Raw genomic sequence first — 72,089 nt, 5'->3', positions numbered from 1 at the left:
CATTGAATAACAAGTTAGCAAGCACTGACTATGTGCTGAATACCCTGCTAGGCTGGATACAAAGACTCAAAGCAGTACCTGCCCTAAAGGGCCTTACATGCCATTGAGGGGAACAAAATGTACACAGATAAGTCAATGCAAAAGTTATACAAAGTTTATATAAGAAATTTGGGGTCAGGAGAGCAGGAACAGCAGAGGGGACCAGAAGGCCAAATGCAGGAGGTGGAATTTGAGTTGAGAGTTGAAAGAAGCTAGGGATTCCAAGAGGGAGAGCTGAGGTGGTAGTAGTAGTGGTGGTGGTGCTGGTGCTGGTGCTGGTGGTAGTGGTGGTGGGGGTGTGTGTGTGTGTGTGTACATTTCCCTTCCTGACTTGTGAGGATCAACAAAACTATGGAGACTTTAAAGCAGCAATGGGTTGGGTGACATGCAAATGGTGTCAATGGCCCCTGGCATTCTGGGATTGCCATGATAAATATCTAAGGTAACAGTTATAAAAATGTAGTCTGTGGACCCTTAGGGGTTCCTGAGACCTCTTTAAATAGTCCTTTAGGTCAAAACTATTTTCATAATAAAACCAAGATGTTATTTTCTTTTTTCACTCTCATTCTCTCACGGGTATACAGTGGAGTTTTACAGAGGTGATGTGACCTGTGAATTAAAGATTTAGCTACAAATAAGATGGTATGTTACTATCTTATTTGCAGAATTGCACTTTTGCCTCACAAGTGGGCCAATCTGTAGACATGGCTGGACTTGCCATCTTGCTTATATTCACCGGGTATCAGCACCAAGTAATCATCAAAGAGGATCTTTTATGTGAATGCTTGGCAACAAACAAAAATGGTGCTGAAATATTCAAAGTGTCGAATGACTCTTTTGAATCTCATAGTTTCTCCTGGAACAACCAACTGTGTTGATGTTTGCACTGATGGTGCAAGAACAGTAGTGGGTAAAACTGCTAGCACCTTAGAATCAAGGCACTGACACTCATGATTAAAAAAAAAGAGCCAGATTCCCTTAAGAATGTCCTTGATGAAGCAATAAAAATGGCTAATTTTATACAATTTTGACCCTTGAGTACACGTGTGACAATAAGACGCTTGCTGCATGATCATCTCAAGGAAAGGCATGTGTGCAGTTGTTTGGTTTGTGGGCTGAACTTTTCTCATGCAACACTATTGTTATTTGAAAGAATGACTGACAAACTATGGTTATTCAGACTTGAGGATTTGGCAGAAATTTTTTTTTCCTCAAAAATGAATGAAGCGAGTTTGTCACTTTAAGGGAAATAACTGACAGTATTTGTTGCAAATGATACAATTCAAGCTTTTAAGCAAAAATTAGAATTTCGGAAAACTTGTATCTGCCACCACGAGCTTGACAGCTCCCCAATGCTTAAAGGACTTTGCTGGTGAGTTCAGTTGTGATATTAATGAATGTGATTTTTTGATATCGTATAAGGAAATGTGTCAACATTTGGAGATCTACATAACTCAGTGAACCAGTATTTTCCAAATGATCAACGCATGATGTTATAAAATCATGCCTAGGTAAAAGCTCCATCAATGTGAAAGATAGACCGGTGGATTTTGGTGTGACAGATTATGAAAAGTTCATTGAAATGATTTCAAATCTCATCTTACAATTAACCTTTAAAATGTATTGCTTGTTTTGATGTAGTATCAAGGAAAAATATTCACAGTTGTATGAATAGGTGATTAAAATACTGCTCCCCTCTCCAACTACATATCTCTGTCAGGGTATATTTTCTTCATATACTTAAACCAAAATGACACATCATGACAGATTGAATGCAAAAGTAGATATGATAATCCAGTTGTCTTCTATTAAGCCAGACACGAAAATGTTTTGTAAAAATGTAAAATAATACTACCCTTATCACTGTTTTTTTGTTTGCAAAATACAATTCTTTTCATAAAACTGTTATTTCTGTTAATATGTAATTACTCTTATTGTTCCTTTTAAATGAACTAATGAATAAATATTTAAAAAATTAACAGTTTTAATTTCTAATGAGACAAATATCAATACCTATAACCCATATAAATAAAAGCGCTTTGGGGTCCTTAATCACTTTTAAAGTTTAGGTTGAGGTCAGCAGACCTACCCCTCTTTCCAGCCAAAAAAACAATGCTAACAGTTTCAAACCCATGGAGAAAGGGATTTTGTGATGGCTCTGGTAAGGACAGAAGTCATTTCTATCTCTACCCATATAACACACATAGATGTATGTTACCAAAAATATGAAAAATCTATGACATCTCCCTACTGTTGAACTCACTTTATTTTTTTATTAGTTCATTTTGATTTATCAACAATCACTTCCGTATGCTTTTGAGTTTAAAATTTTTCTCCCCCTTCTTCCCCACCATCCTCCCCAAAATGATGCACAATCTGATATAGACTATACCTATACATTCCTATTAAACATATTTTCACATTAGTGATGTTGTAAGGAAGAATTAGAACCAATAGGAGGAACCACCAGAAAGAGGAAACAAAACTCAACAGAAGAAAAAAAAATAGCAAATAGCATTCTTCAATCTGCATTCAAACTCCATAGTTCTTTCTTTGGATGTGGATAGCATTTTCCATCACAAGGCTTTTGGAGATCTCTTAGATCCTTGTATTGCTGGGAAGGGTTAAGTTTATCAATATTAGTTATCGAACAATGTGGCTACTACCATGTACAATGTTCTCCTGGTTCTGCTCACTTCACTCAGCATCAGACCATACAAGTCTTTCCAGGTTTTTTTGAAGTCAGCCTATTCATCATTTCTTATAGCACAACAGTATTCCATTACATTCATATACCACAACTTGCTCAGTCATTCTCCAGTTGATGGGCATCCTCTCCATTTCCAATTCTTTGCCACCACAAAAAGAGCTGCTATGAATATTTTTGTACGTGTGGGTCCTTTTCCGATTTGTATGAGCTCTCTGAGATATAGCCCTAGAAGTTCTATTGCTGGGTCAAAGGGTATGCACATTTTTATAGCCCTTTGGGCATAGTTCCAAATTGCTCTACAAAATGATTGGATCATTTCACAACTCTACCAACAATGCATTAGTGTTCTAATTTTCCCACATCTTCTCCGCCATTTATCATTTTCCGATTTTGTCATCTTGACCAATCTGATAGGTGTGATATGGTACCTCAGAGTTGTTTTGATTTGCATTTGTCTAATCAATAGTGATTTATAGCATTTTTTCATATGACTATATCTGGCTTTAATTTCTTCATCTGAGAACTGCCTTTCATATCCTTTGACCATTTATCAATTGGGGAATGACTTGTATTCTTATAAATTTGACTTAATTCTCTACATATTTTAGAAAAGAGGCCTTTATCAGAGAGACTTGTAAAAATTCTTTCCCAGTTTTCTACCTTCCTTCTAATCTTAGTTGCATTGGCTTTGTTTGTGCAAAAACTTTTCAATTTAATGTAATCAAAGTTATCCATTTTGCTTTTCATAATGTTCTCTGTCTCCTGTTTGGTCATGAATTCTTCTGTTCTCCATAAATGTGATAGGTAAACTGTTCCTTGCTCTCCAAGTTTGCTTACAGTATCAGCCTTTATATCCAAATCATGAACACATTTTTTGGTATATGGTGTGAGATTTTGATCAATGCCTAGTTTCTGCCATATTGTTCTCCAGTTTTCCCAGCAGTTTTTTTTTCCAAAGAGTAGGTTTTTATCCCAGAAGCTGGGGTCTTTGGGTTTATCAAATAATAGATTACTATAATCATTGACTACTGTGTCTTGCATACTTAACCTATTACACTGATCCACCACTCTATTTCTTAGCCAGTGCAAAGCAGTTTTGATGGTTGCTGATTTATAATACAATTTAAGGTCAGGAATGGCTAAGCCTCCTTCCCCTGCATTTCTTTTCATTAGTTTCCTTAATATCATGGACCTTTTGGTCTTCCAAATGAATCTTGTTTTTTCTAACTCTATAAAATATTTTTTTGGTAGTTTGATTGGTATGGCACTGAATAAGTAAATTAGCTTAGGTAGAATTGTATTAAACTCACTTTCAGCAACATGTTATATGCACTTTGCCTCTAGCTAGAGGGGAAGAAGGATAAGACAAGGACTTTCCTCCATGTCTTCCTGTCCCAGGTGGCTATTAAAAAAACCTGCCTTTACACCAAACCGTCACATTCCAATCAGCCAATATTAATTGTGTCTCTTGTACTAATGCACTTTTAAGCCCTGGGAATGTAAAGATGAAACAAATAGAATTCCTAACCTCAAGGAGTTTAAAATCTGTTAGGGGTGTAACACAAGTGCACAAATCATTTTAATACGGGGCTGAATGGGATAAATGAATGGGATAAATTTAAGCAGAGCAGTGGGAGACAACTAAGGAAGAAGAAATAACTTAGAGCTGGAGGGGTCAGGGAATGCTCCAAGGGGCAGGTGGCTCCTGAGTTGAACCTTGAAGGAAGAAAAGGATTGGTGAGATCTTGTTTTTGCCTTCACAACATTTCTCTTATGTATCTCCTTTTCTCATTCACCTCAGTATGTTATTCACTTAGCTACTGCCCTAGCTTAGGCGCTGATCACCTCATGCCTGGACTATCCTAATGGTCTTCCAGATTGTCTCCCTGCCCAAGTCTCTCCCCATTTCAGTCCATCTTACACTCAACTTTGAAAGTGATTTTCCTGAAGTGTAGGTCTGACCATATCACCTCACCCCTACTCAATAAACTGTCAATCAATCAATCAATAAACTTTTAGTAAGTGCCTATTATGTGCCAGGCACTGTGCTAAGTACTGGGGATTCAAAAAGGCAAAAGGTTGTCTCTACCCTCAAGGAGCTTACAATGTAATGTATTCTACCTCCACTATCACATATATACTCCTTTATTTGTCACATAAAGCTCTGCATAAGCAGGTCCCTTCCTACCTTTCCAGTCTTCTTACATGCTATTCCCCTCCATTCATCCAGCAACAATGGCCAACTTGTTGTATTTCCAGACACTTTGCACTGGCTACATTTTTCTACAACGTTTCCGTCCTCACCTTTGCCTCTTAGTTTTCCTGGCTTCCTTTAAGACTTAGCTCATATCCAACTTTCCTAGTCTCTCCTTCTAGATATCTCCACTAATTATTTCTCCTCTGAGATTGCCTTCTACCTGCTCTGCATATATCTTGTATTCATGCAGTTATTTATATATTATCTCTATTAGACTGTGAACTCCTTGGGGTCAGGAGCTGGGTTTTTTTTTTATTTGTTTGTTTGTTTTGTCTTTGAATCTCTAAAACTTAGCATAGTGTCTAACACATGGTAGGGTTTTAATATATTCTTGTTGAATGATGGTCAGGTCATCAGGAAGATTATTCTGGCAGGCGTATGAAAGATAGATTAGAGGGGGAAAAACCCAAGGGTAAGGTTAAAGTCCAGTTAAAAGATAACCACAATAATCCAAGGTAGTAGTAACAAGGGCCTGAAGTAGGAAATGCCATGAAGCCTCCATTACTGATTAGACTTCAAATTGACACATACATGTGTGTGCATACACATACATGTGTATGCACATACACACATGCATAATACACCTCTGGGTTTAACCGACAAAGACTATCTTAACTGTTTAAAACCTCTCAGGTCATAGGGTTATAAATGCTTATATTTATTTGCATTGGAAAAATTTACCTTGGATCTAGAATAAGAAGAGGATTGAGGTCAAGGTCATTTGCAAAATATAAATTAGCCTTTCATAATTATCTCCTATAGCCGAGAGAAGGAAGTAGCTTTGGAAGCATCCATTCATGACAGGATGTGATTTCACTCCCCATGTTACAGAATCATGAAAATTCAGCATTGGGAGGGACAACAGAGCAGATCTTCTCCAAACCTGTTCTGTAGCATGAACCTATAACAAACCAGATGGGTCTCAGTGTCCCACCAAAACTCATTCCATTTTCACACAGTCCTAACAGGTAGGAGTTTCTTTCACGTGTTCCTTCCTTGTTCCTTTCACTCATTATTTTTAGCTCTGTTCTCAGGAACCACATAGAATATATCTAGTGCCCTTAACATATTTGAAGGCAGTGACCATATCAAGGAAACAATCAACAAACAGTCATTTATTTAGTATTCATGAGGAGAAATATGAAATAATCATTGCCCTCCAAGACATTAATTTCTATTGGGGAGACGGCACATCCATATGTAATCATATACAAAAGGAATACAAAGGTACCAGCACCTGGGGGGAATCAGGAAATACTTCATGTAGAAGCATTTAGAAAGTGCCACTTGGGTTGAGTTTTGAAGACATGTAGGGATTCTAAGCTGTCTACCCTAAGTCTGTTCTTCTTTAGGCTAATCATTCTGAGTTCCTTTAGCCTTCTGGGTTTTATCTGCTTGGGTTCATAGGCTGTGTAGGTGTCTAATCAGATGAGGAAAAATAGATCCTCATTCTCATTTTGAAACTCAATACATGTGAAACAAAGGACCTTGGGTTCCGCTTACCATATGCTGATAGAAGACAAAACCTCCCACAGCCAAATTTGCTACCCTGAAATTCAAGGGCATGTTTGTTGCTTTTCAGTGCTTCAGTTCCCAGCCCAGTTGTGGATTTCATCCCCCAATACCCAAGTTTAAATCATGAGGGAGTACTTGGACTTACCACATCTGGGACTGGAGTGAAATGGTATTTTGGAGTGCGCCAGATCATCAGAAATAGTTGATTCTCTATATAACATATATTATGGCTACAGGGACAAAAAGAGAGATAATAAGTATATGCTTTATTTCATAATGTTCTCAGTAGTCCCAGTCATTTCCCTATAATTTCTGTGATGAATGGCACCAATACATTGCTGCATCTCCTTAGTATTGAGAAAACAGGCTGGGGAAATGATTTTTTTTAGTCAAATATGAAGCTGTACATGATTCTAATACCTTGGAGAAGATTTCTTTCTACTTTTCATTGTTCTGTAAATGAAAAGTAAATTATGCTTTGTTAAAAAACTTTCAGTTGAATAGTTTTATATCAAATGTTTCATTCATTTCAATAAATATATGTACAATATTTTTTTTTAAATTGAGACTCAGTCTTTGTGAAATTCAGCAACTCCGCCAAATTAGTCTCTCCAGTTCTTATACTGCAATAGAAAATTACACTTTTTAACTTTTAGTTAAGTAGCATTTAAATAAAATGTCTAATTCACTCTGAGGCTTTGTAAAGTATTAGACCTGCGATGCACAACGGTAGTTAACATTAGAAAACTAAAGGATTTTTAATGATTATGCTCTGTCTTAATGAGAGGCGCAGGCTTAATGAGAGGTAGCACGGTTGAATAGATAGAGCATTATGTTAGAAGGAAGGCTCCTTGAGTTCTCCCAGTTCTGCTGGCTCACTGTGTGGTTCTTGGCAGGCATCTCAACCTCTCTGTGCTGGTATAATTTTTTTTAGCTAAAAAAGGACAGAATCAAACAATGCAGATATTAGCATAGAGTATTGGTGTTAGAAAGGACCTTAGAGATCTAAGCTAACTACTTCATTATACAGAAGAAGACAGAGGGCCCAGAAAGGTTAGGTAGCTTATTTAAGACTGCACAACTAGTTGGAGTCACTATGAATCAGATTTATTCCAGTTTATTTTATTCTATTCGATTAAAAAAAAACCTAATCAGGTGCTCATTGTGTTCAAGATCCTGTCCTGGGATGTAGGCATATAAAAGTGAATGAGACATGATCCCAGGCCTTAAGGAACTTGATTTCATAGGGGAGATAGCGCTGATACAAGTTATTACAATATAAGACAGAATATGGTGATTACATAGGAGAGCTACAAGATGCTATGGCAGATCCAGTTGGAAAGAATCAGGGAAAGTTTGGTGAAGGGGGTATCACTGATATTGGATCTTAAAGGAGAGATGCTCTCGGATATTGTTGTCTTAGTTTTCAAAAGGTAGAAGAGAACAATGTCTGAAAATTATAGATTTGTTTTTCATTTCTGATTCTATAGCATATTGAAGGGGTGGTTAATGAAAATAGAGAAAAAGAAGTAGTGACTAAGAACTAATGTGGTTTCATTAGGTCAGGCCAAATACCTCATTTCCTTGGTCGAGTGGGTTACTAGACTGAAAAAATTAAGGGGTTGTTATAGCTATAGTTTACCTGGAATTGAACAAAGGATATTAGTACAAATTCATGTGATTCTTGTAGATAAGATGGGGAGCTACAGGTTAGATTTTTAGGTGGATTTGGAACAGGTTGCCTGCCTGAATCCAAACAATAGTTATTAACAATTCTATGCCAGCATGTAAGGAGGTCTATAGTAGAGGGTCCATAGCAATTTATGATTGGCACTATGCTATCTACCATTTTTATCTGTGACTTAGATAAAGGAATATCTGACAAGCTAATCAAATTCGTAGCTAACACACTGGATCAAGTCATTCAAGCTATTCCTAAAGAAAGGGGACAGTTTAATATAGTACTCAGTGTCCTGCATTTGAAAGCAGTTGGTCTGGATTCGAATCTTAACTCTTCCACTTAGTAGTTTAGTCAAGTCACCTTCCCTCCTTGGGATTCAGTTTTCTCATTGGCAGAATAGACAGTTTGGTAAAGAGAAGGGATTCCCAAAGTTAATGGGGAGAAGAGAGAGTATTGCAATAGTGCAGTTATTGAAAAGGTCTGAGAATCCAAATGCATACCAAATGTCATCAGATGTTTTTATTGTCAATGGATATTAATAGTAAAAATATAATGATAAAGAAATTTAAAATAACCCTGAGAAAATCATCAGCACCTCAAAAAAGGGTCCTCATACTTGAAAATGTTTGGAAGCCCAGGACTAGAGGATCTTTGTGGCCCTTTCTGGCTCCAAATCATCAGCAAATGGTCATTCAGATTTTGCTCAAAAACCCTCATGATGGACAACTCACTGCTTTCTGCCCACCTTGCTGCCATTATCCCAGGAATCAGCCCTTTGTAGAGATAAAGCTTGGCAACTGTCCCTGCAGGTACCAAAGCCTGCTCAGCAGCCCCAGCTACTGAAGACCATAGAAAGAAAGTTCTCACCACTAAAGTCCCTAGAGCTGTCAAATGTTTCAGCATCAGACATCGATAGGATTCGATCAGTAGAAATGGCATTTAGAAAAACGCATAAGGACCACAAGACCTTTGCAGCTGATTGGTAGCTGAACCATCTCTATTGCTTCCTCTAATTGGAGTGAGAGCTCTATGAGAGCAGGGACTATGTCACCCTTCTATTTTTATCTCCAGTGCTTAGTATAATGCTTTACACATAGTAACTGCTGAATAAATGCTTTTTTTTCCCTCCCTGCTTCATTCATTGAACTGAAATTGGCCTCTCTGCATCATACACTTATTATTTTGAGTTCTGTCCCCTGGGGCCAAGCAGAAAGAAAGTTTAATCCCTCTTTCATATAGTAGCTCTTCAAATACTCAAAGATAGCCATCAAGTGCCCTATGAGTGTTCTCTTCTGGAGGCTGAACATCCCCATTTTTTTCCCCTCTTTCTTATGTGTTGCAGACCCCAGTCCTCTAGATCTCTAAACTCAATTCCCTTGGCTCCCAGCCAGCATCCTTCCTACTATTCCACCCTGTATGTTCATGGCGATTGATGAATGAAAGAGGAATCTCTTTAGGTGTCAACAACATAGTTATTACAGAACAGGGAACTGAGAGATGAGAACCATTCAGTAGAGATATTGAGCAGAGAAACTATTTGCCAAAGTCAAACATGGCTGAACCATGACTTACTCGCTCTACAAGACTAAAACACTCACGTGTTTATTTTTCTTGAAGTAGGTGGTGGTTTAATCAAAACAATAACTATGATGTATGTATGTATGCACAGCCATCCATCCTGGCATGTATTAGGGCCAGGGCCTAATCCAATCCAACAAGCATCTATTTAGTGTGTGTGTGTGTGTGTGTGTGTGTGTGTGTGTGTTAGAGGCTGGCTAGTGTTCTAGACAGAAGGTCAGGAAGGCCTGACTGAGGTCCAGTCCTTCCTTTGACATGTGATCAAGGGGTAATCACTTTATTTTTCAACAAAACAAGCAATTCTCTAGGACTAACAGTGCAAAGGAGTTGCTAACTTGTACCAGTGGAAGGAGTTTCCTCACTGGAAATTCTCCACCTGCTGGATCTGTTTTTATTTTTAAAATTGTTTTATTGATGTATTTTGTTTTTACATTAAACATTTATAGACTACTCCCACTTCCTGAGATTTGGACCACAGGGGAAAAAAATGGAGATAAACCCTGCCCTCAGAGAGCTTAGATTTTAGTTAGATTCTCTATGCAATCTCAGGCCCAGACTTTCTACCTAGAAGAAATTGATTACGGCATTGGTGTTCCCATGTTTTATATTGATGCAAATTTTTGTAAGCATTGGTAAGACTCAATCCCTAAGCTAGGTTTTGTGTGTTTTCAGGAATTCTTACATGGCAAAGAAGGAATCAACCAAAAATCCTTTAAGTACCTTCTATGTGCCAGGGTCACAGGTACTATAACGGGTCCCAGCAATATTAAAAAAAGAAATAGTCCCTGCCTTCAAGGAGCTTCCATTCAATCAAGGGAGACAACTAATTCATGTAGAAGTACATAAAATATTCACAAAATAAATACAAGAAAATTGGGGTCAGTTAGTCTACAAGCATTTATTAAGCATCTCCTATGTTCCAGTCACTGTACTAAGTACTCAGGACAGAAAAAAAGACAAAAGACAGCCCTTGCTCTTAAGGAGCTCATAGTCTAATTGGACTTATTTTTGAAAATGAATTATTAAAAATATTTTTTAAAAATCGCATTCAAATGAGATATACACGGCATAAACTGGTTATAATCAACCAAAGGAAGGCACTATAATTAAAGGAGATGGGGACAAACTTTCTGGAGAAGGTAGGAGTTTAGCAAGGTCTTGGAGGATGCCATGGAAAACAGGAGGCAAGAGATGAGGGAGGAAAGAATTCTAGGCATAGGGGACCGCCAGTGACAAAGCTCAAGGCTTGAGATGGAGTGTCTGGTGCAAGGAGCAGCAAAGAGGCTAATGTCACTGGGTCACAAACTATGGGGAGGAGCAGTAGGGTATAAGAAGGCCATAAAGATATATGTGTACAAGGAGGTTGATTTCCGAAGGGCTTTGAATGCCATACGGAAAATTTTATATCTGATTCTAGGTCTGGAGAGGGATGATATGGTCAAACTATACTTTTTAGGAAGATTAATTTAACAGCTGAGTGGAGGATGGATTGGAGGGGGATGAGATAGGGAAAAAGGCATTTACAGATGGGGCAGAAGAGGTCAGAAAAACTTTCATATAGAAGGTGGTAGCTGACTTGATTTTTGAAGGAACCTAGGAATTCTGAGAGGTGGGGGTGAGCAGGAAGTACATTCCAGCTTTGGGAGACAATGCGCAAATCACAGAAGGAGGAGATTAAGTGTCATTGCAGAACTGGCAAGAAGACCAGTTTGATTGTACCATAAATACAGGAAGAAGAAGGCCTAAAAGTTAGGTTGGAGTCAGGTTGTGAAGAGTTCATTACAGTATATTCCTATATTACAGATTGGAAGACTGGGTCCTGATAAGATATGAGCAGAAGATGTAGCGCTTTGTCCAACACTTTACATTCATTTGGTGCTATTATTAGAATCACAGCCCTGACTCAACTGGTACCTGTTATCTTCATGCAAGCTTTCCTTAGCAACTTGGCTTGGCTTTCTGAAATGCATCTGTAAGTTTCATTCTTTTGAATCTTTGAGCTATTCACAGAGAGACTCTAAGGCAGGAATCAATTCCCAGAGCAACAAGGACTGAGTTTAGCGTCCTGGTAGAATATACCTCACTGGGTCCAGTGGGTTATTAGCTGGTAGACAATAGGTTATTACAGAAGAATAATAACTAATCCATCTTCTATTGTGCACCTGCTTTCTCTCTAGACATGTAGAATCTTTTTTATTTTCCTATAACGGGCAGGAATGAATTTATAAACAAAATTATGCATGTAGTTATGTGATTTTTTCAGCATCTTTCACGTGTCATTTCATATGTATTATGCACTTGATTCATTGGGCTGGGTTTATCAAAGACATAATAGGAGATATCAGAAGTGTGTGCACAGAACTTGGTTTGCAAAGGGTTCAGCAAATCCTTTGTTAGGCTGCAGACAGAACGGGTTTGCATCCCAGATGCTTGCCCAAGTCCCAGTCTGAATAAACCAAGAAGCTCAAATAGGAATAGTGTTTTCCTTGGTCTGGAAAGAAATGTAGGAAACTGTCAACGTGTACATCACTTCTCTCCAACATCTCTGCCAGAGATCTTTGATCAAAAATTAGATCTGAAAGTGATTTTGTTGTTGCTCAGTCATTTCAGTCGTGTTGACTCTTCATGACCCCATTTGGGGTTTTCTTGACAAAGATACTGGAATGGTTTGCCATTTCCTTCTCCAGATAGTTTTACAGATGAGGAAATTGAGGCAAACAGGCTTAAGTGCTTGTTCAGGGTCACCCAGCTAGAAAGTGTCTGAGGCTGGATTTCAACTCAGGAAGATGAGTCTTCCTGACTTTGGGTTTGGCACTCTATCCACTGTGCCGCTGAACTGCCTGAAAAGGATCTGTTGTTGTTGTTGTTATTGTGTAGATGTCATCAAATCCAATCTATTCATTTTAGAAATAAGGAAACTGAAGGTCAGAAAGGTTATGACCTTCTCAAGGTAACACAGATCATAAGTGGCAGTGTCAGGACTTAAACCAAGGTCCTCTGAATCCAAATTCTCTCACTTCAATTCCATTACTCTTTTTACTAAACCACTGGGGATTCTTCCTAGATATATATTCATTCAAAAGTTTCAGAAAATTCACCAAACCAAGTTACTTTTGAACTAGACTAGGGATGAATGAGTAATGAATAAATAAATGAATGAATGAAAAAGTATTTTTTAAATATGTGCTATGTATCAGGCACTGTAATAAAGGTTGGCAACAAAAATACAGAAGCAATTCCTTTAAAGATTAGGGAGATAAAACATACATGGAAGTGGTGGCCTGGTAAGGGTGATTTGTAACCCGTTCTCCCCTAAATAACAGAAAGATGGAAACAATACCTACTATGTTGCTACTATATTACATATAGTAAGTGTGCCAGTATCTGCTATGTTACAAATACTGTACCAAGTGCTTTACAAGTAGAGCAAAATGTGAAAAGGGTAAAGGTGAAGTGATGTGGCTGGACAGAAGTCAAGATTTTTTTTACTGGGTTTCAAAGATAGTTCGTAATGCAGCATTCAATTAGTATATAATGTTTAATATGAATAAATCAATGAATAAATACATTAAAATATTAGTTTTTGACATTATTTATTAATTTAAATAATAGTGTATTTATTACAAATTTAACACCAAACAATGAGAGTTGTGAAATGGAAATGTTTTCATTTTTAAAAAAAAAACTATTTTAGCATTCTTTTCTTTTTGAATTTTAAGTTTCAGATTCTCTCCCTCCCTCCCAACTATCCCTTGCTCACTGAGAAGGCACAAGCAATATGATATCAATTATATATGTGAAATTATGCAGTATATATTCCTATATTAGCCATATTTCTTTTTAAGAGCAAAAACAATAAAGTGAGAAAATTATACTGCAATTTGCTCTCAGAATTCATCATTTCTCTCTCTGGAGGTGGATAGCATTTTTTCATCTTGAGTCCTTTGGAATTATCTTGGATCATTGTATTGATCAGAGTAGCCAAGTCTTTGACAATTGATCATGCTTACAACATTGCACAATAACCTCCCAGTTCTTTTCACTTCACTTTGCATCAGTTCATATAGATCTTGCCATGTTTTTCTGAAACTACACCCCCACCATTTCCCACAGCACAATAGTACTCCATCCCAGTCATGTCCCACAACTTGTTCATTCATTCCCCAAGTCATGAGCATCCCCTCAATTCCCAATTCTTTGTCACCACAAAAAAGGCTATTATAAATACTTTTGTATATATAAGTCTTTTTCCCTTTTCCTTGATCTCTTTGGGATGCAAACCTAGTGATGGTATTGCTGGATCAAAGGTTATGCACAGTTTTATAGCCCTAATTTAGGCATTGTTCTCCAGAATGGTTGGAGCAGTTCACAACTCCACCAACAATTTATTAATGTACCTATTTTCCCTTGTCCCCTCCAGCATTTGTCACTTCTGATTGATGTGATGCTTCAGAGTTGTTTTAATTTGCCTTCCTCTGATCAATAGTGCTTTAGAACATTTTTTTCATATGAATCTAGATAGCTTTGATTCCTTCTGAAAACTGCCTGTTCATATCCTTTAACCATTTATCAACTGGGGATTCCCTCTTATTTTTATAAATTTGATTTCATTCCTTATATATTTGAAAGACAAGGCCTTTATCAGAGAAACTTATTAAACAATTTTTTATATTACTTCATTGTCTTTGGTACCTTTTAGCAAAATGTACTTTCTCTGATTATCTGTTTTAATTAGGTATATTTTTGTTTTTGCTTTGTGTGAACTTATGATTGTTACCCCTACTTTTTTTTTTTACTTCATCTGAAGCATAATAGACTCAACTTGAGCCCTTAATTTTAATTCTATGTGTGTTTTTCTGTTTCAGGTGTGTTTCCTTTACACAAAGTATTGTTAAATTCTGGTTTCTAATCCATTCTTCTATCTGCTTCCATTTTATGGATGAGCTTATTGAATTCACATTCACAGTTACAATTACTATGTTTCCCTCCATCCTATTTTCTTCAGTTTTCCTTCTCTCTCTTTTTTATCCTGTCACTCCTCAAAAGTTTGTTTTTCTTCTGACCACTGCCTCCCTTTATCTACCTTCCCTTTTCTCATCCTCCCCCCTTTTTTCTTATCCCATTCCCCTCACATTTCCTTACTGGATAAGACAGATTTGTATATTCAACTGAGTGTGTGTGTGTGTGTATGTGTGTGTTTGTGTCTGTGTGTATACACATACATATATATATATATATATATATATATATATATATATATATATATATATATATATGCACACACATATATACATATGCATACATACATACACACACATAATTCTTCCCTCTTTGAACCAATTCTGATGAGAGTGAAGTAGAAGTATTACCTGCTACCCCTCCATTTCCCCCTCCACTATAAAAGCTCTTCCTTGCACAGTCTTTTAGATGAGAAAATTATCCCTATCCTATCTTTTTTTTTCCTCCTCTTTGAACCAGGGCATCTCCTCTTCTCACCCCTACATTTTTTTAGATCATCACTAAATAATTGACTCACACTCAAGCCCTCTGTTTATGTAGAATCCTTCTAACAATCCTAATAAGATAACGTTGTTGGGTGTTACATTCATCATCTTTCCATAAAGGAATGTAAACAGTTTAACTTTATTGAGTCCTTTATTATTCTTACCTATTTACTTTTTTATGTTTCTCTGGAGCCTCCTGTCAAATTTTCTGTTCAGCTCTGTCCTTTTCATCTTAAATACTTGGAAACATTCTATTTCATTAAATATTCATTTTCCTCTGGAGGATTATACTCATTATTCTTGGTTGTAATCCTAGCTCCTTTGCCTTCTGGAATATCATAATCCAAGCTCTCCCTTTCTTAAAGATGGAAGCTGCTAAATCTTGTGTGATCCTCACTAGGGCTCCATGATATTTGAATTGTTTCTTTTTGGCCACTTATAGTATTTTCTCATCTACCTGGGAGCTCTGGAAGTTGTCCATAATATTCCTGGGAGTTTTTATTTTGTGATCTCTTTCAGGAGGTTATTGATAGATTCTTTCGATTTTTATTTCACATTCTGAATCTAAGATATTAAGGCAGTTTTATTTGGTAATTTCCTGAAATATGATACCTAGGCTCTTTTTTTTTTATCAAGGCTTTCGGTAATTTAATAATTTTTAAATTATCTCTTCTTGACCTGTTTTCCAGGTCAGTCATTTTTCCAATGAGATATTTTACATTTTTTTTCATTCTTTTGACTTCATTTTATTGTTTCTTGAAGTCTCATGGAGTCATCAGTTTCCACTGGCCCAATTCTAATTTTTTAGGAATTATTTTCTTCAGTTAGATTTTGTAGCTCTTTTTTTTTCATCTGCCCAATTCTGCTTTATAAGAGGATTTTCCCCTTTCTTCTGAATCTTTTTTTAAAAGAATTTATTTATTTTTAGTTTTCAACATTCACTTCCATAAGATTTTGAATTTTAAGTTTTCTTCTCCTCCTTCTTCTCCCCCCTCCCCAAGACAGCATGTAATCTGATGTAAGCTCTACCTATGCATTCATATTAAGCACATTTTCACATTAATCATGATGTATAGAAGAAATAGAACTAAAGGGGGGAACTATGAGAAAGAAAAAATAAAACAAAACAACAAAAGAAAAGGAGAGCAAATAGTATGATTCCATCTGCATTCAGACTCCATGGTTCTTTTTGTGAATATGGGTAGCATTTTCTATCATGAATCATTTGGAGTTCTCTTAGATCCTTGTGTTGCTGAGAAGAGCTCAGTCTATCAGTCAGTCATTGCACAATGTGGCTGTTACTGTGTACAATGTTCTCCTGGTTCTGCTCATTTCACTCAGCATCAGTTCATTTAAGTCTTTCCAGGTTTTTCTGAAGTCTGCCTGCTCATCATTTCTTATAGCACAATAGTATTCCATTACATTCATATACCACAACTTGTGCAGTCATTTCCCAATTGATGGGTATCCCCTCAATTTCTAATTCTTTGCTGCCACAAAAAGAGCAGCTATAAATATTTTCATACATGTGAGCCTTCTTCCCATTTTTATGATATCTTTGGGATACTGACCTAGAAGTGGTATTTCTGAGTCAAATGGTATATATAATTTTATAGCCCTTTGGGCATAGTTCCAACTTGCTCTCCAAAGTGGTTGGATCACTTTACTAGTCCACAAATAATGCATCAGAGTTCCAGTTTTCCCACATCTTCTCCAACATTTGTCATTTGCCTGTTTTATCATGTTAGCCAGTCTGATAGGTGTGATGTGGTACCTCAGAGTTGTTTTGATTTGCATTTCTTTAATCAATAGTGATTTATAGCATTTTTTTGTATGACTATAGATAGTTTAAATTTTTTCCTCTGAATGCCTATTCGTATCCTTTAACCCTTTATCAATTAGGGAATGACTTTCATTCTTAAAAATTCAACTCAGTTCTCTATATATTTTAGAAATGGGAACTTTATTAGAGATATTGGCTATAAAAATTGTTTCCTGGGTTTCTGCTTCTCTTCCAATCTTGGTTGCATTGGCTTTGTTTGTGTAAAACCTTTTTAATTTAATGTAATCAAAGTCATCCGTTTTGCATTTCATAAGATTCTCTATCTCTTCTTTGGTCATAAATCTTCCCTTCTCCATAGATCTGATAGGTAAACTATTCCTTGCTCTCCTAGTTTGCTTATAGTATCAGTCTTTATATCTAAACCACGTACCCATTTTGACTTTATCTTGGTATTTGGTGTGAGAGTTTGATCAATGCCTAGTTTCTGCCATACTATTTTCCAATTTTCCCAGCATTTTTTGTTAAATAGTGAGTTCTTAACTCAGAAGCTAGAGTCTTTGGATTTATCAATTTTTAAAAAATATTGCTTAATATTAACATTCTTTTCTTTTTAAATTTTGAATTCCAAATTCTTTCCTCTCTCCCCCACCTCCCCCACCCACTGAGAAAGCAAACAATATATCAATGATATGTGTGAAATCATATGAAACATTTCATGTTGTGAAAAAGCAAGAAGAACAAAGGTAGTAGAAAAGTATGCTTCAATTAACTCTAAGAATTCATCATTTCTTTCTCTGGAGGTAGATAGAATTTTTTTTTCATCTTGAGTCCTTTGGAATTGTCTTGGATCATTGTATTGATCAGAATAGGCAAGTCTTTCATAATTCATCATCATTATAACTTTGCTGTTACTGTGCACAATAATTGCCCAGTTCTTCTCATTTTGTTTTGCATCAGTTCATATAGGTCTTGCAATGTTTTTTCTGAAACCACATCCCTCATCATTTCCCACAGCACAATAGTACTCTATCCCAACTTGTCACAGATTGTTCAGCCATTCCCCAATTCATGAGCATTCCCTTGATTTACAATTCTGTGGCACCACAAAAAGGGCTGCTATAATGCTTTTGAACATATTTGGTCCTTTTTCTTAGTAGAGGTATTTCTGGGTCAATGAGTTCTTTTCTTCAGTGAATTTTTTGTTCTGCTTTTAAAAGAATTATTTTCTTCAGTATTTTTATGCCTCTTTTACCAAGCTGTTAATTCTCTTTTCATAATTATTTCATATAACTCTTAATTCTTTTTCCAAATTTTCCTATACCACTTTTATCTCTTTTTCACACTCTTCCAGGAATTCTTGCTGGTCTTGAGCCCATTTAGCATTTCTCTTTGAGCCGTTGCTTATAGCTGTTTTCACATTGTTGTCTTCTTTTAAGTTTATGTCTTGGTCTTCCCTGCTGCCATAGTAGTTTTTTATAGTAAGGTTCTTTTTATTGTTGTTTGCTCATTTTCCCAGCCTATTTTCTTTTCACTTTAAACTTCATGTTCAATATGAATTCTATTTATCTTGAGGGGGAGGCACTGTCCCAAGCTTTAGGCTTTTCCATGATGCTGTTTTCAGATCTAGTTCTGGGGTTTTCAGTGCTTCCAAGTGGTATTATCCTGGAAAATATGTGTTCACTGCTCTCCTAGACTGTGCTCCAGCCTTTACCCAGGCAGGGCTCCTATTCCTTTGCAGCCATAAGTACTAACGCTCTTCTTTGATCCTGGAACTCTGACCATGGTCCCTGCTGCTTTATGACCAATCACAAGTGTTCCTCTCTGTCTTGGTACTGTGAACCAGAACTGCTTATGGGCAAAAGAGTTTCTAATCAGCACCAGCTATAGCCAGTGCCAGCAAAGAGTCCCCTGTAAGCTCTTTCTGACCAGTGGTCCAACGTCCTTACCATCTCTTGACTGAGAGCTCCCAAAGCTGCTGATATTATAGCAACCTCCAAGCCCACCACTGGTGCTTCTTCCATGTTCCCACTATGGTGTTACTGACCTATCTTGCGAACCTCCTAAGCTGTCTTAGACTGAAAAATGTCTCGCTTCAACTTTTTGGCTCTGTTACTCCAAATTTGACTTGAAGCATTATTTTAAAGTTATTTGGAGGGAATGTTCGGAGAATTCAGCTGGTTCCTGGCTTATACTCCACTGTCTTGGCCACACTTCTCCTTACTGATCACTGCCTTCTTTTTTAAACAATTGAATTTTATTTTTATATCATCTTCATTTCCAAATACATCCCTTCCCGTTCCTACCCAATGATATTTTGTATCAATGAATAAAAAAGAAAGAGAAAGAAAAATAACACAGGAAAACAAGCCAATAGAGCAACTGAATAGGACATAACCCATGGTCTCTTACTTCTGCAAACAAAGATGGGAAGCCACTCAGTCAATATGCACTTACTATATGCCAGGCATTGTACTAAATATTGGGGATACAAAGAAAGGCAAAAACAGCCTCTACATTCTAATGAGGAGACAACATGCAAACAACTGTGTATGAATTAGAAATATACAGGGTATATTAGAAGTAACATTTTCTCAATTATTCCCTTGGGATAAGTTTATATCATGATATAATATGATGTGATTGATATCATGATTAAGATAAAGTTCTCATTCATAATAGTTATGCTAAGTAAAAATAATAGCATAACAAAAAATAATAACACCTGTTATAAAATCATAGAACATTAGAACAAGGGGAAAGGAACACAGAAATACTTTAGATAGACTAACTCCCTCATTTAAAATTAAAAGATTTGGCTCAGATAAGCTCTTGACTTGCTTACCATCATGCAGCTAGAGCTAGTAATAGATTTGGGATTGATTAAAGTTTGAGTTACCCAACTCCAGAGTTAGAATTTTGTCCAGTAACCGCATTGCCTGTTGCTGCCCTTTAAATTTTACTCCAAACTGTAACTAGGGTTGGACAACTGGAGGTTTGCTCACAAGTAGTAAATTCAGAGTGTACTGCCAATACAAAGCAGGGAGTATTTTTTTTTCTCTTGATCATATTGTACCATAGTGGCCTCACCCCAGGTTTATTTCCATGATCTTCATGGAAATCTTAGAAACTTCATAGTTTTTTGGGATGTGCTTCTTCCTTTAGGTCAGTCTAGCCTGCTTCACTCTTCCCCCATGGCCATTTGCCCTAGGTACAGCAATTGCTAATTACGGGCAAGAATCTATTCTCCCCTTCTTTCCTTACTTTAAGGAACCGTGAAATGCTAGTCATTATTACTGATCAATAGTCTATATTAATAATAGTGAGACATATTAATGCATATTTATATATTATCCTATTATAGAATACACTAATTATAGCTCACACTCCTTTTGAGATTCACAAAGTATTTTCTTTGCATTTTTCTGCTGTGTGGGGGCAGATAATACATTTCTGAGGCAATAATTGGGCATTTTATCAGTTGGCACAACAGAGTTCTGGGATAGATCATGACAGAGGGCAGTTTGCTTGCACATGCTGTTGTGTTGGCCTTCACCCCTAGGGGATTTGGGAGCAGGAAGCAGTCCTGAAAGAGCTGTGCCTCAGTTGGGGCATGGTATGGATAGCATCCAGGGATGGTTGACCCATAGGCTTAGTCAAGAACTCCCAGGCAAGCCTGAAGCAATAAGACACTGTGGGATAGAAACCCAATCAGTTTGGGAAGGAGTCTCCCCTCTCCATTATCCATTTTTGGTGCCCTGGGGAAAATCTCAATTCACTTTATACTAATTATGGCTCTGATGCAAGAAAGTATTAGCTCCCTTTTCAGAGGAGGAAACTGTGGCCCTTAGAGATGAAATGAGCTGCCTACAGTCACACAACCAGGAAGTATTAGGGCTAGAACTTGAACCCTGATCTTCAGATTTCTTATCCAGAGCTTGTCCTGCAATTGCATGTTGCATTTTGGGTCATCCGCACCTTGAGGTAGGAATGATCCTTTTTCAATCCCTTTACAGTTCCTATGCCAGTATAACCCACTCAGTAGATGCACAATAAATACCATCTGGCTTAATTTACCCGGACTTCCTTTCTGATCATTCAGTTAATCACATACACCCACTACTCTAGTTTATCTCTTTCAAAAAGTCATATATCTCTTGCCCATATTTCATTTCATGCTCCGTGTGTGTGTGTGTGTGTGTGTGTGTGTTGTGTGTGTGTGTGTGTGTGTATAACCAGTCAACTTCATCTCCCATTTTATTTCCTCATGTGGAAGCCATTTTAATAATATTTGTTTCAAGCAAAGTCTGTTATTCAAAGTAAACACAGAGAACCTGACTTGAGAAAACTATTTGAATAATATTCATATAGCAATGAAAACTCAGAAAATGTAAATATAAAATACAGTAGCCATGATCCATAACATTATTCACGCACTTTCCTAAGTGCTAGTGGGATAGAATATAGCTAATCACAGAAGGATCATGGGTGACATGACATAGAAATATCTTCCTCTTGAGGATCTCAAAAAAGTGTAATTATGATATTTATTCATAATAACTGTCCTTTCTGCACCAGTTTTTAAATATTAGAACAGAGGTGTGTCAAATGAGCAATTAAGTTTCCATCTGAGGATTTCTTTTCTTTTTTTTATCATAAAGAATAAGTTTGGTACATGTGAAAGCATGAGTATCACATGTTAATTTCACAGTTCTGACATTCTTACTGGGTATTAACTCTGCCCCTTTGCACAAAGTGTGTAGCTGTTCATTTCGCCATCCCAGTGGGCAAGTGAGGCCACTAATGACAGTCTTTTGGTTATTGTCTTCTTAGGAGGTCAGTGATTCTAAGCACAGAAGTGTCATTAATTAGGTAGCAAGTACCAACGATCAGGAGCTTAGTACAAGTGTTAGAATTCGTGAGCAAAAATTTGTACCTTTTCTCTAGAGGTTGTAGATTTAGTGTCCAGAGAGGTGGCTTTAGAAAAGAGAAACAACTTTGGAGGATACTTCACTGCTTTGTTGTGTCTACAATCTTATGAGTATGTCCTTCAACAACACAGGTAGATGTCCACCCTTGCCCGTATGCTCTGTGCTATTCTTGCCCATGTCCTTCACATTAATTAATTTAAAATTTAAATAATTTAAAGTGTGTTCTTCACAGTACCCACTCCATTTGCTAAGAGTAAGGTTCCTGATTTCATCTTGGCGTCATGAGGATGTGGATGGTGCCTAGGTACTATCCAACATGACTAGGCTAGTTCTTTTCCATTTAACTATTTCTTGGATGGTTATTATAGGACAACGATTAAATGAGTCATCCTACCAGTCAGTCAACAAGCATTTATTAAGGACTTATTCTGCGCCATACATTGTGACAAGTCCCAGGGATATGAATGTAACCAGAACCACATAGCCCATTGGTATGGGACTTGCTCCTCATTAGTGGAAATCACTGCCCTGTGCCTGCATAAGGGCTGTGATAGAATTGGTAAGAGGGGAGAGAAGTGAGATCCTATCTCTTTAGTCTTTTGGGGGGTTTCTGGCTTCCAGTGTTGAGAGAGAAGATGTTCAGGATTCCAATCTATCTTCAGGGCTGTGGGAACAAGCCAACATGTAGAACTTTGATCATCTCTCTATTCCTAGTTTGCCACACCAGAGATTTAAGAAAATTCCCCCCCCCCTTGAGTAAGATCTAGAACTCTCTCTCTCTCTCTTTTGAATGAGCTGAGGTACCTTGCTTCTGATGGGAATGCTCCTTCAGTCTGTATTATCTAGTGTATATTCTGTTATGTATATTTTTTGAGTTCTTTTTTATTGATTTGGATAAATAGGGTCTTTTTTTGCTATTTGTTACATGTTCATTGTAGAACTGGTGTTTGTAAAAACCTGTCCCCTTCCCTTAATAAATAGCAACCAAAAGTTTAGCTTGAACCTAAAAATTATATGCCCTAGACTAACAATATTTAAAAGATAGATAAAGCTAATTCTAGCCTGCTACTCCTTCTCTCTGAGGACAGCAATCAAGCTTTTGCCTCCAACCTCCTGCTTCCCCTCCTGGCAGGAATTTATATCTCCCTTGGAGAAGGATGGCAGAAGGAAATGCCAGAGATGTATCTATTCCAGCCTCCTCTAGATCCACACATGGCACCTGTTGTGGAAACATGTGGTGGACAGCCTCTTTATATAAAGAAAGGCACAAACAGCTTCAACCCTCAAGGAGCTTACCTGTTAATGGGAAATTTATCAATTGATCAATCAACCAATCAATACACATTTATTAAGTGTTTCCTATGTTCTAGGCACTATGCCAGTTCTCCTGATGCGGTCCAGTATTCTTTTTTTAAGCAATCCCATCATATCAACCATTTTTGAGAAATTCCAATTCTTCTCTCACATCAAAAGTTCAAGTTGATTTGAAGTATACTTAACTTAGAAGGATGGTAAAAATGTTCTTTTTGCTGCTTATTCAGAAGTTTCTTCAGGATTTGGTTGTTCCTCCAGGTCATCTTAATGAATACCAATTCTGTATTAATTCTCTTACCCCTTGATCTCAGAACACTTTATTGTCTCATGCACCTGGCATAGTTTAATTCAGAGAAGTCATCATGGTGTAGTGAAGAGAACAATGGACACTTGGAGTCAAGACACGGCTTTGTATTCTAGGTCTGACATTTAATAGATATGTGGCCACAGATGGGTCTCTTCAACTCTCTGAGACACAATTTCCTTGTCTATTGAAATACTTGCACTATCTACCTCACGGGGTCATCATGAGGAAATTGCTTTGTAAGACTTCATGTTCCATAGACATGTGGGTTATCACTGATTATATGATGTTGATGATAATGATTAGGATCACTGTTCACTCATGTCTGAGTCTTTGTGACCCCATAATGCGGTTTTCTTGGCAAAGACATAGGAGTGTTTTGCCATTTCCATTTCCAGGCAAACAGAGGTTAAGTGACTTGCCCAGGGTCACACAGCTTTTAAGTGTCTGTGGCCAGATTTGAACTTGGGTCTTCCTGACTCTAAGCCTAACACCTTATCCACTGAGCCATCTAGCTGCCTCATTAGGGTTATAGGATTGTAGATCAAGAAGAAGAGATCTTAAAGGCCATTACATCCAACCCTCTCAATTTATAAATAAGGAAACTGAGCCTGAGAGGTGAAGGTACTTGCCCAAGGTCACATAGTGTGTATCAGAGATGAGATTTGAACCCCATGTCTTCCTAAGTCCAACTCCAGAATTCTATGCCACTAGGCAGCTAGGTAGCAGAATAGATAGAGTGTTGGACTTGGAGGCAGGAAGAACTGAGTTCAAATCCTGCCTCAGACACTTTCTAGCTGTATGACCCTGGGCAAGTCCCTTAATGTCTCTCAGCCTCCATCTGTAAAAGGCAGCTAATAATAGCACTTACCTCCCACTGTTCTGGGGATCAAATGAGATGGCATGTATAAAGCGCTTTGCAAATCCTGAAGTCCTCTGTAAGTTCTATGCTGAAGCATTCTATTCATCTGTGGATATATCTTCTATTTCTCTACTATATTTTAAACTCCTGGGCAGAGGGCAGAGATTATATCTTATTTATCTTTATCCTTTCCCTTGTACCAACTCAGAATACCATACATACTTCCATGGCTCCATGAGTTCATTGGGAGAACACTCCTATTATCAGTGCAGAGTACAGTTCTTCCATAACTTCTCATCCTGTGGGATTCTTGTCCAATCTCTCTGTGAATTCTCCATTGAGGAACTGCTCAATTCTCATCTGGCCTTTCATGGTTTCTCTTTATAATTTATGCACACCAATGCCACACTCAGAGAACCCAAATTCAAATTCTGCCTCTTTTGTTTGCTATCTGTATGACCTTGAGCAAGTCACATGGCTTTCCTAAGCCTCAATTTCCTCACCTATCCAGTTGAAGGTCTCAGATCCTTTAATATCTCATTCACTCTTGATGCATGACTGATCCATCTCCCTATCTAGTTATTTACATCCTTCCTAATATTTTTTCATGATTCTCATGGGCACTTGTTTGTAATTTCCAGTATCCTATCTACCCTCAGTACTCAATTTTCCATTCCCTTTGTGGGTTATCTAAAGTTTTTATTCTTTGAGGTCATGATTTTTAACCATGTGGAATTGCCAGAATGTTGTTGTTCTTTGATCATTTTAATCATGCCTGACTTTATAACCCCATTTGGGGTTTTCTTGGCAAACATATCGGAGTGGTTTGCCATTTCCTCTTCCAGATTATTTTGCAGATGGGAAAACTGAGGCAAACAGGGTTAATTGGCTTGCCCAAGGTCACATAGCTAGTAAGTGTCTGAGACTGGATTTGAACTCAGATCTTCTTGACTCCAGGCCCAGAATTCTATATACTGAGCTACATATCTTCCCCAAATTACCAGAATCCTGGTCTTCAAAAAAAAAAATAGCATTTGTGGCAGTGAATTTATTGAAAGTACTGCACAATGCCTGAAATATGATTCAGCTTGATGTGTTCCTCCTGTGCAACTCTGGGGCCCGCTGGTTGTCTTATCTTCCTTTGAATGGCCGACTCAATGGGCTGTCTGTTGAACTTCATTCCCTAATCTTGGGCTATGTGTGTCTTTCATCTACTCTCTCTCCTTGTAGTGTGGGTTCCTGGAATGATTTCTCTAATGACCTTGCATTTCATTGAAGAGGAGGCCCTTTGGTGCTCTAGTGCTTGCTATAATTAGAACAAAGACTTCTTGTTCTTCACCCATGGTCCCTCATCTCTCATCTCAATGTGTCTGCATTGACTATCCCTCATCCTGGACTGCATTCCCTCCTCATATCTGTTTGTAAGAATCCCTAGCGTCCTGTAAAACAAACTCAGCTTAAGCCCCACCTCCTATGTGAAGGCTCTGGTCCCCACTAGCTACTTTATCCCTTCCTCTCTAAAAATTATCTTGTATTGATTTTTCATATATCAACTTGTAAAGACCAACTTAGTTGAAATAGGGATAATCAACACACATGTAAACTACATTGGATTGCTTACCATCTCAGGGAAGGGAGAGTGGAAGGAGGGAGGGAAGAGTGGAAGGAGGGAGGGAAGGAGGGAGAAATAGGATTTGGAACTTAAAACTTTAAAGAAAAGTGAAAAATTGTTTTAACATGTAATTGGGGAAAATAAAATATTATTTAAAAATAAGAAATAAGGTAATCAACTCTATGGCAATGTGTTGTCTATTCAGTTTTTAAGACAAGTTCAGTTAGTGTGGAGAAAGGTTCCAAGGACATTTATTTATTGGAGGAAAACAGTCACCCCTGCATAGTGCAAGGCAGCTTTTAAGGGAGCCACGTCATGAAGCTGGAGAAGAAAATTCTTCCCATTTGAATAAATTCTTTTTGCTAGCTAGTTGTTAAGATTTGTTGTCTCTGTGTTTCTGGAGAATTGTTCATAACATTGGTAGGCAGTGGTTGGCATGTGTTCTCCTCCATTAGACTTCCTTGAAAATAGAGACCCCTCCCCTTTTCTATGTATTCTCAGCACTTAGCCAAGTATCTGGCACATAATAAGTGCTTCATAGATGATAGTTGACTGACTGACTGGCAGCCGTGGATCTAATCTCTGTTCACCCAGCTCTAGTTACAGCCAGCATCTACACCTAAACAGGACATTCTATTGCAGTTTCCAGGAAGACTTTTGGAATAGCCTATATCTTTCGTCTGGGACATCACATTGACCTTTAAAGGTGTTTTTTTTTTCATCCCACAAAAAGAATGTAGTAGATTATTATGACTCTGATTAGTTTAATGAATGAGTGAATGAATAGTGTGTTAGGTATCAAAAGGTGAGGAGATCGTGCTGAATTCCTATTGCCTGTGACACACACTCTGGAAATGGCTTTTTTAAAAAGAAATCTTGATATCAGGTTCTTTGTAAATGTCCTTTATTTCTCTAACTGTCTTCTAACTCCCCAAGAGATTTCTAAATGTAATGTCTTTATCTGCTGACAGGTTTTACCTTTTCGCTTTTGAAGAAAGCCATAGATTCTTCAAGGTCACCACTGGTTTCCTGACAGCAGTTTCTCTTGATTTGTATAGTGTGGGGGACAGAGTATTAGCAAAATTGGGCAGCAGGCTGTTGCAGACACTATAGCTGTGTGAAAAGGCTTTGTCCCAGCTGGTAAGAGAATTTGGGGCTGCTAACTTTCCCTTCCTTCTCATAACTTCTGCAATTGCTACTTCAGGGCCAGGAGCCTTAACTTCCTTCTGTTCTGTACATATTTTGTATGTACCTTTTTGTGTATATGTTGTCTCCCCCACTACAATGTAAGGTTCTTGAGGGCAGAGGATATATTTGCATTTCCTTGCCTCTCCCTCCCCACTCCCCACCCTCCCTGTGCTTAGTACAATGTATGGAACATATTAAATAGTTGTCCATTGATTGGTTCCTTTATATTTTTTACCCTCAAATCCTTTTGAGATCTAACAAAATTAAGTAAATTGATTTAGTTCATTCATTTATTTATATGATATGAGAATTATATTTATACTTAATTTAATAAGTTTATTGAGCTTCTCAAATGATCAAATGAGAAAATATTCATAAAGGTCTTAGCATAGTCCCTGGCATACAGTAGGCATTTAATAAATTCTTGTTCATTTCCCTTCCCTTTCTCCTAAGTTCCAAGACCTTCATTATCCTAGTTTCCCTCTTCTGAGCATTCTCTGTTGTATCAATATTCTTCCTAAAAGATGATGTCCAGAACAGAACAGAAGTCTCTATCTATGTCTGACCACTGTATGTGAATATATACAGTAGGACTATCTTGGATGCTAAACCTTTCTTAAGGCAGTCTAAGGTTGCATCAGCTTGCCTAGTCCACACACCCAGCAAATGGTGAAGCTACGAACTGAACCTTCAGGTCTTTTCATACCAAGAACAGTGAGTGTTGTTTCCCCTAAACCATACTTAGCTACTTCAGTATATGGTTATGTGTACTGATTAGTATACTTCCTACAACTGTTCCCTGTTATTTTTTGCTTGATGAATTTCTGGGAACCTCTCCACTTCTATTCTTCTTTATGTATCAAACTTGTTAACCTCTGGGCATTCTGTTTTACTTGGGCATTTTTTCTCCCTCCTCGAAAACAAAAGTTTAATTGGGTTAACTGGTTTTTGGTTGGGCATTATCTGATCTGTTTAAGAAGGATTTGAACTGAAATGTGAAGGAAATCACTAGAATCATTTTGGATTGTTTCTGTCATTCAAGTACAGTCAAGATGAACCTGCACCTTTAGTGGGCACTCTTATAGGAGAAATCTTGGAAGAGGAGAAGGAGGAAGACTAGAAAGAGTTGGAGTCAGAGCAGGAAGTAGAGAAGAAGATGAGGAGGAAGAAGAATAAGAAAAGGAAGGCAAAAGAGGAAAGAGGAGACAGAAGAGAAGGGAGGGACTAAGGTAAGGGAGAATAAAGAGACAGGGAAGGAGGAAAAGGAAACAGGATATTGATTAAAGTCCTCCTAGTTATTCCAGAGGACAGATAATAAAGGGATCCTAACCACCTTCTGATGGAGAGGTGATGAACTCAGGATGCAGAATGAGATACATATTTTTGCATGTACCCAATGTGAGGATTTACTTTTCTTGAATCTGTATTTTTATGAGGGCTTTGTTTTTCTTTTTTTTCCCTTCTCAATGAGAGTTGGGAAAGAGAGAAAAATGCTATTTATTTTTTTTAATTAAAGGAGTAGGAAGGGGAGACTTAGTAAGAGGAAGTAGACGAGGAAGAAGAACAGAATGAGGGGGCAAAATAGAGGAGGCAGAAGACAAAGCAGAGAAGGGAGAAGAGTGAAAGAAGGTAGAGAAGGAGGAGGATGAAAAGGAGCTGGAAAAGGATGCAGAGCAAGGGGAGGAAGAAGAGGCAAATGAAGCAAAGGAAAATAAAGGACGAAGAGACTAGAGGAGAAAGAAGTAGAGAAGGAGGGATGAAGTGAATGAATTCAAAAGTATTGATTAAGCACATACTGTGTGTCAATTACTGTGCTAAAGCCCTGGGCGCAGCTGCCCTCAAGGAGCTTACATTCTAATACCAGGGAAACCATACAAATTGGGGAGTGGGATTTCTAGTTTGGAAAGTTACCAGGTTAGTGAGTGGAGTCAGAGGGGAGTAGATTGACACACTCTTTTTAGTAAACGATCACAGTAGTGATTTTTTTAAAAAATGGTTTCAGACAGCAAGGGAGTTGGGGATGATAGTGAAGGACCAGCATGCAGAGGCAACATGGCAGGAGGAGAAAAGCGAAGCATAACTGGAGATGGACTGATGGGGGCGCCACAGGTGAGACACTCATCAATCTAGTCCTTTATCACTCAAAGGAAGATTCCTGAAGCAGAAGGTACAACATCCTCCAGGCTATTGTTGAAAGAAGGAGAAGATGACGAGGAGGAGCAGAGAGGAGAAAAATGAGGCAGGAAGGGGAAAGCAGATATGCCACAAGACCAATGATCAGGTTCTGGTACAGCATTGGTCCTGAACCAATTGGAGCCACAAACCACAGGACTGAGCTTCAGACATTCAGTGTCAAAGCAGTTAGAGTTTCCCACCAGATGTTTTTAGACCGCACACTGAGTTTTATGGCTTCTGAACTTCACGTCTAAACTGGTAAAAAACTGTGCCTCTGCATAACACGTGGAGGTCAGTGAACAAGCAGTCTCAGCTCCATCCTGAGCTCATTGGGAACACTCAGCCTGTTGGGTTTTATAGCAGTGCTGCCATTGTGGGCACTTAATTTGCACCTCTTCAAACTTTAATAGCTGCCTATAGCCTTCTGTGAGTGGCTATGACCCTTTTAGAGCCAAGATAGCAACACCCATGATCACCCCTGCAATTCTTCAGCTCTTATTTGCAAAGTAGCATCAATGAATGTCAGGGCTGGGACATAGAGCTTACCAGCTCCAACCACCTCATTTGACAGTTAAAGACTGGCAGGATGTATGGGACAGCTTGCCCCATCCTTGATGAGCTTATGGAGACTCAATGACATTTTTCAGCACATACCAGAGGTAGTGAAGTTGGTTTTAGACCCTTCCTTTCTGTTCACTTTCTCACAGTTGGTTTTAAATTGTAGGGACATTGGAGAGTCATTTATGTATCTCGGTTTGTTTGTCCCCACCAAGGATTTAAAAAAAATAAACACTGGGAAAATACTGTATGAAGTGAATTCATTCATTCATTGTGTCAACACACTCAGGCAAGGAATCAGCACTGGAAAAGTGAAGAATCTAATTGAGACAGAAACAAATAGTAAAGCAATGAACCAATACCAGCATGATTCCTGAATTATTAGTGTCTCTTTTTCCTCCAAAAAAAGAAGGCGTGGTTTGATCCTTTCTCTGTGGCTAGAATGTAATCCTAGATGATACTAGAGATGAAGCTTCAGTGAAGAAGTGTATCTGTGTCTAAGATCTCCTGCTTTCCTTACTCATCTGCCCATGTTCTGCTTTACATGTCTCCTGGCCATGCTGTCTCCATGTCCTATCTTGGCTTAGTTTAAGGACTACTTACCTTTAGCCCAGCTACTATTGGCTTCCAATGACGTGGCCTTCTGGGCTCTTCACTTCACATGGCATGAATCTTGCAGAGACATCCACTATGGATGGGAGTGAGAAAGAAATCTTGTTCCTTTGTTGTTTTACTGACAAGAGAAACTTGCACTCTTCCTCTTGATGGGGTAAGGGCCCAAGCTGAGACCTTTACCCTTCATCCCCAAAAGAATTTGGATCCCATTTGTTTGAGGGGGAATGATATAGTATGGGCCCAAGACTGGCCAAAAAAAAAACCCCTTCCTTAAACTTTACCTGGTCAGGGAAGTCTAGCAGTCTCCAGAAGTTATTCTTATTCCTATCAATTGGCTTTTCCTTATCACCTATGCCCAATCTCCCAATTCTTTGCTAACCTAATTAAAGTTTAGCCCTCCATTGTCCATTACTGGCTTGATAGTTCCCAGTTATACTTCCCATCCTTGATCTTATCCAGACCCCATTCAACTTCCCAGACACTCCCATTAAGATTCTCCTGGGATTCTCCCCCAGTCACCCCAGCTTACTGCCCACTCCCATCAAAACACCCCTTCTCCCAGCCTGTCATCCAGTCACCCCAAAGTACTTGACCACTCCTAGATCTCTCACATAGTCTTTCTATATATAAAAACCATCCTGGCCGCCATTTAGGGGCTCAGGCTTCCTCATGCTTATTTGTCTTTATGGGCATCACAAATGGCCAGATTCCTTAAGAGTCTGGCCTATATGGCTGATCTTTGATAAACCTTGTCTTTGGCTGAAAGAAGGCTTGGGTCAAATTCTTTTGGACAGGACCCACGTATCATGATTTTGGGGTCCCAACACCTCTGGCATTTAAACCTCAACATTATTATTGAGGTCTAGAGGTTTAGGGGTGCTTGGACCCCAAAATATCGAGAACAAGAGACAGGGATGAATGGAGTCTAGATAGGATTAAGGGTGGGAAGTGGTCAGGGGCAATTGGGAGGTAACAGAACAGAACTGGGAGATTAGGCATAGCCACAATGAAAGGCCAATTGATAAGATTATAGCTTCAGGTGAACTCCAGAGATCTGGCCAGGTGGGAAAGTCCAGGGTTTTTCCTTTTTGGGGTCCATATCCCAAAGACAGGGTCTTTTCCTTTTAGGGATCAGATCCCATCCCCATCACTTTGATTTGGAGGTGAAAGGGTGGGTAACATCTACTACTGCTCCCTTTCTATATACAGAGAGGAGCTTTCCCTTCTGGACAAAAAAAAAGAGAAAGCAAAGAAGGAAGGAGGGAAAGAAGAGAAGAAGGGAGAAAAGAAGCAAGGAGGGGAGGAAGAGAGGCAGGAGGGAAGAAAGGAAGGAGAGAAGAAAGGGAGTTAGGAAGGAAAGAAGGAAGGAAGAATAAAAGGAGAGGAAGGAGGGAAGGAAAGAGGGAAGAAATGAAGGAGGAAAAGAAGGGGAGGAAAAAAGGAAAAGAAAAAGAAAGGCACTGTACCCAAATGTGCTGGGACACAGGTGAACCTCCAGCTACATAAGAACGTTGTAGCAACAACAAACTCCTGGGTGGGACAGTGACTCTGAATCAAACTCAGAGACTTCTCAAGTTGGAAGCAGAAGTTACTATTTATTACCATCTCGTGAGAAGGGGTGTCTGCTCCCCTGTACACTTCCAGGAGGAGAGAGGTGAGGTACAGAAAGGGAAATGAGATTATATACCTAATGCAAAAAACCTCCACCCACCACTTATCCCTTAGTCCCATTGGCTGGGGAGGCAGGCTTACATTCTAGGCAGGAAAATTCAAAGACAAAGAACAAGGAAACAGGGTACAGCCAACCCAAACATCCATGTCCTTATTTAGTAGATGTAATGCTGACGTAGCAGTGGTGTGGTGATCAGGAGGGGGTTTAGGGCCGAATTCCCACGAGTTACGTAATTCCTAGGAAACCGAAATTTACTGCAGTTTCCCCTCCCTAACCCCCTTCCCCCTTATCCCAGAGACAAGAAAAGGCAGGAAGCTTTTCAAAGGGCAAGCAGTTCAGGTTGGGGGCAGGGCTATTCTTTCTGCTGAGCATTTAAAAAAACAACAGGATCTGAGCAGGAGCAGAGTTTTGAAAGCAACAATCAAGAAATATTAACAACTATTGATCCCCTGAGGAGGCTTCACTTTTGAGATATCATCTCTCACACTCTCAATAATTGACATTTACATAGCATTTTAGGGTTCAAAAGACACTTCATTTACATAATCTCATGTAATTCGTTTGATAATCCTGTGGACAGGTAGTGTTACAATGGATAGAGATTTGATCTCTTGACAAAAGATGACCTGACTTTAAGCCCTGCCTTTTAACAGCTGCCTCTGAGTGACCCAGAGCAAGGCACCTGAACTCTCAGTGTCCCAAGACAACTCTAAATTTAGGAGAAAATGCTGATCTGCAGTGATACAGTTTTCTCATCCAGAGTTCCCTGAACCAGTGAAATCACAAATCCATATTACAAGAGTAGCTGTATAATTATAGGGGTCAGGTGGTGTGGGCCATTTCATCTCCATTAAGTCCTGTTGTTAATTTTGATAAACAATGGAGGCTCTTTACCCAGCTGTTATACCCATTTAGGAATCCAACATTTCTTTATATGACGTATAACATTATTTCAGAGTCTGCCAAAGCTGGGAGGCATGATAACCTTGAGAGTCATTTATCCCCACATGTCTTTCGACTCTTTTCCCCAACACTTACTATCGATTCTTTCCCTCCAGTTTTTGTCTCAACTCTCCCTGACAGAAAGAACTTCTGGATTCAAAGTAGCTTTCCTCCAACTCCACACGCGCGCGCGCACACACACACACACACACACACACACACACACACACACACACACACACGATCCTTTTATAAATAATTCTTTTCTTGGTAGAGGCTAATCACACTACTGAAGGCAAATTCACATTTGTTAAAATTGGTCATTATGAATTCATCCAGGTGTGGCATCTGCAAATTGACAGAAATTTGCAAGTGAAAGAAGGGTGTTGAGTTCTAAGGACAGGAAGAGTCTATAATTTGATACATGACGGAAAGGACTATTTTCTGCAGGACTGGGGGGCAGATCTCCAGGGGCTGGGCCCTTGGGTACTTGAGTTCTGCTATTTTCCAGATGAAACAAGAAAAGGCCTGGCCATTTCTTTTGTTCTGACTAGACGAGGCAGGTAAAAATGGGCTTCCGTGGAATACTACTTTCATCACTATTGTTGTTTTTGTTTGGGGAATTTGAATTTTTCAGTTCAGGTTGCATATAGGTGGGCAGCATCAAAGTCAGAAAGTGAAAGAAAGAAAACCTCCAAACTCTCTGGCCTTTCCATACTCTTGCAGGTAATTCCTTTGATTCCCATCCCAGGCCTCAGTTTTCCTTGGCTCTTATTTCACTAGAATGGTTGCATATGTCTTTCACTTAGCTAGCTTTAGGAGCAGAGTTTTTGGACTGACTGGCCAGTGATTCTCCCTAACTCATCCAATGCAGAGACACTCTTCGTGGCTGGCATGAAAACAAAGGGCCGATTTCTCTCTACTGAAAAGAGCTTTTGGAGTTACTGAAAGATAAGGTGCCCTTGCACTTGGAAGCCTGGGAAAATAGAGCCGAGTGTAGACACAAATCACTCAGTGGTCGTTTATAAAGCTAGCGATATTCTAAGTATAGCTGGCCTGATCCTTTGGTAAGCTTGGGTAATTCAATTGTTCCTTGTACCAGGAGATAGATTTACTCTTCCAGAATTCTGATTGGTCTCTTGATAGAGGACAGTTACTTAGTTACCCTGACTCTGTACTGTGTTATAATTATTAGTCACTGGGTCATAATTATAGATGGCAGCATGGTGGCCAGGCTAGTATGCTATACCTGGGGGGATAGGAGGGATGGGGGCAAATTCAAATCCTACCCAAAAGACTGAGTAATTGTGTGACTCTAGGTAAGTCACTTAATCCATCTAAGTCTCAGTTTCCCCATCTGCAAATAAGGTGTACCTAGTGATCTCAGAGGTCCCTTCCCACTTCAGATCTGTGTTTCTACTGGATCTACCTTCTTGATTTTTAAAGACATGGAGAAGAGAGGAGGATTTTTCTTTTTGTTTTGAATAGTAAACACAAATAGCTATATGGCTCTGGGGGCACAAGGTGGTACAGTGAATAGAGTGCCAAATCTGGAGTCAGGAAAACTTATCTTCTTGAGTTCAAATCTGGCCTCAGACACTGACTAACCATGTGACCCTGGGCAAGTCCCTTAATCCTGTTTGCCTCAGTTTCCTCATCTGTAAAGTGAGCTGAAGAAGGAAATGGCAAATGCATCGAGGTTGTTGTTTTTTAGCTATTCAGATGTGTCCAACCCCATTTGGAGTTTTCTTAGCAAAGATATTGGAGTGGTTTGCTATATCCTTCTCCAGATCATTTTACATACGAGGAACTGAAGCAAACAGGGTTAAGTGACTTGCAAAGGGTCACACAGCAAGTAAGTGTCTTAGACTGGATTTGAACTCAGGTCTTCTTCACCCCAGGCCTGGTGCTCTACCCACTGTACCATCTAACTGCCCTGAAATTGAGGTGGTTGGACTCTAAGGTTTCAGAGGTCCCTCCTAACCTTAAATCTATGAGTGACAGTAATCATAATCCTTTACACCTTCACAAAACTGTTCCTCTTACAAAACCATCCTGTCTATTATCTCATTAGACCCCAACAAACACTGTCAGGTAGGAATTCTCTAACTCACTTCCACAAGTCATTGACTGCTATTGAATTTAGTTTGTTCTTTGAGACTATGGGGAGCACATTTACTCGTGAATTAGTATAATATATTTGAGACATTGGAAGGGTTGGGGGTGGGGGATTATTACTGCTCTGAGCTGTCTCCTGGCTGCTACCATAAGGGATGAGAAGCCATTTCTTTGTGAGCTATTTTAGCTGCCACAGATAATCATGTTACCTTCGGTCCCCCCCCCCTCCATGATTGCATTGGAAATCTCTGCTTCGTTTTTAGTGTTTAATTTTCAATTTGCCTTTTTATAATTATTTTTGAAAAAGGAAATGCTGGTGTTACAGGTTCTGGAGGGTTTATGGATTGACCTTGTATTTACCAAAAGTAAGGTTCATAGAAACAAAAATTTTTTAGAGCTAACAAGAACCTTAGGGAATTATCTATCCCAAGGGTTCTTGCTCTTGGACCGCTTTGGAAATATGTTGAAGCCAGGAGATCCCTTCTCAGAAAAATAGTTTTTAATGCATAAAATAAAACACATAGGATTACCAAGGAAACCAATTCTATAGAAATGCAGCTACCATAATATTGGGGTGGTAGTGGTGGAAAGATTCTAGTTAAGAACCTCTAAGAAGGAAGGACATAAACATTTATTATTCACAATGTTTCAGGCACTGCGCTAAGCACCGTACAAATATTATTTCATTTGAGCCTCATGACCTTGAAAGGTAGGTGGTATTATTATCCCTATTTCATAGTTGAGGAAACCAAGACAGAAGTTAAGTGATTTTGCCCAGAACTTACAGCTAGTCATTGTCTGAGACTAGACTTGAACTCAGGTCTTCCTGATCCCAGGCCCAGTGTTTTATCCACTGTGCAACCAAACTGCCCACTAGTCTAACCAACCTTTGGATTTTAGAGGTAATGAAAATGAGGCTCTGAAATGTTAAATGACTTGCCCAGCTAGTAAGAGAGCGAGGATTGGGACAAAAAATCCTGAGTGGGTGTCAGATTCTTTCCATTATACCATGCCACCTACCTTTAGTGTACTGAAAGACACAATACGTAATACACACATGTGGAATTCAGACTGACATTCATTATTCAGCTCTTCGTGTTAGTGAATCATGGTGGTGTAGTCAAGTTTTATTCATCCTGAGCCAAGGGCCCTCGTTACTTGGAATAGGAAAAAGAAACACCTTTTGCCATGATCAGAGTTCTTCCCTCCTGCCACCTGTATTTGAAGCAAAAGACTGAATTGTGCAGGTGGTCTAGAGGAAATCCATCATGTTGATGATGGCTTCCCAGGAAAAGACACTTCTCTTTCGGGATCACTTGATGTTCAATGATAACCAATGGTGTTTAAGGTCTCATGGAAGATTCTGATGGTATCCTAGCGATTGTTGGCTGGGGCAGGTTTCATTGACTCACTAGGAGTTTCAGGTGCTTTCCCAAACCTCACACCAAAGGGCCAGTGTCCTGTAATTTCTTTTTCTTGTTAAACCCCTACATTCTGAATGTAGGCAGTATGGAATAATGTAAAGAGAGTTGGCCTCTAGCTTGAGAAGAGGGAGGTTCAAGTACAGCCTCTGACATATGCTTACCATATGACCCTAGGCAAGTCACTTAGATTTCCCATGCCCTAGGAAACTCTGAGATTATAAATTACAGAGAAAGTGCCAAGCTGCATTGGCAGACTGTGCTTCTCCTGGGGAGCTCCTTAAACCAAGGCAATTACAAGACTGATGTACAGATGTCTGGGTCACAAGCTGGCAGGAGTGGAGGAGAAAGAGATTAGTCTTCTAGGAAGCTGAACCAGGCTTTCAATGCTTTCAAGGTACACTGGGGGGGATCAAAACAATTTCCTTTCTTTGCCTTTGTCTTTCTCTGTGTGCTTCTTTCTGTCTCTCTTAGTCTGTCTTCTTCTTTCTGTCTCTGTTCCTCCCTCCCCTTTTTGCTTTCACCTTCTTTCTCCCTCTCACTCCCCTTTCTCTCTCCTTCCCTCCTCCTTTCTCTCTCTCTTCATCCCTCCCTCATTCTCCCTTTTCCTTTCCCTCTTCCTTTTTCTCTCTCCCCTCACTTCCTTCTATTCCTCTCTCTCTCTCTTTCTCTCTCTATCTCTGTCTCTCTACTCCCTCTTTCTCTCTTTCTTCTCACTCTCTTCCTTCTCTTGCTTCCTCCATCTCTTTCTGCCCTTCCTGTCCACTGTCTTTCCTTCTCTTCCTGTCTCCCTCCTTCTCTGTCTCTGACCTTTATTTTTTTTTATCACAAGTTGCTTCAGAAATGTTACATCATTTTGAATCTTGGAGTGCCATAATATCAAAATAATTAAAATTACAGTGATACAAAAAAAACTATTCAGTGATACATGGAGGGGACAAGTCATCTGTAGTGTAATTTTTAGTGATGGCCTATGCTCAAGATAACTTTTATCTCTGTACCTTTCCATCTCTACCGCCACCTCCACCCACAAGGTCTCACATGTAATAGGTACTCAATAAATGTTTATTGAATGGAAGTAGATCCATGGATCCATGAAGCAATGCGTGGATTATAGAGAGAGGCAAGTTTCAGCTAGTTGTAAGTCAACACTAATAATGAGAGCTCTTCCAACATGAAATGGACTGTTTCAGGCTCTATTCTCATTGGGGGTCTTCAAGTCCATCAATCAAGAAGAATTAATGAAGCACTTACTATGTGTTGTAAAGAGCATTTTCATTCAGCTCTAGGTTGAAATATGAAGTTCCTTCCAATTCTAAGGTTCTGGGATTTTGTGTGAAGGGTTGTGGATGTAGGACCATAGATTAGAGCTGGAAGGGACATTAAAGGGCGTTCATGGTACAGGCAAGACCCAGGACATTTAAGTGACATGCAAGTAATTAGTAGCAGAGCCAGGTTTCTGAGCTAATTCTTTTGACTACAAATCCAGCATGATATCAAGGAAATATTTCATCAGAAAAGAAGATAGGCTGGTCATGTAATGAGGGTGATGAATAAGTAACTGATGGACCCCTGAGGCGTGCCCCTTTTCCCTGTGTACTGTTAAAAGACCTAGATGAAGGCTTTTAGAAGGTTGGGTGGTTTCTCTGTGTCAGATCTATGGCAGGACATTAACATGAATATCTCATGGCATGACAGAGTAGGGATAAGCTGCTAAACTGGAGCCTGTGATGTGGCTCATTCACCAGACCAAGAAGTCTGAAAAGTCTTAGCAAATGGTGTGGTCAGTAGGGATATTGCATTCACAATCTGTCATAGACAGGCCAGCCCTGGGAGCTTCAGTCCTTAACTTTTCTGCTGCAGGGTTTCCTTTTTATGTCTTCTATTCCAGTTCATTTCCTGGTCCAAGGCTTTTATATTATTGTCCATATTCCAAGGCTTAGATGTTTATAAGTACAATTCTTCCAGAAATTAGTCGTTTGATGAGCATTTACCATGTACCAGGCATTATACTAAGTAGAAAGGCAAAACCCAGGTCCTGCTCTCAAGGAGATCACAGTCTAATAAGGGAGAGACATCAGACAAACAACTATGTGCATACACAATCTCTCTCTCTCTCTCTCTCTCTCTCTCTCTCTCTCTCTCTCTCTCGTATGTGTATATATGTACACACACACACACACACACACACACACAACAAATTGTAAGTAGTCAACAAAGAGAAGGACCTAGAATTAAAAGAGATCAGGAAGGGTTTCATGTAGAAAGTGGAATTTTAGCTGGATAATGAAGGAAGCCAGGGAAGCTTGGAGGTGGAGGTAAGAAGGGAAAGCATTCTAGTCAGGGAGGACAGTCAATGAAAATCCTCAGAGTTGGGAGATATATTATTTTGCATAAGATACAAAGAGCCGGCCAGTATTACTGGATCACAGAGTGCGGGATTGGGGTGAGGCAGGTCAATATAAGAAGACTAGAGAGGTAGGAGTGGGCCAGGTTTTGAAAGCCTTTGAATGCCTAACACAGAGGATTTTATATTAGATCTTGAAGGTGATAGGGAGTCACTGGTATTTATTGAATCACTTTCCACATTTATAAAGTTGGGTAAAAAGAAATGATAAAGTCTCTTGTAACTACCTTCCAGCTTCGTGAAGATCAAATGGAATGACATATGGAAAGTGCTTTGCAATTTTTAAAGTTCTATATAAATATTAGTCATCACTTTTTTATTATCTTGTGCTTGGGATATTAACTTTTTGACCCCATGTTTAGGACTTTCCTATTTATTTTATTTGTACTATTTATTTTGTTTTATCTTTTTTTTTTTAATCAGATTTGGCCCAGCATTTTATACTGGTTAGACCTAAGCTTTTTTACTTTTTTTTTTAATCTCTTTGGGATGCAGAGACCTAAGTTTTATCAACCAATGCATTAGATATTCTACCTAGCTCTTGCTCAACTACAGTTTTAATAACCAACCCATTTATGCCTTCTTGTAAATCACTGATAAAAAAATGTTAAGCATCACAGGTACAAACACAGATTCCCACTGCATGTTATCGGAGACTTTCATCCCGGTACGCCTTGATGTATCGGATCATCTCTCACCCTGGCTCCTCTTTGGGCGTCCTTCAGCCAGTTTCAGAACCTAACTGTACTATGATTTAGCTCACAGATAGACTCTTTGTCTTATGCGCATTGTCAAGTGCACCGCTAAAACATAGGTTACATTTACCTATGACAATCACAAAATCTATCTAAACTCTCTGTAAGTATAAATGACCCCATTCCGTCTCATCTCCTCCAGTAGTTTGCCATATATATACTTTTTATTCTCTCACGAATCTTCAATTGATTCTTGACTACTGGCTGCTTTCTACTGCCTACAAACATGCTCATGTTTCCTCTGTCTTCGAAAAACCATCACTTGATCCATCCATCCCCAGAAGCTATGGCCATATATAGTTGGTGCCTCCAATTATTTTCCTCTCCCTCTTCTTAATTTTTTTCAGTCTGTCTTCTCCCTTGATAATTCAACCAAAACTGCTCTCTCTGCAGTTACTAATGAACTCTTAAGGAATACAGTGTACATTTGTCTCCCCCTCTCCCAGTTTTTTCTTTATTTTTTCTCTGCAGTCTTCGAGATTATTGATCACCCCCTTTTCCTTGAAATTCTCTTCAACTGATGTTTTATGACAGTGTTCTCTCCTGAATATTCTCTTTTATCCTCTGTCTTTTGCCAGTTATTCATTCATGTCATACTTGTCTACCAAAGCTCTCTCCTGGTCCTCTTCTTTTCTCCCACTATATTCTTTCACTTGGATTTCATCATCTCCCATGATTTCAATTATTATCCTTATGTAGACGTCTCTTATATCTGCTTGTCCAGATTCAACTTCTCTTGTGATTTTCAGTCTCACATCTCCAACTGCTTTTTAGACATCCTGAATTGGATGTCCTATAGACATCTTAAACTCCAACATGTCGAAAGCTGAACCCATTATCTTTCCTCACAAACACATATCCTTCCCCCTTCCAAACCTCATTTTGATTTTTGAGACTAGATCATGGGCAATGTAACCCTAATTGCACTCCCATGCTTTAAAAAATTTTTTTTTATTAGGCAATTGGGGTTAAGTGACTTGCCCAGAGTCACACAGCTAGTAAGTGTCAAGTGTTTGGTCTGAGACTGGATTTGAACTCAGGTCTTCCTGACTTCAGGGTTGGTACTCTATCTACTGCGCCACCTAGCTGTCCCCCTCCCATGCTTTTTAACATGATGTTTTTAGCCCTGTCGTCAAATGCTTTCAATGAGGATGAACATAGCATCAAGGTCGTCTGTCACACTGAGGGTAAATTCTTCAACTTGAAAAGGCTACAAGCCAAGACCAAAGTGAAAGGAGGTTTAGTGCATGATTTTCTGTTTGCAGATGATTGTGCACTCAGTGCAGCCTCTGAAGCTGAGATGCAACAAAGTATGGATCGATTCTCTGCTGCTTGTGCTAATTTTGGCCTAACAATTAACACCAAGAAAACACAGGTGCTCCATCAGCCACCACCACACCATCCATACATGGAACCACCAGTTACAGCAAATGGAGAAGTTTTGAATATTGGGATAAGTTCACTTACTTTGGCAGTATACTTTTCAGGGGTGTACACATTGATAATGAAGTTGATGCACACATTGTCAGAGCTAGCTCAGCATTAGGAAGGCTCTGATGGACAGCATGGGAGAGAAGAGGTATTAGACTAAAGATCTAAAGAGTCACTGTGCTGACCTCACTGCTGTATGCTTGTGAAACCTGGACAGTATACTAGCGCCATGCCAGGAAACTGAATCTCTTCCATTTGAATTGTCTTAGGATGATCCTGAACATCACCTGGCCAGATAAGATACTGACACTGAGGTCCTTTCTTGAACTAAACTGCCAAGCATCCAAACTTTGCTTCAGAGAGCATAACTCCAATGGGCTGGCCTGTGTTGTTGGAATGCAAAATGTATGCTTGCCAAAAGAAAGACTATTTTATGGAGAACTCACACAGGGCAAGTGTTCACGTGGTGGTCAGAAGAAGCAATACAAGGACACTCTCAGGATCTCTCTTAAGAATTTTGGAATTGAGGGGGTGGAGCCAAGATGGCAGCTTGAAAGCAATGACTTGCTTGAGCTCTCCCCCAAACCCCTCCAAATACCCATAAAAAATGGCTCTAAACAAATTCTAAAGCAGCAGAACCCACAAAAAGACACAGTAAAACAAATTTCCAACCCAAGACAGCCTGGATGGTTGATTGGAAAGGCATATCTCGCCGGGCGGGAAGAGGAGCGTAGTTCGGCATGGGTGGGCAGGCCGCAGGGAACCTAGAGCAGGCCTCAGAGGACTGAATCATGGGCAGCTGTGGCAGCTTTCAGACTCCTCAATCCATGAATGCCAAAGACAACTTAGAAGGTCAGTGGGCAAGGTCTGTTTTTGTGGTGAGAAAAGAGCTAGGTCAGAGCCAGTTCCAGAGAGCAGAGTGCAAAGCACTGGCCGCTGGGGCAGTGGCTGTGTCCTGAGCTTCCAGCCCACAGACTGAGGGGGACTCAAGTGGCTGATCAGAGGGGGGTCTGCAGGGATTTCTTTGCTAGTGCTGAGGCAGGAATCTCTTGCCTTGCCTGTGCTTGGATTTGGGTCACAGTTCTGAGTAGCAGTCCTGGGGTGAGGAGGAGTGCTGGTGCAGTGGAGCTTGTAGTGGCAGTGGGAGGAAACCCTCCTCACAGTTCCAAGAGAAAAAAGACTGCTTGTGGCTGGTCACTTAAAGACCAGAGCTCAGGTCAGGAAAAGAGTAAACACTTCGACCCTTATCATACCACCTTGGAAGAACTGAAAATGTATAGGTCCCTGCAAGTATCTCTGAAAACAGCTATACAAACCCCTGAAGCTTAGGACAGTACATTCTCCACATTGGAAGCAGACTTTTACCTTAACAAAGAGTTTAAAACTCAAGTAGTTGGCTGGGATCATGAGCAAACCTCGCAAAAGGAGTCAGACTATATTATCTTACTTTGGTGAAAAAGAAGATCAAAACATACAACCAGAAGAAGACAACAAAGTCAAAGCTCCCACATCCAAAGCCTCCAAGAAAAATATGAATCCATCCCAGGCCTTGGAAGAGCTCAAAAGGGATTTTGAGAAGCAAGTAAGAGAAGTAGAGGAAAAACTGGGAAGAGAAATGAGAGTGATGCAAGAAAATCATGAAAAACAAGTCAACAGCTTGCTAAAGGAGACCCAAAAAATACTGAAGAAAATAACACCTTAAAAAATAGCCTAACCCAAATGGCAAAAGAGGTCCAAAAAGCCAATGAGGAGAAGAATGCCCTAAAAAGCAAAATTGGCCAAATGGAAAAGGAAGTCCAAAAGCTTACTGAAGAAAATACTTCCTTAAAAATTAGAATAGAGCAATTGGAAGATAGTGACTTTATGAGAAATCATGACACAGTAGAACAAATCCAAAAGAATGAAAAATTAGAAAACAGTGTGAAATATCTCATTGGAAAAGCAACCGACCTGGAAAATAGATCCAGGAGAGAGAATTTAAAAATCTGAAAGCCATGATCAAAAAAAAAAAAGCCTAGACACCATCTTTCAAGAAATTATCAAGGAAAGCTGCCCTGATATTTTAGAACCAGAGGGCAAAATAGAAATTGAAATCCACTGATCTCCCCTGAAAGAGATCCCCAAAGGAAAACTCCTAGGAATATTGTAGCCAAATTCCAGAGTTCCCAGGTCAAGGAGAAAATATTGCAAGCAGCCAGAAAGAAACAATTCAAGTATGGTGGAAACACAATCAGGATAACACAAGATTTAGCAGCTTCTACATTAAGGGACCGAGGGCATGGAATATAATATTCCGGAGGGCAAAGGAGATAGGATTACAACCAAGAATCACCTACCCAGCAAAACTGAGTATAATCCTTCAGGGGAAAAAATGGTCATTCAGTGAAATAGAGGACTTTCAAGCATTCTTGATGAAAAGACCAGAGCTGAATAGAAAATTTGACTTTCAAATACAAGACTCAAGTGGAACATGAAGAGGTAAACAGGAAAGAGAAATCATAAGAGACTTATTAAGGCTGAACTGTTTACATTCCTGCATGGAAAGATGATATTTATAACTCATGAGACCTTTGTCAGTATTAGGGTAGTGGGAGGGGAAAAATTATATGTATGTATGTATGATAGATAGATAGATAGATAGATAGATAGATAGATAGATAGATAGAGGGCACAGGGTGAGTTGAAGATGAAGGGGTGATATCTGGAGAATAAAATTAAGGGGTGAGAGAGGATTATACTAGGAGAAGGAGAAAGGGAGAGGTAGAATGGGGTACATTATCTTGCACAAAACAGACAAGAAAAGGTTCTTACAGTGGAGGGGAAACAGGGGAAGGTGAGAGGAAATGAGGGAATCTTATTCTCATAGGATTTGGCTTAAGGAGGGAATAACATACACACTCAATTGGGTACAGGAAAATAGGGGAGGAAGGGGACAAGAGAGCAGGGGGATGATAGAGAGAAGGGCAGATTGGGAAAGGGTAATCAGAAGGAAGTACTTCTGAGGAGGGACAGGGTCAAAAGAAAGAATAGAATAAATGGGGGGCAGGATAGGATTAAGGGAAATAGAGTTAGTTTTTCACAACATGTCTACTATGGAAGTGTTTTGCATAACTGTATGGCCTGTATTGACTTGCTTGCCTTTTCAATGAGGGTGGGTGGGGTGGGAGGAAGGGAGAAAATTTGGAACCCAAAGTTTTAAAAACACATGTTTAAAAAAAATGTTTCCACATGCAACTGGGAAATAAGAAATGCAGGAAATGAGGTACAGAAATCAATGCTGCCCTACAGGAAAACAGAAGGGGAAGGGGGTAAGAGAAGGGGGGTGGGGAGAGATAGAAGGGAAGGCAGACTAGGGGAAGGGGTATTCAGAATGCATGCCATCTTGGGGTGGGGGGAGGGGCAAGATGGGGTGAAAATTTGGAATTCAAAATCTTGTGGAAGTAAATGTTGAAAACTAAAAATAAATAAATTTATATGTAAAAGAAAGAGTGCAGAACAAAAAGAAAGAATTTTGGAATTGGTTGCATGACATGGGAGACACTGGCACAGGACCCCCGAGCATGGTGTGCCCACATCAGAAAAGGTGCTGTGCTCTATGAGCAAAGCAGAACTGAAACAAATCAAAGGAAATACAGGATGCGCAAATTTAGAGAAACCACCCCAATGTTCACACAGACCATTTGCATCCTATCTATGTTAGTGCATTCCAAGCTCGTACTGGTCTGATCAGCAACAGTTGGACTCACTGAAACTTGGCTCAACCATAGTGATGTCATTTTGGTCCTCTTTGATAATGAAGGACCACCACCACCAACCAACCAACAAACGATGGCTTTTGAAGGTGGCGCCAACCTTCCACACACCCAACCTATCAACCTAGGTGGCATTTTTAATTTTCCACTCTTTCTCACCCTCTAAATGCAATCAGTGGTCAAGTCCTATCATTTTTACATTCTCATACCATCACTAACATCTTCCGTGTATGTCTTCTTCTCTCTTCTGACAATGCCCAGTATGATGCAAGACCCCATTGCTGCCATGCTTGGATTATTGCAATAGCTTGCTTATGGGTCTCCTTCCCTCAAGTATCTCCTCATTCCAATCTGTCAACTACTCTGCTGTCAAACTGATGTTCCTAAAATGAAGATTTGACCATGTCACCCTCTTAGTCAATAAACTCCAGTGGTTTTCTATTACCTTCAGGATCTAATATAAAATGCTCTATTTGGCTTTCAAAGCCATTCATAACCTGATTTTTTTCTACCTTTCCATTCTTATAACTCACAGCACCTTCCCTGCCCCCAACCAAATACCCTGCAATCCAGTCGTCTCACTGTTCCTACCTAGTACAAGGCGTTTCATCATCCCAGCTTCATTCATTTTCATGGTTGTCACACATACCTAGAATTCTCTCTCTTCTTATCTGGTCCCCTTCCCCCAACACCTCCAACCCACCAACCCTGGCTTCCTTCAGGTCCCAGATAACATTCCATCTTCTAAAAGAAGCTGTTCCCATTCTAATGCTAGTGCCTCCCCTCTGTTGATCATCTCCAATTTACTTTGCTTGTTTTTACATAATTGTTTGCATGTTGTTTTCCTTGTTAGACTATGAGATCCTTGAGAGCAGAGACCTTTTTTTTGCCATTCTTTGCATCCCCAGTATTTAGTACAGAGCTTGGTACAAAGTAGGCTCTTAATAAATGCTAGTTGACCATCAGTTTAAGAAAATAACCCTGTAGAAACAAAACAAAACAAAACAAAGTGTGGTTTATCTGGAACAACCTCTTCTTTATGAAATAATAAATAAAGCCAGCTAGTGCTAGTTTTGATCATTACTTTTTTTTTTTAAAGATATTCACAAATGATCCCTAGGGAAGACACACATGATGATTCCTTGCTGGTAAGATTTTGAATTGGTTTAAATGTTCTGGAAGACAATTTGTAATTATGCAAGAAGACTTACTAAATTATGTGCACTCTTTGACCTAGAAACTCCACTACTGGGATTATACCCCAATGTGATTGTTGCTAGGAAAAAAAGTCTATATGACCCAAAATGTTCAAAGCAGCATCATTTGTGATTAAAAATTGTTGGAAACAAATTTCCCAATGACCAAGGGAATGGATGAACTAACTGTGTTATCTAAACGTTAAGGAAATGTTACCATATTGTAAAGATAACAAACATTAAGAACTTAGCTTAACATAGAATGCCTTGTGGAAAGTGATATAGAGTAAAGACAGCAGAGTCAAAGAATACAATATATATTTGTGTAGACACAAATATAATGTATAGGAGTACAGCACATACAATGTATACAATGTATATAATGACAGCAACAATAAAAATAACCGTGGAGAGACAACAATACTCTGATGCAATAAGTGGTCAGTGTTAGAAACATAACATCAAAGTGAAAGGGTTTTGGTAAATATTGATAAATTGATGTTTTTTAGCAGAATCATCTTAAGGCGGTATTGTGTGGTGTTTTTTTGGGGAAAATGTCTGTTTTATCAAAACCAAATATATCAGTCTATTTATTAAAAATAACAATACGTTATAGAATTTTCCAGAAATAAATCATTGACACTTATAGAACTTCACATACATTTGAATCTCACAAGAACCATGTGAAAGAGGTCCTATGAATATTATTATCCCCCTTTTGTAGATGAGGGAAATGTGACTCCCCTCTTCCTAATTTCCTTATTACTGTCAAGGCCACCACCATCCTCTCAATAACCCAGGCTTAAAGCCTAGATGTCATCCTCAATTGTTCATTCATTCTCAACCTCTCCCATAATCAATCAGTTGTCTACCTTATTTCCAGTTTGTATACACTTCCTTCTTTTCTCTGACACTGCCACCACCCTCATCAGGCCCTCATCACCACATGCCTAAACTATTGCACTAGCCTGCTGGTAGGTTGGCCTGCCTCAAGTCTTTACCCACTGCAATTGATCCTCTGTATAGCATCTAAAGTGATTTTCCTATAGCACAGGTCTGACCATGCCATCTCTCAATAAACTCCAGTAACTCCCTATCACCTCCAGGATCAAATATAAAATCCTCCATTTGGCAATCAAAACCCTTCATAACCCATCCCTTGCTCCCCACCCTTACCTTTCCAGTCTTCTTACACCTTAGTCCTAGGGGCTTAGGTGACTTGCCCAGGGTCACACAGCTAGTAAGTGTAAAGTGTCTGGTCTGAGACAGGATTTGAACTCAGGACCTCCTGACTCCAGGGCCAGTGCTCTATCTACTGTGCCACCTAGCTGCTACCCTAATGTATATATTTTGATCTAGTGACACTGACTTCCTTGATGTTCTTCAAGCAATACATTCCATCTCTTGATTATGGGAATTTTCTCTGGCTATCCCTCATGACTAGAATGCTCTGTGCTCATCTCTGCCTACTGGCTTCCCTGGCTCTGTTGATGTCCCTGATAAAACCACCTCTTCATCATGAAGCCATTCCTACCCTTCTTTCATCTTCGAGCCTTCTCCCACAGATTATCCCCAACGGATCCTTTATTTAGTTGGCTGTTTGTTGCTGTTGCATCTTGTCTCCTCTCTCACACTGGGAGGTCCTTGAAAGCAGGAACATTTTTGTTTGTTTTGTTCAGTCTTGCCACTTTTATTATTATTATGAAGAGATATGTGTATAAAGACAATAAAACATATTATTATTAAGGAGGTAGGTGCTATTATTATTTCCATTTTACAGTTAAGGAAATTGAGACAGACAGAGATTAAATGACTTGCCCAAATTCACTCAGCCAGTAAGTATCTGATGTCAAATTTGAACTCAAGTCTTCCTGAATCCGGCTGGGTTCTCTATCCACTACACCACCTAACTGCCTAATATATGTTTATATTTAAGTGGGGAGTGTGGATGGGGCACATTTAGATTTGGGGCCATAAAGGTAGGAGAAGAAGTGGCAAGTTGGGGGAAAATACACACATCATGACTAAGCATTCACCACTCCTCCCCTTTCTTTGAAATGTTTCTCCATCGTTCAATAAATGTGTACTAGGTCTACTACTGTACATCATAGAAGTCAGAAGTCTTGGGAAGTATCTGGATAACTGGATTTCTTTTTGCAGATTTCTCTTGTTTATTTGTGAAGTTACGGGTGTACTTTTGGCAAGCTGTCAATTAACCGGCTTTGCTTTTGCCCTTCATTTGGGGAATAACTACAGCCCTGTGAATTCTGTGTAAATTGCAAATTAGTAGCTACTAGGCAGACTTTGCTGATAACACTCCTTTTGAATTGAAGAAGAAACCATATTTGTGCAAAGGCCTTGATTATAAAAGAAAAAAAAGTGCTTCTGGAAAAATCAGAATGTGACCTGAGGTATTTCTAAGTTGCTGCTGAGATTTCCTGGCTGAGACCACACCTCTTCAGGTAAGCTTTGTCAAGCAAGCCTCTTATTGCTTGGTTTTAGCCAGACATTTCCCCCACCCCCTGGGTAAATGGGGCAATTAGAGTCAGCCCATTCATCTCCCTGTGGATATTATTTGAAGACAAATATTATCATTTCCTGTTTTATTAAATACACTTTCCCCCAGAATCCATTTCCTCTTCACTTCAATTCTTTCACCTTCCAATTTGACAGGGATGTGCCCCTTTTAAGTCAACCCAACTAAAGAGGCCTCAATTCACTTAGTAAAGTTAAGGGCATATATGGGAGGTGGGTGGGACAGGAGGCAGAGTGGTGATGGTGGTAGAAGATGTTGATTCCAAATGGTTTTCCCCCTTGATTGGAAGCAAAATTCTATTTAGTGTTCACCTACAAGTGACCATTGATCGAGTGCCATGATGTATGTTTACATCTGAGTTTCTGTGCCAATAAAAGCCATCTAATAAGCTCTGTGTACAGTAAACAGCAGATTTAATGTTCTGGAAAACTCAACTTTTTCCTCCTTCTCCTCCTCCGCCCCAAAAGGATGCTTAGTTCACACAGAACATAAGGTACCTGCATTTTATCCCTTCATCCTGGCTCCTCTAAATAAGTATTATTGAGAAGAAAGGATCCATGCTGATTACAGAATATATGTCCTCAGCTATGGTTTCAGCTATGTAGGACATTCCTGGAGTAGGGATTGGATACAGTGATGCAGACAGACAACAAACTGGTAAAGTTTAGAATTTAGTCTGTACACCAAGGGGTAAAGTGACTTGTCCAGAGTCAGACAGCTATGTAACAGAATCAGAATTTGAGCTTTTGGTCTTCCCTACTCCAGACTGACCCTCAATCCCAATGCCACAGTGCCATGTAAGTAGATCCATAGAAATCTCTGTCTCTGTCTCTCTATCTCTTTGTCTCTCTGTCCCTCTCTCTCTCTCCCTCCCTTTCTCATTCTGTCTCTCTCTTCCATGTCCATTTCTGTGTCTATGTCTAAGTCTGTGTATATATTCCTGTCCTTCTATCTCCATCTCCGTCCAACTCCATTCATCTCTATATTATCTCCATTCTATCACTATTTATCTGTCTATCATCTATCTATCTATCTATCTATCTATCTATCTATCTATCTATCTATCTATCCATCTACATCTAGATCTATCTCTTTCTCTGTATCTATAGACATTGAAGTGACATAGTGAATAGAGGTGCTAGACCTGTAATCAGGAAGACCTGTGTGACTCTGGGTAAGGCACTTAACCTCTGTCTGTCTCAGTTTTTTCATCTGTAAAATAGGGATAATAATAATAATAATAATACCTACCTCCCAGGGTTATTGTGAGAATAAAATGAGATCACATTTGTAAAGGGCCATATGAGTGTTGGCTATTTTTATTGTATCTATATTTATCTATGTCTATATTATCTTCTCCTCCTCCTCCTCCTCCACCAGCACCACTACCTCCTCTTCCTCCTCCTCCTCTGTCTCTGTTTTTCTGTCTCTCTCTGTATCTCCATCTGTCTGTCTCTTTCTCAATAGCAGCATGATGTAATAGAAAAAGGGCTGGTCAGGAAGATCTGTCCACAAACCCTTCATCCAAAGCATATTGGCTATGTGATAAAGGGAACATGGTGCCCAGAAAGCTCTTTAACTGTACAAGTTACAGATAACTTATGAGTCTATGTCTGTAGAGGGTGTTTCCACACGAGTAATCCCCTAAACTGAAGCAATGACTCTACTAAAATTATGAGGATATATACACATATATGTATACACACACGCATATACATGCACAATACACACATATATGCATTCATATACATATAATGTTCTGAGATGATAGTTTAATTATAAAGTCATTTGTGTTCCTACATGGAGAGTAGCATACATGGTGGTGGTGAGCTGGCCTTTTTTTTTTTTTGAGTCAAGAAAAATTAGGTTCAAGTTTCATCTCTGCCACAACCTACTATGTGTGACCCTATAACCTCCCAATGTCCCAGACAATTCTCTAAAACCACAAGCAGCAGAGAATGTACAGATGTACAAGCTGTGTTCCTAGACTAAGATCCTCACTGGGAACTCTCTCTACCAATGTAATCACAAGTCTGGTTAAAACAAATAGTTTGTGTGTATGTATGTATATGCGTACACACATATATGTGTATGTATGTATAATCTTAAAACCCCCACTGAGAAATTTTTAAGTACAGATTTAGGAGTGTCAACTTGAGGAAGACAGACTGGCCTCCTATGGTTTCTTCTAAACCTGAAAGATTATTATATCAAAAGTCAGCATTTCATTGCCCCCCTATATCTATGAAGAAAATTAAAATCCTACACTGCACAGCAAGCTTACACCATTCCGGAGGCTCATAAGCATATTTAACACCCAAATTACAGCTGTTCCTCCTATCGCTATACCACGGATTGCTCTCGATGCATTTGCTCCATCGCTGTACATGTACTGGAACAGTAATTACCGTACTTTAAGCACCACGCTCCAGTATGACAGCACTATTCTGTGGTGTTACAGTAACATGGTGACAAAGGAACCCTACTGTAGTGCCTCACCACTTGCACAAACAAAATCACGTTGCTGCTGAATGTTCTCCTAGATTTTCGTCTTCCTTTGATGAAAAAATAGATCACGTGTTTTCTGGAGCATAGAACCTAGAAAGTATTTTATTGAATGTGCAAAAATTTGGGAACCCATTGGCAGTTTGTCCTTTCTGTAACTTTGATGTGATTTGGAATTTGAAATGGAATTGATTGTCTATCAGGCTAATGGAAAGACCAACTGGCATCCCAGATAGCTCCAGAGCTGTGCTAGCGCCCTTTTCTTGTGACTGTGCCTCGAAATAGGCAGGAATCAAAAGTCAAGCATGTACTTTAATTAAATTCCACTGGAACACACCATATGTTACACTGAGATGTAGGAAGTGTGAAATCCTTTGCAGAGTGGAAATTTCTCTGATTCTGACAAAAAGAGAGAGTGCCTTTATTATTATTGCTATTCTTCTCATTGTTCTGCATTTGGGTGGATGAGTGTTTATCTACATATGTTTTTATTTTTTTCTCAGAATTCCAGGTGACCAGCCTGACCATCGACCCTCTAATGAGGCTTGTGGAAGATCAGATATTGCCTCCAGGTTAGTTTCCTTACAAAAAAACTTGTTGCTTCTTGTGGAGTTAGTGATAACTGCCTTCCCATATTCTTCTGTATTCCTCATTCTGTGCAATAGATAGAGATTCGGCAGACTACATATAAGCAGGGTGGAACAATGGGGAGAGTTTCCCTGGACTCTTCAGAGAGTTGCTGGTATGTAACATGACACAGTGGAAGGACTACTGGCTATGGCATCAGAAGCTGTTCAGTTATTTGTCCCAACTCTTTATAATCCAATTTGGGTTTGTTGGGGGTTTTTTTGGCAAAGATACTAGAGCGGTTTGCTATTTCCAGCTCATTTTATAGATGAGAAAACAGAAGCAAACAGGGTTAAGTGACTTGCTCAGGGTCACACAGCTAGTGAGTGTCTGAGATCAGATTTGAACTCGTGAAGATGAGTCTTCCTGCCTCCAGGCCTGGCTCTATCTATTGTGCCACCTCACTGCTCAGTTTCCTTATCTATAAATTAAAGGGTTTAGGCTAGAGGGCCTCTGAGTCACCTTCCAATTCCAGATTTATGATTCTATGATCATTGTCTCATGTCAGCTGCTCCCTCTGTCTAGTTCTATCCACCCCTTTGTACCACAGAAATGCCCCCTAGGCCTCTTCTCCTTCCACTTTCCCAACAACTGTACTCCAGGTGAGTTAGTTTCTCTGCACTATTTGTTTCAAATATTGTCACAAAAGATTGTTAGATATGGCTCCATTTTGTCTAGTCCTTTGATCTCCATATATGTGATGCCAGCCATCTACCTCCTGAGGTCAGTTCACTTGTGGAGACAGGGTTAGAATTTAGGCTTATGGTCCGACTCTGTGAACTTTGGCAAATAGGTTTCTTACCTTCATTATTTCTTTTTCTTGGGGAAGGGGGAAGGAAGAGAGAGGTTGCTACTATTTTTTTGCCCCTTAGCTTTAAGATTCTCAGCTGCTTCTTCTATAAGATTGGAATAGTGGTACTTCACCCTTACTTGATTCACCCATAGGTTATGAGGAGCAGCACGGTAGGAAAGACAGAAGACAGCTAGTGACTAGGAATTTTTTGAGCTCAGGGCAAGTACCATCAACCAACTAAAGCAGGCAGAATGAAGTATGATCTCATTTATTTGGAGGAGGTAGGGTTGATATTAACCTTTGTGGGAAGAGTGAACCTCTCAGGGTTCTGGTGTGAGGCCACTGATGGTCAGGGGAAGAAGGATGGGTTGAGGAAGGAGTTAACTCAGCCTGTTTTCTGGTAGCTTCCTATTTTAACAATTATTCTTGCTAACTAGGTGTCAAGCCCTGTTGTTTCTATGATGCTGAAGTTTGGCAAGTCCTTTCTACATCTCTTAAATTTAGCACCCCAAGACAATACCCCAGACATTCCCCCTCCCCTGTCATGGCTCTTGGAATGGGCAATTGACTTCAGGAATCCAGAGTTTTAGTCTCAGTTTTGTCATTACCTAGCTTTGTGGGCTTGGGCCAGGCAATCCCCCAGGGTTTGCTTTGTCACCTGTAAAACAATATTATCTCTGTGGCCCCTTCTCGCTCTCAAATTTTGTGACTTTAGAAATTAGTTGATATCTATATAGTACTTTGAGTTCCTTTCAGTAGCTGTAAAAATAATTTTTTTCAAGTGTCTAGAAAGGTAGATGGAATGAGTCTAGCCAAAAGCCATTCATGCCTTTTATTTGGATGGAAATACTCCCAGGAGAGTTAGAAACTGTGAAAGTCAAGATAGACTTAGAGTACCTGACAGAAATACTCTGTATTAGGATTTCTTCTATAGAAAAAAGGAAACTTAGTATGCTTATGCCTTCTTTCACTATGGGCCCACATAACCTATCACGAATATGCACTTTAGAGGTAGGGTTCAGAACCTGGGCCAAGGACCCTCCAAGAATTCTCTGGACATATTTCAGAGGGTCTGCGAACTTGGACAGGAAAAAAATACATCTTTATTTTCCCTAACCTTTAACTAAAATTCTGCATTTTCTCTAATTATTTAAAAACATTATTTTAAGAAGGGGTCCATAGTCTTTACCAGACTACCAGAGAGGTCCATGACACACATACTCACACACACACACACACACACACACACACACATCAAGAAGAAGTATTTTAGAGGGAGAATTGTAGCAAAGGGGGAAGGGGAGGGTGAAATTCACAAGTATAGGTGGTAATAGGCAAGAAGTGAAGTGGAGTGAGTACCAGTGAGCATCAGGAGACCTAGCTTCTATTCATGGCTCTGCACCCAACTTGAGAAAAACCACTTGGCATCTTTTTCTTATTCATCTCAATTTCCTCATCTAACAATAAAGATTGATAATATATATGGGTCCTTCCATCTTTGTTTCTCTGCATGTCAAGACCACTTTCTTAATTAGGCAATGACATCCCAGCCTTGTTGCACACTGCTTCCCTCTGTACACTCTAGGTTCCAGCCAAACTATCCTCCCCTTTCCTTCCCTTCCCTTCCCTTCCCTTCCCTTCCCTTCCTTCCCTTCCCTTCCTTCCCTTCCCTTCCCTTCCCTTCCCTTCCCTTCCCTTCCCTTCCCTTCCCTTCCCTTCCCTTCCCTTCCCTTCCCTTCCCTTCCCTTCCCTTCCCTTCCCTTCCCTTCCCTTCCCTTCCCTTCCCTTCCCTTCCCTTCCCTTCCCTTCCCTTCCCTTCCCTTTCCCTTCCCCTTTCCTTTTCCCTTTCTCTTTTCCTTTTCCTTTTCCTTTTCCTTTTCCTTTTCCTTTTCCTTTTCCTTTTCCTTTCTTAACGGAGCCTCTCATGTTGTTGGCACAATAAATATTTGTTGAGTAATTAGTTGATTCCTGCTCTAAATCCTATGATTCTGACTCTCTAAATATGAAGGGAGGGAATAACCACTACGGGCTTGGGAGTACTGAGCACAAATTTTCTTCCCATATCTCTATATGTGAAAACCAGATCCTGACTCCCCCTGAAATTTTATATACATACATACATACATACATACATACATACATACATACATGTTGGATTTTATGAATCCACCAATCCTATTTAGCAGTTTCTACCAATATATACCTCTACCCCAATCATTAGTAGAGAGAGGAGCAAATCCTGACTAGTTTGCATCGGAAGGGGAAGCAATCTTAAGATGGATGGAATGCTGTGGAGACTGTAATTCAAAAGACAACCTAAGTAGAAAAAAAGATGATAATTCAGCTGCTCAGAGAACTCATAGACTTAGCTCAGATTTTTTAATGACATATATAGAAGGTGGAAACAAGGGAAAATAACTGGGAATGAATACAAATGAGTGCCTTCCTCTTTCTATATGAAGAATATGTGCATTAAAATTCTGAGTGAGATGATGCTGGTCATCCATGCTAAGGACACGAAGAAAGGCACTTTTTAAAGCTATGTTGGGACCAGACTGGATTGGAACTCTTGCTCATGGTGGATGGGACAATCATAACAGATGATGGCTGGCACATTAAACTGATGAATTCTTAGTTGACTTTCATCTTCTCTTTCAAGGACAATAATCAGTAGACTGGGAAGGACAGAATGGAAATGGTTAACAAGTAGTTGAAGGCCAAGGTAAATGAGGAGAGGTAAGAGAATATTTAGCTCAAAGTTTCTTAACTTTTTTGATGTAATGGACTCCTTTGGCAGTCTGATAAAGCCTATAGGCCCCATGAAGAATAATGTTTCAGAATGCATAAAACAAAAATACATAGGATTGCAAGGAAACCAATTATACTGAAATACAGCTAGCAATTTTTTTAAGTTCACAGATGCCAGATGAAGATCCTTTAGTCTTATTGCTTTCAAAAGTCTTTCAAATCATAATATGGTCTAACCTCATGTGCTCTTCAGTCTGGGAAACTAGAATGATTTTCCAACTTCATGCTTCCCATGATTTTATGAAACAATACTTGCTTAGCCTTCTTTCCATTCTTCCCTGTAAGATTTTACAAAGAAGTTAGTGCTTTAAACTGATGCTGCCATGGTCACCCTCCACTTTGCAGGGAAATCAAATAAGTGTTCATTGGCTAACATGGTCGTTAGGCTTTTGCGGTTGTCTTGTAATGATAGTTTCTCATCAGTAAAACTCTCAGGAGATGGTGATCATTTGTGTCAATGTCTCTTTCTCATTTCCTTGTTAAGCTTGCTTAACTTGAAATAATCTTAACTGCATATTGCATCTTCCCATATTTATTTATCCTATTTGATATTGATTTTGATCTTTGCTCTAACAAGTTGATTGTCTTTTTTGTACTGCGATGATTCACAAATGATTTCCATATTGGTAACCAGTTATTCCTTTGTTGCTAAAATAGTTTAATTTTTGTTATATTATTGGATGCTCACCATATTCAGCACCTCCAGACTCTGTGAAGAAAGTAAATTATGGTGTATCATTGCACGTACATCCAAAAGATGTGATACATTAGAATGTGTATCTTGGGCAGACACAGCAGATGAACAAAGGACTGGGCTCAGAATGAACTGGGAGAATAGCAGGTGAGATCTCATTTAGGAAATTGTTTCAGGCTTTTGATGACTGAAGTATTTCCCTCAAAAAAGACCCATCTTTTTGACATAAATATTTTTCTTTAGATGCAACGTGATCATGAATAGTGTAATACCAATCACTGAAGAATTAAAGTTGTAGGTGACCTGAACAACAATGGAGACACATGAGGAATATGAGTAGGTCACAGCAGTGGTGTCAAACTGAAATAGAAATGGGAACCACTAACACGCGAATCATAGGCCACATATTGACTTAGTCTTAAAATGTAATGTCATCTATATTTTATTTTGATTTATTTTTATATTAATATAGATAATACAGTGTACTATATTTTATTTATTTGTATTTATGTTTATTTTATTACCTATTTCCCAATTATATTTTAATCAGGTTTGAGGCTCTATGTGGCCCATGAACACCATGTTTGGTATGTCTGGATTATTGCATGTTTCCAATGAAGAATTGAGCAGGAGAATTCACATAAAACATATTTTCAAAGAAATGTGTGACCAGAAATAGAAGTAAATCACTCATGTAGGAAGAACAAAGCACAACTACTAGACGATATGTCTGCTCCATTGGTGGCCACTCAATTATCAAGAGTCCTAGAGCAAGGCCACTAGAGTATTGGGTAAAGCCTACTGTGGAAGATTTGTGGGAAGGCATGGACAGAAGTTGTAAAGGATGAGAATGACTGGATGGTTTGCAATATGCACTGACTGCTAGAGGGATTACCCATATTAATGAGATTAATTAAAACCCAGACCAGTAAGTCATGTGAATGTTATAGATATTTCAAAATCCCCCCCACCCTCACCCCTAGATGCTAGCGCTTTGCTCTCTAAAGTCACATTGTACCTACTTTGTTTGTATTTCATGTATACATGATTGAATGAATATAACATTTATTAAGCACTTACTGTATACAAAGAACTATGCTAAGCACAAACAAATCAAAAAGCAAAAATAATCCCAGCTCTCAAACAGCCCATATTCTACTGGGGGAGACAATACCCATGGAAAGTTTTATCTACAAGTTACATGGGGAGATCCTATGGCCCTTAGGGCTCAGCAGATGCACAGGCTTGAGAGTGCCTCTTTTAATGTCATTTTCATAGTTTGTGATGCTGAAGTATTTGATGTCAAAGACTTCGCTGACAAGAAGTTCCTTTTTAAGGTGTTTAATGTATGTACGCACATTTATGCACCTCGTTATAACTTTGCTTCCTTAAAGAACAATTTTCACTTTTTCTTTGAATCCCAAACCCTTAACACAGTGCCTGGTACAAAGTAAGTTCTTAATAAATGCTCAATTATATACCTAGATTGCAGCAAAGGATTTGGCAAAGTGTCTCGTGTTATACCTTATGGACAAGTGGATAAATTAGAGAAATAGGGGGTAAATGGTAATAGAGTCAATTGAACTTGGAATTTGTCGAATGACCAGATCCCAACTGTAGTCATTGATGTGTTGATGTTATCTAAGATGGAGGTTTCTTATGCAGTACTCTGAAGATGCATCTGAATCTGTGCTGGATTTTTTATCATTGATTTAGACAATAACTTAGAATGTATGGCCATCAGTTTTCCGGATGACACAAAGCCGGAAGCTATAGCTAACGTCCTGAAGAGAAGACTAAAGATCCCAAAAGATCCCAATAGGTAGTATGTTGTACCAAATTCAACAAGATGAAATTTGATAGGGATAAATATACAGTTCTTTACTTAGATTTCAATAATGATGAGAACTTAGCTACCCAAAAGAGAAGAATGGTTAGATAACAGCTGCTGTGGAAAAAAAAAATCTAGAGATTTTGATGGACAGCAAGCTCATTAGACCAAAAGTCAGAAAGGGCAGCCAGAAAAATTAATGCTTTCTTAGACTCTAATAAGAAAGGTATAGGATCCAGAGCAAAGGAAATAATTTTGCCATTCTACTCTACTCTGCTCTGTACAGAAATATTGAGAGCATTATTTTCAGTACTGACCCACCACATATTAGGAAGGATATAAATGAGCTGGAATGCATCCTGAACAGGGCAACCAGGATGATGAGAAGTCTGGACAAGAGGAGACTTATGAGGCACATGGTATCAGTCTCCAAGTCTTTGAATGGCTGCCATATGAAAGAAAGATTACATTTACTCCACTTGGTCCCAAGTACATTTAGCACAGTGCCAGGCACATAGAAAATGCTTATTAAATGCTTGTTTCTTTTTATGCCAGAAGCTAGAACCAGAAGCAATAAATGGAGCAAGTTTCAGACAGGCAAACTTTAGCTTGATCTAGGACAAAACAAGAACAAAACCAAACGCAATTCCTTCCTTATAAGTCTATCCAAAACTGGAATGGGATGTCTCAGTGAGATAATTTCCCTTCACTGGAGGTCTTCAAGCAGAACCTGACTGACCACTTATGAACAGCATGATGGAGGACATTATTGTTTAGGTTTGAGTTGGACTGGTAATATCTGAAGTTTCCTTAGACTTTTAGATTCTATGAGTCTGCAAAGAAAGCTAGACTATAAAGGAATGGGACATACGATAGTTAAGTTTTGATAGGAGATAGAAGATGGGGAAAAGTTGGGAGCATAGGCTACTGTACATGTTAGGGCCCTGGGCAACTATAATAAAGGCAAAATAATATGAAGGGAGTATACTAAGATGGTGACTGATTTGCAGACTTTGGTTGTCCAACTAAGCCTCTCTAATTATGCTAGCCTCTTTTTGCAAGCTACACCCATTCACAAAGACTTTTTCCTTTTGATTTATATCTCTTCCTGAAGTAGCTAGATTCTCTTTTTTTAAATTATCTTCAGACAAACTTCTCAGTTGAATTGTCGCCTGTTCTATGACACCTAGATTTGCCTAGAATTCATCTTATTGTGAATGCACTCTGGGCCTAGATGTCTGGAGGATGCCACAACAAGCTGAAAACTCAGCCAAGTGCATGGAATGCAGAGGGTTTCAAAGAGTAAAGTGTCGATACTGCATGCAGCCAAGGCTAGGACTTGCCACTTCTAAAAAAGAAGCGACTGCCTCGGGTCAGATAAATTTTCTCTGAATACCTAAGTGCGCATATTCTACATTGATGAGCCAAATGAAAAAACTCAGATGAGAAAGCAAGCCCAAATGATGAATTGGAAAATTGTAAATGGTCGTTAAACTTGAGAAAATCAACTGGCGACCAAATGGACTTTCACCTCTCATCTTATTTATAAACATTCACATAAAAATTTCAAGGAGAGGAAAGAGAAAAACCTTGAACTCCAATGAAAGACATTTTCTGCTGCATATGTTGAATTACTGCTAAGTATTCACCTGTCTTAAATGGGTTCTTTCTGTAGCCTCTGCATCATACATCTTAATGTCAGGAACATCTGCCACAGAATTGTAATGTGGATCAGTGCAGATAATCACCAGTTAATAAGGCTCAAACTGTGGTCTAGGTAGAAATGTGGTTTCAATGGGTTTTGGTGGGTAATTTACACATATAAATTTATTAAATGCTTATGTTCTATTCAGAAGTTGTTCTGTATGAGATTGGGAGATTTTTTTTTTTTTACATTTTTAAAAATTCTTACAGTCATGGTGGTCCATCAGTCTGATGTCTTTCCTGTTCTTAGGATCTGGGTCTTGGAAGTAACAATTTCTAGATAACTCTTGGTTTCATTTTAGGGCAAATGTAATGAAGCGGGTCACCTTGCTTTCTGATCATACTTCAAAGAGGACCGAATTGCAGAATTTCTGTTTTCTTACATCCGCTAATAAATCATAAGGCCATTATATCTTGAGGGGCACAGTTGAATTTTGACTTTTTACATTATAGGGGTTGGAGGGATTCTTTCTTTCTTTCTTTTTATATTCCAGGATGTGATTAGTCTTAAAAGGGAGTTCAGCACAAATAGAGGAAGAAGGCAAGAAAGAATAGGGTTTGATTGGTTAATCCAGATTAGGGAGTAAATTCTATTTCACAGCTGCTGTTAGGGTTCAGTGGCGCTCCCAATTTTTCCGTGGCAAGTTCTCATATATAAAACTGACAGTTTCCTGTGCTAGAACACTTTAATGTTCCTCTTTGGCAGAAACCCTGCTTTTTTCCCTGACTACTGAGTCCCCTTTCTCCCGCCATGCAGCTCTGCCAATACAACTCAATTGTGAGCTTCAAATCTCCTGTAATTTTAGTCCTAGCAGGCCCTTAAAAATGTAGCAATGCACAGATGTGCAGTGAAAATTTTAAAATGTGCACTTTCTTTTAGGGATATGAACACTGAATATCACATAAATGCCCGATGCTCCCCTCTAGAGCTAAGCTAACACTTCCTTCTCTGTTTATACAGTCACTCTCCCGTATGTGGGCAGGCCCACACTCTTCATTCTCTCCTCTCATCCCTTCTCTTTGGAGCTTTTCAGTTTTATGATGTGGGCAGAGGACTTAGAGGGAGTAACTCCAGTCTACAAGCTGTATTTCCACTCATGTCCAAGTCTTAATATAGATCTTAGAGACAAAAGTCTAGTGCTCCACAAACCTCCCTTCAAACAGTTTAGATAACGAAATGATAAACATCAAAAGATCAACAATTTTTCAAAGTGCCAATATATAATAGCCATGCCCAGGAGCACTGTTAGAACAGAGGAGCTTAAAATGAGCCTTGATTGAATTGTAGCTGTGTTCCATTTTGTTCTTCTTCCCTGTAGTAAGGTCTCTTAAAAAAAAAAAAAAGAGGAGGAGGGTTGGAGAAGCAAGAAAGCAGACGGAAACTGAAGTGAGTCTGATCATTTAGATGTAATGAAGCAAACAAATGATTCCCCCCCCCAACTTCTGTGAAGGTTTGGGGGATGGGTGCTGTTGAAAAATAGCTAAGACCCAATAGCAAAACTAGTTCTGGGGTCCAAGAGTGGGCCCCATGACTGCTGATTAACAGAGCAAAAGCAAGCATGTATCATTGGAGACTTTCCCCTTCAGGTCACTGAAATTGAGAAGGTGCACACATTTAAAATAATGATTTTTTTTTAATGATGCGATTTTAAAACTGGTTACTTTGACATTTTGACAGCACTTTCACTCCTTTAACAGCATTGAAACTAGTTAGCAAGAATAATTAGTTAAACTGGGAAGCTACCAGATGGCAAGCTTCCTTCCCTCCCCCCTTCCCCCACATACTAGGTGAGTTCCTTTCTTCTCCTTCTCCTTCTCCTTCCCAAGGCAGGGAGGGGTAGGGGATCTATCTCTCACTATTGCTAATTTGAGGTACCTTTAATTTTGATTGCCCTGGGTATTGAAATTGCCAGTTATGGCTCTGAGAGCAGGTACCCCTAAAAACAGCTAAAATGTTTGCAAGTGCATAGGGTACCCTGATGTCCCCCCTTTGAGGAATGCATACTACAAGAGAGCAGTGACAGCCTGGGGAGATCTTGGGCATGTCACAAAAGAGGCTTTCGGGACCATGTGTCCCCCTTCTGTAGGTTACAGAGTATTGGAGAGGTGGGGCGGTTTTGTGTGTGTGTGACTGGGGTGTTTTAATTGTCAACTCTCCCTTGGTAAATCTTAGGGCAAAATCTGCATGTGTTTGTTTCAGGTTGGGTAAGAGAAGGTGCCGTTTACTTGGTTTAAAGGCACAGGCAAACACATCAAGACACCTAATTAAATGAAGTATTTTGACAGAAGTGCATGCCAATTTAAATAATGTGCGGCAGCAGACAGGCTAGAGAAGAACACAGCCCAACTCATTGGAGCTGGTTTTGCTCCATGGCTGACAAGTCAGTGGCCTGTAGGAAGAGATGCTCTGGGGGAGGTTCTGTGCTATTCTCCGTGATGCTATCAGTCCCTATTTACCATGCACTTCCTTCCTTCCTTCCTTCCTTCCTTCCTTCCTTCCTTCCTTCCTTTCTTCCTTCCTTCCTTCCTCCTTCCTTCCTTCCTTCCTTCCTTCCTTCCTTCCTTCCTTCCTTCCTTCCTTCCTTCCTTCCTTCCTCAGCATGGGCACCTGATTTCGAGATTTAGTCCAAGCTAAACGGGATAAAGGGCTTTGAAATCTTGGGACAAAAGACAAAGCTGAGCTGAAAGATTAAGGTAATTCTTCAGGTTACCCTCCTAACTCCTTGGGAAAAAAACAAAAAACAAAAAACAAAAAACAAAGATAAACCTGGCTAAATAAACAATACACTGAGAAGCCATGTGACACAGTGGCTAATATGCTAGACCTGGAATTAGGAAGACCTGGGTTCAAATCCTGCCTCAAACAGTTCACTACCTGTGAAGGCAAATCACTTAACTTCTTCAAGCCTCAGTTTTCACATCTATAAAATGGGGATAATTAATACCTAAAGCATTTACCTTATAAGGCTGATGTCAGGCTTAACTGAGATTTTTATGTAAAGTGCAATATAAATGTGAACTATTAAACTTTAATTGGAACTAGGACTTGTGGCTGAGGCACTGGACAGAATCAGGACACCTGTATTCTTTCTGGTCCAGGGATTCTTAACCTGAATCTGTCATGAATCCCTTTGGAGGTCTGATGAAGCCTGTGAGACCCTTCTCAGAATATTGTTTTTAAATCCAGAAAATTAAATCCATAGAATTACAAAGGAAATGAATGATAATAAAAAAACCCCCAATAATCAAAATAGATATTTTTAAGAGTTCCCAGAGCCTCTGCCCTAGAATGACCTCAAGAAAGACACTCACAAATTCTGTCTCAAATTGGTCTCCCTATAAAATGTGAAGAGCTATAATGCTTACTGGGCTGTTGGAAAAATTGAGAAAAACAATACATGTGAAAGTGCTTTGAGTTTGTCAGGAAAAAGGTCCAGCCTAGAGAAATCCAAGGTTGTATTTTTGTTTTGTTTTGTTTTGTTTTGTTTGTTTGTAAGGCTCAGCAGTCTGTCATGATAGGAAATGCTTTCAGAAATCCTGGAACACCTTTTCACAGACTCTGAACCTGAGCATCCAATAACAGACCTGCAAGTTAACATTTAGCATCCTTGTGCAGACCCACTTTAGTCACTGACACCTAGAAATAACATCCACTTACATGAAAGGTGAAAAGGGTCGTTTCCTGCATTTGGGAAGAGGCATCCTACTTTTCCGAATGAAAACAAGCAGATTTATGAAGTAGCAATGCAAATCTTCCTGCTCATCAGCAGAGTTAAAAAAAAAAAGTTTAAAAAAAGGGGAAATCAGCCAGGGGCCCTGAACATGCCTATGGCGAGTGCACCACTCAAGCTTGCTCCAGATAAAGTGTGCCCGCTTATATCGGGGAGTCTAATTTATTCTGAGCCCTTGCCATATCCCAGTCTGGTGTTTGATTTTCTTATAAACTAATAATTTCCTGAATGAACTAATACTGCTGCAGCCACTGGTACCTCTACCTTGTAGAAGTTTTTTATTGTTGTGTATGCAACTAAATTGAAATATCTTTCACTTGAAATATTGACTTTAATATCTCATTTGAAAAATTCATGAAGCCTTTGATGTTAAATCCATACTCAATTTAGCCAAATGCCATTAGAATATGCAATACGCCTGAATACAGAAAGCATTATTGTCTGTGTTTCTGCAAAAGAATTACATTTTATGACTGTAACGTCAGGATCTCTTTTGGATTTGTGCACGAGAAAAAGAAAGGGAAAGGCAGCACATTAGACGCAAAATGAAAAGTGGTATTGATTAGGCTCTCATTTACCCACTCTCGGCTTCATTCCCTAAATGCATGGAAATAAGGGCTGTGCCACGGCGAGTAACAATGCTCCATAATGAATGGAACAATCTTTAGAAAATTAGTGGAAGCCGGGATGATGGTGCACAGATGTTGCTCCCAGGAACTGTCATACATTTCTTTTACATCTCCATTTACATAAGTCTCTTTATTTCCTAATAGTATCATAATAGAAACATGACAATAGTTAATGATTTCATAAAACATGTAATGTAAAGACTGTCAGAGAGGTAGAACGTTAATTGAAACCTATAGCTATCGTACATTAAAATTACATTTCCTAAATGAGTCATGATAAAAATATCCCTCTCCTACCGAGAAAGACAAAGACAGGTAAAGGGGGGGGGAGGATGAAGAAGAAAACATCTAAGCTTTCAGTAAATTAAATTCCCCCCAACTTCTCCCCCCCCATAAAACATAGACCAGCAAATGTTGGAAAATCTACTGAGTGCTAATAGAATGGTTTTCGCCTTTAGTAATTTATGGGCACTTTCCTTCCCATCTATTGATCACTTTTAAAAAAAGTAAACTGCATTAACATTTTAGACAATAATGGCTCCAGAAAATGTTGGATTTTTATCACTCCGGAAATGTTGGCCTGGCACACACATTCTTTTGTCATTGGGTAAAGCTAGGTGTCTCCTGGTGACTGGAATGGTGTCTGGCTGCCTGGCTGAGGTTGACATGGGTACCCCATGACTTCTAGAAGGCTTGGGCAATGAGTTTGAACAATGTGAAAAAAATATATGACCAGCAACTGGTGGAAAGAGGATAAAGAGATATTGATTAGATGAACCTTTATTTAATCAGATAACTCAAGAGGCTGAAGACCAGGCAGTCTTTTCAGAGAACCTGAGGTCCAAGTCAATAGGGACTCTGTAAGCAAGAGTTAGGATTTGGAAGACCTACTTTCTTTGTAGCACCATCTACTGGTCAGCTTGTAATTTTCTGACTTCCTGGCCTTCGCATCCAACTGGAAAGAGTAGCCTGTTGTCTTTCCCAGAGTGAAGATGATGGTTTTCATTTTCATTTAAGGCCATTGGACCAATAATTAAAAAAAAAATCCCCTGGTCAAGTTAGTGAAGGCCAAAAGGAACAGAACAAATAAGCTTTATAGAAATATGTCAATATGGATATTCATAATGCCTTAAAAAAAGATGAATAAAAAAAAGCAAGGCCCTTTTTTATGAAGCAGAAAGTGTAAGAATCCCATGAATTTTAGAACATGAGTAAACCGTCTGTGCAGGGAAATTTATTCTCACCTTGATCCTTCAACATCCTGTGTATCTACCATTCTATTAAATTAAGGCATTACTGAAATATGTTTAAAATTGAGCCCCATCCATCATAGCTATTGAGTTAGAATATCTACATAATATTTACGCATCTCAACAGAAAAAGTAATTTTTCTTTTCAGTAGTTATCATTTTTGAAAACCTGGGTTGACTCACAAGCTGCCGTCTGTCTCATCCCTTAGTAAGCATTTCCTCAGCTGATGCATCTCACTGATTTGATCTCACTGATTCGTTAATAAAATCATTGGTCACTCAGACACCCAGAGCCGGCCGCCATGTGTTGGATCACCTGCTGTTCATTCAGATAGCGGGATACAGATGGGACTCCAAGGCCCAAATGTGTTCATCTGAGAAATCCCAAGGCAATATCCCATGGATTACAATATTGCAAAAATATCCTGTACATTACTGGAAGTTAAATATGGCTAGAATTAATTATTAAAAGTGTATTTACCAAGGTTTAGCAACTATTTAATATGTGTTGCTTCCCAATGGGAGGTGAGCCTACCTAAGGACTGGAGGATCCTGGGGCCTTTGGAATTTATTTAACATATGATAAGCACTTGATTAAATGTAAATTAAATGTTAGTTAAGCAAGGTTCCAGAGCTCATTTAAAGTGTCATATTAGCAAAGGGTTTGCCCTATCCCATCTTTATTGTTCCCAAACAACCAACACCTGGAAGCTAGGTTCTAAATCAAAGAAGATTTGCAAAGATGAGTATCTCTGATTCTTTTGTTTTAAAGATAGCGTCACACTATTTGCAAATTACTGTTTTTTTTTCTTTGGGAAAGATTGCTGTGAAATGTGATTTTCCCCCTTTTCCTCCCAAATGCCCCAAATGTCTTTTTAGAACTTGATTTTTTTTAATGTTATTCCATTAAAAGGCACTTAATGCCAGATGAGAATACTGTCTTGTAAGGAAAAGTATTCAAGAAGTCAAGAAGACCTGGATTCTAATTGCATTTCTGACTCCTACTAGCTGTATGATCATGGGCAAGTCATTTAACCTCTATGAAACCCAATTTCCTCATCAGTGAAATAAGAAATTGGATAACACCTGCCCTACAGGTGTCTGTCCTCCCTGCTTGCAATTCTCTCCCTCATTGTCTCTACTTTCTGGCTTCCCCGATTTTCTTCAAGTCTCAACTAAAATCCCATCTTCTGCAAGAAACCTTTCCTTTCCTCCACCCTCGCCCCATGTTAGTGCCTTATCTCTGAGACTATCCCTAATTTCTCCTGTGTGTAACATTTGTACATGTTTGTCTCTCCCTTTAGATTGTAAGCTCCTTGAGCACAGGGATGGTTTTCACCTGTCTTTCTATCACTGGGGCTTCACATGGTGCCTGACACATAGTAGGCACTTAATAAATGCTTGTTGATTTACTTGCTTTACTGGATTTGGTCAGGCCCTGTAACTTTATCAGCTTCTAGTAAGGGAACTCCTTTTGTCAAAGGAGATGGGCACTTTCTCTGCATTTTATAATCTTAGAGAGTTGAGTAGGAGCACTGATAGGTTAAATGAATTGCCCGGGATCATACTGTAAGTATGTGTCTGAGAAAGGGCTTGAATCCAGGAATCTCTGACTCTGCAGCTTGCTCTAGCCACTAACTTAGGTTGTCTCTCCCAAAGGGATCCTGAAAGACATAAATAATATATTCAAAGTGTTTTGTAAATCTTAGAGTGTTACATAAATGCTATCAATTGTCATTATTATACTAGAATTGTTTACTCAAATGTCTGGCATCTGGCTCATCTGTCATAAACTAATCATACAGGACATAGAAAGAAGGCCCTGTTGGACATCTTTATTTTGATAGATGAGTCTTAAGTCTTGTGGTCAGTACCATCTCAGTCATTGCTAGAGCTATCACCTCTAGACATGCTGTCTATTGTGATCATTCATCACAAGGGGGAAAAGAAGCTCATCTTCTCACTTGATGACTCAATGGGGCTCATTTGATGTCAATTTCTATGGCATTGTCACAGTTAGAAATGGACTGCTTTAGGAGGTCATGGCTGTCCTTTTGTTATGAGGGACAGATGAGATAATATTTCTATAGCTCTTGACACAGTGTCTGGCCAAAGTAGGGACTTAAGAAATACTTTTTCTCTTCCTTTCCCAAATGAATTTGAGATGACTATCTGTCAGGTATGTTGTGAGAAGGTCTATGGGATCATCTCTGAGGTCCTTCCCAGCTTTGAGGGTGGGATTTTGTGAAATCACAGGGAAATGGGTATGAATGAGTATGAGTTAGGTCCACCAAGAAATCATACTGCCCTTGTTCAGAGCACTCTGAAAACGCAAGATGTCTCCAACCAGAAAAGTAATGGGAATTCCAGGCTAAGCCAGACCTGAGAGCTTTCTGTTGAATAACCCAGAGCCAACCAGATCTTGAAGGCTGGTGACAACCTGGTTCTGTAGATTGCAGCCTTACCTCAGGTTGGAGTGATTCATTCATCACCTGGTGGGTTTGGACAGAGCAGTATAGAACTTCCATTAGCTTAAGGATCATGGTAAAAATAAAAAGCCTAAGATGGAGCTGGAGTTTGACAATTATTTTGTTTCTGCTAAACATCAGAAATTTCTTTCACCCCCCACCTCTACTGCTCTCTCTTTGCTCTTTCCTGGTCATTGAAAGAAGAAGTAATTTTCTTCCTTCTACCTCTTTGCCTACTCTAATTTCTCTTCTTCTCACTTCAATTTCTTTTCTCTGGCCTAATCCTCTTTAATTTTTCACCTCTACCAGAAACAGAAATAATTAGTTAGGCAACTATTGACTCCCCATCTTCCTTCCCTGGAAAACATATTTTGATATATTCAGCTCATTTGTATCTGCCTTTTTCTTTTTTTCTTTTTTCATGAGAATCTAACTGAAATGATTTTGAGTCAGTCTCCTTGTTCTTACATTTATTTTATCCTTCTTCAAATGTAGGCACCTTGAGGCTAGGATTTGTGTCTTTACTCATTTCCAATGTCTACTTTCCCTGATTACTATGTACTCAGTAATAGCCAATTAGTGATAATGATGATGGCTTATTAACTTGAAACTGATTTGCACAGATGAGTGAGTCCAGTGATTTCTTTGGGAAGGGATATTTTTTAAGGCTAGAGAACAAGACAAGGAGTAAGAGCAGTGGAAGGGTGAGTCTCTGCAGGGACACATGGCATGATGAAGAGAAGAACGGCCTTGGAATTATAAGATCCAGATTGTAATCCTGGCTCTCCCATGTTACAACCTCAAATAAGTTGTATAGAAATCACTTTTCTCATCTGTAAAATGGAAATAATGCAAAGGCACTATTTACATTACAGAATTGTTGTGTGACTTTTATGAAATTTATGTATGAAAACATGCAGAAGAGACATGAAAAAAAGAATTTTTAAACAAATGGCAAATTCTCACTTTCAATTTGAAGGCTTTATCAAACAGTGACAAAAGTAGATCTCTGTACTTGTAGGGTGTTCATAGAACCCTGAGGGGATGAGTAGCCATTTATATTATATATCCTCAAATTTTTGGAATGGTTAGAGTCAGAATGTTGGGTTGGCTAACCAGAGAATAAAAATCCAGAGAAGTGACTTTGCCTTTGAGAAAAGACAATTTATCTGAGAACAAGACTTGTTAGAGACACGGAGACATTGAAGGCAATAAAGAGAGTTCTAGATTGACTTGTGGGGGCTGCTAGTGGCTAAGATCTGGGAGTCAATGATAATGATTAAGTCACTTCATCTTAAGAATCAGAACTAATCAGCCTCAAAGGAAGTCTTACTTACAGCTATCACCAAGCTTCTGAGAGGTAGACACAGGTACTGAGGTTGGTTCCTGGGGGTAATTCTGAAAAGACATTTAGATGGAATCTAGCCTTTAGACTAATTTAGTAGTGGCATTTCCTGTGACTTAAATTTGAATTTTCTACATAGACAGGTAGACTGGACTTGGAATCAAGAAAACTTGGGCTCACACTCTACCCTTTGATATCCCAATGCTTATTAGTTGTGTGAATTGGGCTATCTCAGCCCATAACATACAGTAGAAACAGTACTGATGCTGCTGTTAGAAGACCAGGTTCAAATCTTTTGTCTGTTACTCAGCACTTCTTTCAGCCTCACCTTCTTTACCTGTAAAATGAAATGGTTTGACTTGGTGACCCCTAGGGTCCTTTCTGGCTCTAAATCTGTTATCTTATTAATTCTTCTGAGCCTTACTCTTCTCCTGCATGGAATGGGGTATAATAATAGCACCTACCTCACAGGTTTAGCAGAAAGATCAAATGAGATAATGAATAGAACTCACTCTGTAAACCTTAAAACACTAGATAAATGCCAACAATATTAGTGTTACCATAGTGGAATGATTGGTGGGAGACCTTCTCATGGAAATATATCAGTATTACATCAATGATTTGCACAGTGCCTGGAACATTGTCAACCTTTAATAAATGTTTTGACTGACTGATTGAAATGTATAGAGATGAACTGTGTTTGGGAAAGAGACTAAAATTAAGTACAAATAGAGAATGTTCTGGCAGACTCCCTGGCAGTGCCTGGTGGTCAGAGTGGCAGATGTGGTCTTTATGTTGCTAGAAGAGAATTTGAAACCTCTCCTGGCTCACCTCCCACCCCTAGTGACTCCCTAAGCTGCATCGGCAACAATGAGCCAAACAATTGATGATGTTGCCGAAATTGCTTCCCTGGCTTCATGCAGGGCATTCTTCAGTCAATGGATAACAGCCAGTGTGTTTGCAGTGATAGTAGGTTAGGGCCTGAATGAATCCATTGTATATCAGGGCCACAGTACTCCATGGGAAGCATTTCAGTAGGTGCAATATCTGATGAGGTTTTTAGACTGTTGGGCAAGATTACTGGTGAAAGTTGGTGAAAGTTTAGTCTGCAGGGGGATGGAGCAAAACTTATTTGAAAACTCTTAGGCATTCTCTTCTTTCTCGTTGGAAGTTGCATATGTGTCATATAATAACACTTAATTTTTTAATGTACTTATATGTTTTATATTTATAGAATGATACCATGGTGGTGGGTAGAGATCTAGCCTCGAAGCCAGAAAGGCTTATCTTCATCTTACAATCTTACATACTGGCTGTGAGACTCTTAGCAAATCACTTATCCTCTTGGTGTTCTAGGAAACCTGTTAAGTCAATAAATTCAAAAGAAAGTGCTAACCTGCATTTGCAGAAGAAATTTTATCACCTGGCTATTCCCTATTCCACTGAGATAAAATGGTCAGTCCCTATCCTATGTTCTACTTGTGAACACTTTCTACCCCATGGTAGAATGTAAGATCCTGGAGGGCTTCCTTGAGGAAATACTAGAAACCTAGTCTCTGTATCTTCTTGGGGAGGTGATAGTCTCAGTTTAATTTTTGACTTCATGTCCTTAGCACTGGACATGATGCCATGTACATAGTAAGTATTTAATAAGTGATTGCTAAATTGAATTAAATTGATACTGAGAGGCATCATGGTGCAATGGAATGTTCATTGACTCTGGAGTGAGTAGTCATTGGTTTAAATCCCACCTCTAACACTTACTATTTATGTAATATTTTGCAAAATCATTTAATTATTCTGTGCCTCAGGTTTCTCATCTGAAAAACAAAAGGTTTGGACTACATGGATTATAAAACCAGTTATAGCTTTTGTTATGTCTGTGTGTGTGTGTGTGTGTGTGTGTGTGTGTGTGTATACATATATATATATACACACACATAATATGTGTGTGTTATATGTATTGTATATGTGAATGCATTTTATATATTTGTATATATAATATCTCACTTGCTACAGGGACAAACCCCTAATAAGCACTTATTAAATGCTTTTTTTACAGACTGATGGACACATACATCATCATATTTAAGTCTAGAATTATAGTGAAGTCAAGGCTGTTCTGAGTATTGCAAATTATCTATGTTGGTGTTGATATCAATACAGCTAGAGATAGACATCTCTATCTTTATCATATATAATATGTATATATATAATATATACACACACACACACACACATACATATATATGTAAGTATCTACTCATCTATCCCTCATCTATTCTCATACCAATTTAAATCTAATTTCCCCTTTGTCCACAATGATCCATGATGCTGGTATTGCAATATAGGACCTGGTTAAATAGTCAGAAGTAAAAAGTGACCCTTGTGCTAGTTCACCAGCTAAGTCCCATCCCCAAACCCCTGAAATTCAAGAGAGCTGAACTCACTTGATTAAGGATTTCAAAAATTGTATAGATTTTAGATATGGAGATATTTAGAAGGCAGGGATCATCCCTGCTGAGCCCCTACATGTCTAAGAAAATTCAACATTGTTAAATGCAAAAACAAAATACATAGGATTACAAAGGAAACTAATTACAATGAAATGGGAAAATATATTCGCAGGTGCCAGATTATTTACTTCTGAATCTTAAGGGGAAACATTAGGGTTATCTTCAAAGTATGTGAAGAGCTATCATGCTTAGGAGAGGGATTAGATTTGTTTAACTTAACCCTAGAGGGAAGAACAGGCGTCCAAGGCCAGAGGGGGCAGAGGTATGGATTTAGGCTAGAATAGGGGATAGGTGGGTGGGAGGGCAAAGTAACTTTCTAATGATTATAGCTGTTC

This window comes from Phascolarctos cinereus, unplaced genomic scaffold (genome assembly GCF_003287225.1).
Source record: "Phascolarctos cinereus isolate Bilbo 61053 unplaced genomic scaffold, phaCin_HiC Scaffold_5;HRSCAF=322, whole genome shotgun sequence".
In the NCBI taxonomy this organism is placed as follows: domain Eukaryota; kingdom Metazoa; phylum Chordata; class Mammalia; order Diprotodontia; family Phascolarctidae; genus Phascolarctos; species Phascolarctos cinereus.
This window is presented reverse-complemented; position numbering follows the sequence as displayed.